Consider the following 72,089-nt stretch of genomic DNA (forward strand, 5'->3'; position numbering starts at 1 on the left):
CACTGAATTCCCCATTTCCTTAATGATCAATTATTTTCCAACTCTTGGCTCGGTTGGATGCTTGACATTGGGTATGTTGCTTGCAGCTATTTTATTTTATTTAATATGTAACTCCTGCTCCCCTGATGAGTGGATGAGAGTCGTGGCACGGACAGAGAAAGAGAGATAGAGAGAGAAAGAGAGAGCATGAGAGAGAGAGGGTGAGAGAGAGAGAGAGCATGAGAGAGAGAGGGTGAGAGAGAGAGAGCATGAGAGCGAGGGGGTGAGAGAGAGAGAGAGAGAGCATGAGAGAGAGAGGGTGAGAGAGAGAGAAATAGGAAGGGAATGAAAATTAGAGAGAGAGCTAGAGATAGAGACAGAGACAGAGAGGGAGAAAGATGGAGACAGAAAAAGACAGGGAGAGGGTAGGAGAGATAGAGAAAGGGAAAGGGAAGGAGAAAAGTAGAGAGGGAGAGAGAGGAAGAGGAGATAGATAGATGTACAGAGGGAGAGAGGGGAGGTGAAAGAGAGAGTAAGGGAGATAGAAGGAGATATAGAGCAAGAGGGAGCGATTTAGGTGAATTGGGATAGAGGGGAAGAAAATGATAGAGGGAGTGACAGAAAGACAGAAGAGAGGGGGAGGGGAGAGGGGGGAGAGAAGAGAGGGGGAGAGGAGAGAGGGGGAGAGGAGAGAGGGGCTTGAGAAAGAAAGATGGAAGTAGAGAGCAAAAAGAGAGATGGAGATTAAAGGATAAATCATGATTGAGTGAGAGAGTGAGAGAGAGAGAGAGAGAGAGAGAGGGAGAGAGATAGAGAGAAAGAGAGAGAGGGAGAGAGGGAGAGAGAGAGGGAGAGAAAGAGAGAGGGAGAGAGGGAGAGAGAGAGAGGGAGAGAAAGAGAGAGAGACAGCCCGACCCTGATTGGATAGACCCCATAAACCATGCAGCCCCCGAGATGAAACCTCAGCCGTTGGTAACCACAAAATGCTCACAAATGCTTATGTCAGATGTTATGAAGTGTTCAGTGCACCCTATGAAGGAGCCATCTTTAATAAAGGCTCTTTAAAACACACACGTCCCAGCAACAGATGAGACCCAGAGCTAGAGCAGCCATACATCAGTAATACATCTGTAATACATCAGTAATACATCAGTAATACATCAGTAATACATCAGTAATACATCTGTTATACATCAGTAGTACATCTGTAATACATCAGTAATACATCAGTAATACATCATTAATACATCTGTAATACATCAGTATTTCACCAACTGGTTTCTGGGTGTTTTACACACACAGACACACACACACACACATACCCACCCACACACCCACCCACGCAACACACACACACACACACACACACACACACACACACACACACACACACAGAAACACACTCACTCATTAACACACACACACACACACACACACACACTCACACGCATGCACACACATCCACACACACATCCACACACATGACAGACATCAAAAAGTGACAATGAATGAAGAAAGCAGAGAGTGAGTGTGTGTGTGTGTGTGTGTGTGTGTGTGTGTGTGTGTGTGTGTGTGTGTGTGTGTGAGTGTGTGTGTGTGTGTGTGTGTGTGTGTGTGTGTGTGTGTGTGTGTGTGTGTGTGTGTGTGTGAGTGTGTGTGTGTGAGTGTGTGGTGTGTGTGTGTGTGGCTTTAGGGGTACATGCTGTACACACTCAAACAAGTCAAATTAAAGCCTGGGCCCACTCCTTGTTCTCCAAAGCGGGGCAGAATGGGCTGTAGATCAATTTAAACGTTATTCAATGAACTCGTTTCATCACAGGCAATGAGAACGTCGTTGACTGTTTACATTTGACCCACTTCAGCCACTGAATGAAACGTTGAGCTCATCACAATCGACCAATAGACCGCTTGTCATTTCTGACCGCTGCTTCTCACGCAGCGAAAAAAAGAAAAGAGGATTAAAGTGACGAGAAAACATCGGAAGGAGGGTGACAGTGATATGTTTGACTTTAAATAACCAAGAATTACTTAGAAATATAAAAAAGTACTGGGGGCGGTATGGGGGTGTACGGGTGTGTATGGGATGTCGAGAGGGGGGGGGGGGGGGTACTGGGAGGGGGTACTGGGGGGGGTACTGGGGGGGATACTTGGGGGGGTACTGGGGGGTGGAACTGGGGGAGGTGGTACTGGGGGGGGGGGGTACTGGGGAGGGGGGGGGGGTACTGGGGGGGGTACTGGAGGGGGTGGGGGGGGGGGTGTACGGTACGGGTGTGTATGGGATGTCGAGAGCCCCCACTCCACGGATGTCATAATTAGGAGCCAACATTCCCAGAATTCCAGGGGAAGTTGGACGCTCCTGGAAGGCGTTTCCTCCCCCTTCAGCCCCTCGGCCCCTCCTCGGCCTCACGGAAAAACGTGATGTTTTCCAACACACACCATCACAGTAATCAAAGCTGTAAGAACACAGGTCGTAAACAACACATACCACAAAACATCCTCCAATTGTAACCTCATGGCAGCAGAGCCGTGCGGTCATGCTGGTTTGATCTAGCGCTAACCGCTAATTCACAAGCGAGCTAATTGCTCTGAACTATTCTAAATATATCGCCCGCGTTATTTATAGCAGCAACCTAAATTGTTGCCTCTCCCTTTGATCTTAGCAATGGAAAAAACAATTACGAAAAGCATATGGAGTTCTCACCGGGACAATATGGGCGCTTTAGAGGCTGTAGTGTTCAGACCAGGGTTAGGGTGAGGGTGAGCGTGAGGGTGAGGGTGAGGGTGAGGGTTAGGGTTAGGCTTAGGGTTAGGCTTAGGGTAAGCTCAGGGCATGTGTACCAAAGCAGGAGACAATGGCATCTGAAGCCATGTCTAAACAACACATGTCTAATGAGGAATATCGTCATTCCAAACAGGAATATCGTCACTCACCACAAACACACAGGCACGTGCACGTGCATATGCACACACACACTCACACGTGTGCATAGACACACACATACATTCATGCATACGTTCACGCACAGGCATGCGCACACACACACACACACACACACATTGACACATGCACTCAAATACACATATATTCATGCATACACACGTAAGCGCGCACTCAAGCATAGACATAAATTAATGCTTGCACGCACTCATACATACACATTCACCTCCATGTATACACATATATAGCTGTCCTCACACCCACACACATTTCCCATCATTGTGTTTGGTGTGATGACCCCAGGCTAAGGCTACACGGATGGAAAATATTTATTTGAACTCCTTAAAAATAGAAAAATGTGAGTGTAATGTTTTATAAATCTATGGAATATACATACTTATGTGGATGTTTATATTCTCATATTCTCATACACACACGTTGTACTGATACACATACATATACACACATAATACACCCAGTATTACAAATATCAAATACGCACACAGTACTGATACTTTTAGAAAATACACATGGCACTGATAGAACTGTATCGGAGATTTGTTGGTTTCATGGGATTTTAACTTTTATTTTCTTGAGTAAACCGAGACAATACAAAAACAAGAGTTTGACATACCTCAACCCAAGCCATGCACACATACACACACACACACACACACAGTAGGTGCAGTAGAGGAGGGTGCAGTAGAGTGCAATAGAGGAGGGTGCAGTAGAGTGCAGTAGAGGAGGGTGCAGTAGAGTGCAGTAGAGGAGGGTGCAGTAGAGTGCAGTAGAGGAGGGTGCAGTAGAGTGCAGTAGAGGAGGGTGCAGTAGAGGAGGGTGCAGTAGAGTGCAGTAGAGTGCAGTAGAGGAGGGTGCAGTAGAGGAGGGTGCAGTAGAGTGCAGTAGAGGAGGGTGGTCTCACAAACGTAACGTGCGTGGCTCGGGCACTGTGAACCTGCTCATCTTCCACCAAACACACACTTTAATGAGGCCAGGAACACACACACACACACACACACACACACACACACGCACACACACACTCCATCTACGTGCACTTTTCGGAAAATTATCAATTATCCCTAGTGTCTTGGCTGACCTGACTCTCAATGTGGGTCACAGCACCCACACATCCACCTGGTAATTACCATAAACAGTAAACAGGCCTGGGGCTGTGAGGAACAGGTCTTAATGACGCCGGGCCCTACACAGAGGGCCCTACACAGAGGGCCCTTCATCTCTAATGAGGGGTAAAGTGTGTCATATTGTGTCATACGATTGTTGCGCCTGGCTCCTCGCCTTGATTAATACTGGAGATACAGAGGTACTCAGAGGACAGGCTCCCCACTGCCTACGGCTCTTACGTAATATTAATCTCCCTGCCCAGGGTCACACAAAAAATAACCTACCCCGATACTGAATGCCTCCGCGCTGCCTTTCAGAGGCTATGACACCGGGCCACCCAGAGCCTCGGCCCTGTGGCTCTCACTCATTAAACGAGGGCTCTTTTGTCCCCGCGTGTCCACCTATCAGAGGGCCGGACCGCTGGGCCTGTGGCCGCGATGACATCACCTCTACCCTCATGGGGAGCTAGGGGGCTCTCCTTTCCTCCTCTCCTTCTTTCTTCTCTACCCTCTCCTCTCTCCTCGCTACTCCTCCTCCTCTCTCCTTCCGTCCTCTACTCTCCCTCCTCCTCTCTCTTCTCCTCTGCTTATTTTCTCTATTCACTCTCCTATCCTTTCTCTGGTTCCTCCTCCTCTCTCCTTCTTTCCTGTCCTCTCCTCTTCCCTCATATCTAGTCTCTGTCCTCTGCTTCCTTCTGCTTTCCTCCCCTCTAGTCTCCTCTCTCCTTCTTTGGTCACTTCTCTCTCCTCTTCTCTCCTCTTCTCTCCTCTTGTGTTGCGACCTACAAACACCATTGACAAAGGCCTGAAGTTCAACCCCAACACAAGTGTGATTTAGAACTGATGTCCTCTGTGGGGAGGCGAACGTTTTCAATGCAGATGATGGTTCTCATTCACAGCTCTGAGTGTGTTTCTCTCAGGGGACGCCGGCTCAGCGACCTTGGCCTGCAAATCAGGAAAGAGTACGGAAATGTTGTGAGGTTGCTGGTAACTTCTTCAGCCAACTATTGTAGATAATGAAGTCATGAGGAAGGTTCAGTCAGTATGAGGGTGAGTTGCTTCTCCTCCCCTTCAGCTGAAGACATATAAGAGATATAAGATAAGATAGAAGATACATATATCCAAGAGGAAAGTACAATAAATAGGCTAGATTTGCACAATAATTAGAAACGTTATCTTACACTAGTGGCACTTTAACTTTCACACTACGGCTCCTTTCACTCTCATCTGTTTGTATTTGTTTTCATCTGTTGGTTTGTTATCTCATTGGCATTTGATGGTATTTATTATTGTGTATTTATGTAGCTGTAAGGTCATCGAGCCCTGCTGCAAAGTGAGTTTCCCTGGTGGGACAGTAAAATATGAACTGAGCTGAACTCTGCTCCTCCTCCTCCTTCCCTCCTATCTATTTTCTCTCCCTTTTCTCTCCTCTATGGCCCTACTTCTCTCACCCACCCTCTCGTGTCTACTCTCTCTCCTCTCCTTTCCTCTCCTTTCCTCTCCTGTCCTCTTGTCTCCTCCTTCTCTCCCCTCCACCTCTCCTCATCCCCTCCTCTCCTGCTCCTCTCCCCTCTCCACTTCTCACCTCTGTCCTCCCCCCTCTCCTCTCTCTCCTCCTCTCCTTTCCCCCTCCTCTCTGCTTGGCTGGGCCTGTGGGTGTATACAGACAGTAATGAGATGGAGGATAGACCAGTTATTGGCCAGCGATGTCGCAATATAAATCCTGCCGAGAGAAAACACACACACACACACACACACACACACACACACACACACACACACACACACACACACACACACACACACACACACACACACACACACATATTCACACCCACACACAATAATAGCACATTGTTAGTGGTAATTTTTGTCCTGAAATATAGTATTTTTTTTCATAAGCAGAGCCTCGAACTTGCTGGCTATACAGGGGTTCAATTAAACTATTTATTTGTTTTTTCATAAGTCAGGTGAGTTAAGACAGCATTGTGTGTGTGTGTGTGTGTGTGTGTGTGTGTGTGTGTGTGTGTGGTTGTGTACCTGAAAAATTGACATGAAAGGAATAGAAAGCTAGAGAGAGAGACATAGAGACACACACACACACACACACACACACACACACACACACACACACACACCACATCCACACTGAGAGGGAGAGAGAGAGAGTGCGGTTATAGGGGAGACTATTTTCTTATATAAATAGCAGGAATGACATTATGCCCATACACCCGACACGTACACGACCAGAGTGCAGTGAGCCGTACTAACAGATCAGGTTTGAGTTCCTCGAAGCTTCAGCCCCCCAGTGTCACCTTTCCCCTCACATTTTATCGTCCGTCTTGCACGCTCTCTTTCACTCACACTATTTCTTGCACTCGGAGGGTGTGTGTGTGTGTGTGTGTGTGTGTGTGTGTGTGTGTGTGTGTGTGTTTGCCTGTGTGTCTCTGTGATGTGTGTGTGTGTGTGTGTGTGTGTGTGTGTGTGTGTGTGTGTGTGTGTGTGTGTTTGCCTGTGTGTCTCTGTGATGTGTGTGTGTGTGTGTGTGTGTTTGCCTGTGTGTCTCTGTGATGTGTGTTTGTGTATTTGTGTGTGTGTGTGTGTGTGTGTGTGTGTGTGTGTGTTTGCCTGTGTGTCTCTGTGATGTGTGTTTGTGTATTTGTGTGTGTGTGTGTGTGTGTGTGTGTGTGTGTGTGTTTGCCTGTGTCTCTGTGATGTGTGTGTGTGTGTGTGTGTGTGTTTACCTGTGTGTCTCTGTGATGTGTGTTTGTGTATGTGTGTGTGTGTGTGTGTGTGTGTGTGTGTGTGTGTGTGTGTGTGTGTGTGTGTGTGTGTGTGTGTGTGTCTGTGTCTGTGTGTGTGTCTGTGTGTGTCTGTGTGTGTCTGTGTATGACATGATTAATAACTCTCAGAAAAGCTTTTGTGAGTGACTATAAAATACTCTTTGTATGTATATTCGCATGTCTAAAAATATATGTAGTGAAACGCTTTGTATATGAACAATAACCTAAGCATAACACACTTATAGGGACTACATCGCAACGTCACATTGCAAGGACCACCGCCATTTTGGAAGCAAAGAGCAGTGGAATGTCATATTTTGTTGGTCCTTGTTTATAAATGAATTGTGAAAACATTTGTCATGGGTACATTGTGCCACAGCGTTTCTGTGACTTGGCAAAATAAAGTTTTCATGAGCCTAGGTTACGGTATATTAACTTTTAGGATACTCTCTTGAATCCTCTCCATTGCTTATAGTGCACAGTTATACACAGCGATACTATTGGTCCTTCTATGAACCCCCTCTTGAGGAAAGCTCCAGTTTGTGCTTTGTCCCCTCACTAAGGGGCCAATCAGCCGCCCCGTGTGACTGTACAGACACGTCTCTGGACGCAGGCACAAGCACAAAGTTGACTTCACACTCTGATAAAGCCAGCTTAATCGGTCGGTCATTTGATGATTAACATGTCATGGAAACACCTTCTCGGTAACAAATTGTGTCCAGAAGGAGAACTGAGCTAATGTTCTACAAACGGCCCTCCTTTGGCCTTGCTTTCTAAGAATCACACTCTTGATTTAAATGCTGGGGCTGGGGCATTATGTGTATAAAACTGGCGAAGTTGATTGCTGCTACAAAACCAGCACCCCTCGAAGCACGCCGTGCCGTGGAGAGTGACCACCCACCGGCCCCATATTGCCTGGCGCCCCCCGTGTTGTGCTTCCACTGGTTTAGCACTTGCCAGAGCCACGGGGGCCCGACGCGGAACATATGTCTGCGTCTCTGCCGGTTTACAGTCACCCCGTCGCTCACAAAGAACGGCTCGTTGCATCCTGTCGAGGCATATCGTCCCTTTTCTCTAAAGCGTGTCACCGAGAGAGAAAGAACGAAAACGAGACAAAGCACGGAGTGTATGGGAAACGATACCGTGACACATATACACACACACACACACACACACACACACACACACACACACACACACACACACACACACACACACACACACACACACACACACACACACACACACACACACACACACACACGTATACACACACACGCATAGCTGAACGCATTTAACAGCCACTGTCACAACCTCAACATCTAAGCGTTCATTATCCGTGTTAAGCGTACTTGTTGTGGTGTGGAGACTACAGGATCTGGCTGGCACCGATATCTGAGGGTGTAAAATGAGCGCACCCATTCTTGGCAAACGAGGGAAAAAAGCCGTTAATTCAGCCCTCGTAAAACCGTTTCCTAAAATAGTACGCGCGATTAAATTAGCAATTAGATTAATAGCACAAACAAAGCATTCCTGTTTTTTTAAAACTCCATGTTGGATGTTTATGAGTTTGAGGAGGGGGTTATTGAAGAAGCAGAGAGTGATCGCGCTGCATCGGCCGTCGGGTCCTGTGCGTTCAGGCACCACGGCGACGTTACGAGGCGGTGGTGCAGGGGAGCGCTCTGATTGGGCCAAACCGAGGGTGTGTCTGCAGCGTGGGTATTTCATTTTTTTTTTTTTTTTTCCACAGACTTGAATTGAGGAGGAGATTCCAGTCCGTGTGGTTAAGGCACCACTGGCGCGCATCTCCCTAAGCTGCAGCAGAACCCCCAGTGTGAATCTGTGGGAAAGATATGGAAAATAATCAAATGAATGGATCTCGTGTCGTGCAGCATGGTCCCAACAATATTTCCTTTACGCGTGATTTGAGATGCCTCTTCGGTCCAGCGGTCATGTGTTTAGCTTAACATAGATCTAGATCACTTCGGTCATTTAGGATAAGATTGAGTGGGAAACTAAAATGGCGTTAAGTGATGGCATTGACAGTGTTCAGGATCTGGGTTTACACTTTATTACGGCCACAAATATTATTTGATTATTTAATTACAAACATACCGTAGGCTCACTATATCGCATAGGCCTATATATCGAAATGAATGGAATGTAACATATTGGCATAGAATATGTCATAGGTCCCAGGGGCACTGATTAGAACACGCTGCTCTACTCAGCATTGTCCTCCAGCCTACCGTCCGCGTCAGAGCGTCACCACGGTGACGTTAGGATGGATTCGTAGACGGGATTGGGGCAACGCATGGAATGCCTAGGAGTGTCACCCCTTGTTCAGCTCCAATTCGACCGCTATAAGATTACAAAATATGCGTTTTGGGCAGAGAGTTGTAGGAAGTAAAGCGTCGGCCGTCGACATGAACATCCCCCCGCTGCCCTGTCGGAGCTCAACTCACACACTCACACACTCGTCCCTTCGTCGTGACGTCCAAGGCAAAGGCACTTCGTCACAAAGATAACCCATAGTTCAGCGCTCTTTGTCCCATTTACGCATTGAGTTTCGATAAAGAACAACCTTTTTCTTGGCTGGTGTTTGTACAATCGTTTGCGTGGATGTAATGTTGTTGAAATCGATGTATTATATTAGTTGGAATATTGTACTCCCTCCACACAAACACACGCTCACACACACGCACGCACGCACGCACGCGCACGCACACACACACACACACACACACACACACACACACACACACACACACACACACACACACACACACACACACACACACACACACACAGCCTAAACAGCGCGCGGACTAATGACTACTTCTTCATGGCTGCAGTTTTATAGAGGAATAGAAGGGGGGGACGTCCACTATGGACACGCCCCCTAAATCCTGTTCGCGGATGTCCGTGTCTCTGATTGGTCGCGGCGCAGCGACCAACACCTGCTTAACTCCTTCATCTAAATTGACACCCGGGCTGCGAGAGAGAGGGATATAGGAAGCAGCATCCACTCGCTGCTCTCCACTCGCTCCAACTCCCTGCTGCCCCTCAGACACACACAGCCGGCCTCACGGGGACGCTCCACATACGAGAGGCTGTAGAACCGCTGCGCCGTTTCACCGCTTCACCCACAGAGAGTTTAGAGGCACATTGATGAGGACACAGTCATGTTGCTGAAGCTGATTACCGCCTTGCTCGTCCTCACGGTGTTTGGGAGCGTAGTGGGGCTGGATAATATCGACCTCCATGACAGCCCCCCGGAGAAGCCCGCCAGCCAGAAAGGACGCCTCTCCCTCCAGAACACAGGTAGGATCAAATGTGTGTGTGTGTGTGTGTGTGTGTGTGTGTGTGTGTGTGTGTGTGTGTGTGTGTGTGTGTGTGTGTGTGTGTGTGTGTGTGTGTGTGTGTGTGTGTGTGTGTGTGTGTGTTTTGACAGCATTGGGTCGACGTCGTGCGGTCACTGGTCACTGGCCACACATCTCACAGTGAAGACAGATTGTGTTTGCACGTGCGATCTAATTCAATCTATTTCTAATACTAATGTTGTTTACTTAAAGATAATTATTACGCATAGGTTTTTCTTCTTCTTTCTCTTACCTGAAAGTCGATATCTTGTAAATAATCGGAGACGGGAATTCAATATGTTAGTTAACTATTAATAGAACGGCCCAAGGTAGCCTAACAGGTAATGAAATCGGCAGCACATAGAGGTGTGTGTGTGTGTGTGTGTGTGTGTGTGTGTGTGTGTGTGTGTGTGTGTGTGTGTGTGTGTGTGTGTGTGTGTGTGTGTGTGTGTGTGTGTGTGTGTGTGTGTGTGTGTGTGTGTGGGGGTGTGTGTGTGTGTGTGCCCGTGTGTATGTTTGCCCGTGCGTGTGTGTATGTGTGCCCATGCGTGTGTGTGCGTATGAGCGTTTCAGGGCATTAGCGTGTATACCGTACTAGTGCTTATTTGGAAACGCATTTCTGTGTGTTGCATATAGCCTAGCCTATTGGAACGTGAGATTAATCCTGAGTAAAGTTTGACTGCATGTATGTATGTTTGACTATCGTGTATGTGTTGGACTATATGCAAAACACACATATGCGTGTATGTGTATGTGACTATCAACAGAAGTCGATTGATATATCTGTAATCGATATAATTGATATATCTGTATAACTGTCTCCGCAGTTAGATTGGCAGTTCACCGGTAACAATCATATGCATCGTCCAAATCGCTTTAGTTTAGGCCTACACTTTTAATCGGACCTGACCTGGCCTTTATACTGTATGTTCCCGTAGCTCATATCACGTGGTGCTGTTTGCTCTTCGCTTTGCGATACAGAAACGCAACAACCCCCCCCCCCCCCCCCCCCCTGACACGGGACAGCTCCGACGCAGGCTCATCAACCGTAGTACGGTCCACTGTACACACGGTTCACACCGACGCGTAACGCAATGCACGTTGCGAGCAACGTTGCGATCCAAGCACATTCCCGCGATGTCAACACAAGCAACGACAGAGGCTCACTTCTGCTGCCCGCTACAAGTTAAACCAAGTGCCCGCAACCCTCCTCAGCAGTGCTCCTCGTCGCGAAGCTGTTTTTGTTTGATTCGATTTTTTGCAATTGCCCGGTGCGCTGCACAATTTGGACTGATGATAACATTAAAAATGTTTTTCTCAAGCCCTCCCGTTAGGTTTGAGTTATATCACCTATGTTCGATTACACTCCAGTCAACGCTTTGTCAAGTGGATAATTATAGCCTAAAGGATTTGTGTTTCACATTAACCCCCCCCACACACACACTCCCACTCTTTCGTGATAAATGTAAAATCGTAAAGTTTGAGTGAAGAAAGATGTTTCCTAAGATGTTGGCAAACTCCTCTGGCTCGCCACAAGAACACGCCGTGCACCGTGATATAAACAGCCGACAATGGGGTGTTGATCCACTTTCACAACGTTCAGTTTTCTATTCCTCTCCGCTCCATATGTTTGCCTCCAGACTGTAACCAGCACTCCTACTCCTAGGGGTCGGCGTTTTCGCTGCAAAATCTCCAACCCTTTTAGATATTTAACTTGTCACCACAGCACAGACGTTAACGAGTGTGGTAGTCGTGTGTTGTAACTGCATCAGCCCGCTGCTGTGAGGCTGCTCCTCTAATGGCAAACTTGTTGCTACACACTTAGTGAAGCGACCGAGCTAACGTGTTTGTGTTTATTGTCCCTCCTGTGTGGAGCCTATCTGCAATGCAGCATCCTATCTGTGGCCGTGGCGGTGCAGACAGCCTGGCGCAGAATGACACGTTCATATCTCTGTCCCCCACTGCTTCTCTGCAAGACCCAGCTCTGAAATCACTGTCACACACACACACACACACACACACACACACACACACACACACACACACACACACACACACACACACACACACACACACACACACACACACACACACACACACACACACACACACACACACACACACACACACACATACATACATACAAATAGCCACACATGCATGCAGATAGACTTGTGCACACACATACACACCCATATGGACACATCCACAACACTGAAAGTATAAAATGACACCAAACAAACCCGAAGTGTGTGTGTGTGTGTGTGTGTGTGTGTGTGTGTGTGTGTGTGTGGTGTGTGTGTGTGTGTGTGTGTGTGTGTGTGTGTGTGTGTGTGTGTGTGTGTGTGTGTGTGTGTGTGTGTGTGTGTGTGTCCAGCGGAGATCCAGCACTGTCTGGTGAGTGCGGGGGACGTGGGCTGCGGTGTGTTCGAGTGCTTCGAGAACAACTCCTGTGAGATCCGCGGGCTGCAGGAGATCTGCATGACCTTCCTGCACAACGCCGGCCGCTTCGACTCTCAGGTAATGGAGCGCCCACCCCCCCCTCCACCCCTCCCTCCTCCCCCCCTCCACCCTTCCCTCCTCCTCGCCCCCCCCCCCCCCCCCCCATGCGTCCCTCCTCCCTGTCCACCCCCCCATGCGGCCCCCCCCCCATGCGGCCCCCCCTCCCTCACCATGCCCCCCCCCATGCGGCCCCCCTCCCTCACCATGCCCCCCCCCCCCCCCATGCGGCCCCCTCCCTGTCCACGCCCCCCATCCCTGTCCACCCCCCCCCCCCCCCCCCCCGTCCATGGCAGGTCCACGGTGTTTAATCACGGGGAATAGTTGACTCGCACTTTTTGTTCCCATCAGTGTAACTTCAACCTTCTGCCAAAAGAGATTTTGTTGATTTAGTTTTTTTCAAAAGTACACACATCCCCACACACACACACACACACACACACACACACACACACACACACACACACACACACACACACACACACACACACACACACACACACACACACACACACACACACACACACACACACACACACACACACACACACACACAGAGAGAGAGGCACGTAACCTTACAGAACATGTCTTTGGTTCTGGTTGGGCGGGGGTGAGCCAGCTGGCTGTCTTCCATGGTCATCTCCCCTTTCATTTGGTCAGAGCAGGGCCCGGTCCAGCCCTCATTCACCCGCGCCCCGCAGCTCTCAGCGCGTCCGTCAGGCTCACTCATTGGCCCCACGGACACCAGGGTTCCATTCAGCCCTTTATGAGGCAGTTATCTGCTTCAGTCCAATCCTTCACCCACTGTTTCACCAGCAGCATTTTCTCAGAAAGTCGAGCTTATACTCTCTAACAAAATGTGAGTGTAGCAAGAGCACAGCACACATGCACACACACACACACACGCGCACACACACACACGCGCATCGATAAAAGAGTGTTTGGTGCTCAAGTAACACAGTTACATTAATGCAATAACTGACCAACAATGAAAAGGTCGCTTTTGTGTTGAGCTCATGGAAAAAATTCCTCACAATCCTTGTTATGAATTCCATGCGGTCATCAGCTGCAGAACCCCAGACTTAACAGCCGTGTGTGTGTGTGTGTGTGTGTGTGTGTGTGTGTGTGTGTGTGTGTGTGTGTGTGTGTGTGTGTGTGTGTGTGTGTGTGTGTGTGTGTGTGTGTGTGTGTGTGTGTGTGTGTGTGTGTGTGTGCAGGGAAAGTCCTTCATCAAAGATGCACTGAAGTGTATGGCCCACGGACTCCGGCACAAGTTCAGCTGCATCAGCAGGAAGTGTGTGTCCATCAAGGAGATGGTGTTCCAGCTGCAGAGGGAGTGCTACCTCAAACACAACCTCTGCTCCGCCGCCAAGGAGAACGTCGCCGTCATGGTGGAGATGATCCACTTCCAGGACCTGTTCCCTAAAGGGTGAGACACGCCCACAGCCGCCTGCATGGGACGTTCCCCTCGCTGCACCTCCAGTCTGCCACCACCAGTCTACACCTCACCACCAGTCTGCACCTCACCACCAGTCTACACCTCACCACCAGTCTACACCTCACCACCAGTCTACACCTCACCACCAGTCTGCACCTCACCACCAGTCTACACCTCACCACCAGTCTGCACCTCACCACCAGTCTGCACCTCACCACCAGTCTGCACCTCACCACCAGTCTACACCTCACCACCAGTCTGCACCTCACCACCAGTCTGCACCTCACCACCAGTCTACACCTCACCACCAGTCTACACCTCACCACCAGTCTGCACCTCACCACCAGTCTGCACCTCACCACCAGTCTACACCTCACCACCAGTCTGCACCTCACCACCAGTCTACACCTCACCACCAGTCTGCACCTGCATGGCAGCACACATAAAGACACACAACTCACATGCATACACGTCATGCAGTGAACGCTTCCCTCTCTTCCACCACCTCCACCACCACCACCACCACCACCACCTCCACCCCCACCTCCACCACCATTAACTTTGATGTTGTTTTCCAGTCTTCTTCCTGGTGACCTTGTTGTGCTCTGTCTTTAAAAGCCGGCTGGTTGCCACTGTGTAGTGCACCATGGATACATGGTGTTGTTGATTAAGTGTGTGTGTGTGTGTGTGTGTGTGTGTGTGTGTGTGTGTGTGTGTGTGTGTGTGTGTGTGTGTGTGTGTGTGTGTGTGTGTGTGTGTGTGTGTGTGTGTGTGTAGGCCGTACGTGGAGCTGGTAAACATCCTGCTGAGCTGCGGCGAGGAGGTGAAGGAGGCGCTGACCCGCAGCGTGCGTCTGCAGTGCGAGCAGAACTGGGGCGCGCTGTGTGACAGCCTGAGCCTCTGCTCCTCTCTGACTCCTCCCCCAGCCGCCGCCGCCGCCGCCCCCCTCCTCGGAGCAGCGCCGCCAGGCTCCTCCCCCTCCGCACCCCGACCCCGACCAGCCACGCCCGCCTCGGCAGGGCGACAAGGACAAGCCCGGCAAGGGAGGCTTCAACGGACACCCGCGCAACCGCAGCCAGGGCCCCCGCCGCCAGAGCCCCGAGGCGGGGCTGGTGTCGGAGCAGGAGGGCCCGGGCCCCGGGGACGTCCGGAGGTGAACGGCCCTCGCCCCCCTCCCTGACCTCACACTTCCCTCTCAGTCATTCCAGAAGCCGCCCTGGTGGTCACCCTGCAGGGCCGTTGTGGTGGAGCTCAAACCGTTATGCCAGATTGTTTTGGTTTTCCGTTCATGACTGAATAATTATGAATATTGTTAGTATCATTAACTCGTTTCAATTGACTAGAATTACCTTGGCTCTCGTATAGCGTTTCTTAAATCCTACTTACTTGCGTATGATTTGATTACAATTTGTATTATTTATTTGATCATTTATGCAATGTTGAAATATGAAAAATGTACATAGAAATATACTTATCTATATTTATATAAACCTGTATAAATACAGTTAACACATGCAGTACTGATACGCTATATACAGAATTGTATATAGTATCCTGTCCAATCACACGTCAGAAGCCTGTAGATATGTAACATACACCATTCGTAGTCTCCGAGTGGCAATGTGGATTTTGAGTATAGATGCTTGAGGGTTAAATACAAAATTGTACAGGTTTGAAGTCCAATTCTGGCACATAGCATTATATATAGCCCGGCGTGAGAGTCTATGGCCATAGCGGCCACAGACTTGTAGAAAAGTGTTGAAGTGAAACGGCACTCCAAGCAAGAACGCATATATTATACAAACGATATGCAGTTAGAACTAAGATTTAACTCGGACACCACTTTCTGAAGCTTCTCCGAAGGCGAGTCCAACTTAGGAGAGAATTAGTAACGATCACATTTTTCAAAAACCTCTGGTTTGAAAATGGTTTGTTATACCATCAAGTATATCTCATCTTTGTGAAAACAGAATGTTAATACACGGTAATTCAAGCTGACCACCCCTGTGAAACGAACACTGAGCAGAAATATCTTTGGAAACTATTTTTGTGACGTTGATGGTTAACTGTTACTTCACGGTCCTATTCGAGAGGCCGGTCCGTATAAGCTATGTGTTCGCTCTTCCTCCTCCTGATTGCTTGTTATTATCCAATGGCAACGCGGAGAGGATGAGTCACGGCACCACTCAGTCTCCACAGTGATCCTCACATGTCGTCACATGGAAACCTCTAGTGTGAACTCGCACATATCAAGGTGCCTCAACATGTGATAAGGCGATTCATCTGCAGGGGAAACGCGTGATGGGACGCGAGCAGGAGGGGGGGGGGGGGGTGGGGGGATATGTCTGTCGCTCTCAGCAGGGGTTCGCTGATTTGGATCTGTTTTTTTTATTTAACACACAACGTCGGGCTCCAGAAAACATGTTGTACACCGGGTTGCATATCGGTGATCTTGGCACAGCGCAAACCGTCAATACACACACACCCAGTCAATAAATAATTACTCTTGAGTCTTTTATGTTTGTGCTTGTCTGACAAATAACCGAGCCCACATGACCAAATGTGACTTTCCTTCTCCTTGGCCGGGTGCTGGGTCTCGGTGCTGGAGATGCTGCTGGTCTCCAGCTCTCCTTCTTATGAGCTCGTATTCCTGCAGAACCGTCTCCCCCCCGACGCTCCAGGCCAGACTTGAAGGCATGCTTGTGTCCCTCCCCCCCCCCCCACCCCTCCAGAACCACAGCCCAGCGAAGACCCAGGAAAACTGGGTTAAATCCACAGACAGCAGCCCATGGTGCTGTTATTCTAAATGTTATATTTACCAAGGCCACCAGAGAATTCCTCTGGTCTGTGGCCAGCAGGCCAGACGCGTAGCGGGCAACAGAAGACTCCGGGGAGGCTCACAGCGTTGCTAACTCCACTAACTCTGCGTCCCCCATCAGTCCGCCGTGCCCCCACCCCCCCCCCTAGCTTTTTGGTTCCTGCTTCCAGGCACTTGGCAGCCATTTGACCATTTTAGGGCTGTCACATGCTGTGAATGTTTTCTATATTTGCTCCGCATGTTGTAGTAGAAGTCACGGTGGTTGCTGAGACTAAATGCGGAGACTAGTTTACATGTTCTGGCTCCTCTTGAAGGGGGTCCTGGTTGTATTTTCTTAAACAGGACATCTGTCGTAAGCTTTTTACTAAACGTCCCAGATCAAGTGAAGACTTATTTGTGAGTGTGGAAGCGGCTTTAAGGGCGGACGAGTCATTACCAATGGTTTTCTTTTGGTTTACTTTGTTTTTTTAACTTTCTGATGGCTACTTCTTCTTTCTTTCTATTCATTTTAAAATGTTTTAAAATGTTGGATGTTGGGGTAATCCCCAGGATTTATGAAACATAAGCTAATCGTGTTGAGAATGTACTGTAAGTTTGTAAATTGACAATTGTTTTAGGTTTGCATTAATAGGTTTGATATTGGCTCTTGTAATATCCTGATCTACTTTTTTTTTCTTGTTTAGATTTCCGAGGGAAATAAATGAACATATCTCTGGCCTGTCCACTGCGTTAGCTCTCCATCTCCGCTCCTCCTTTCCCTCTTTTCTTTGAGTCTTTATTGAATGTGTAGTCCGACATAATGTGCTCTCTAGGGGCCCTGAAGTCACACTAAGACCAGGGGCCCACATGATCAGAAACTCTTTAAGGACTTAATGGCGAGTTCATTTGTATCTCTTGTCATTAAAACATTTGTTTTTCTTTTTGCCTGTAACTTTATTTGTTTCTGTTTTGCTTTGAATGTGTTATTGTAAGCACCAGTGGTAAAAAACAAAGTACCGATATTTGTAACAGAATAATAAAAACTACATGGGTAGTATTTACCCTTCACTTGGTCATGTTGCTTGTGTGAAAGACAACGCAGACAGGCAGGCACACTGTATCTTCTTGGATGGATAACGATAGATAGATATCTAAGATGGGTAACATCGATCCACTTACCTTTGACTTCTCTGCATTCGATCACACGTTGAGGTCGGGCTGCGTGTTCTCCAGACTGAAGTCCTGTCCTGAAGGTCTAAACATTTACGTCAGTGACTCTGGATTGTGTGAAATGCTCTGGCTCTATCAAGGACGTCCGTTTTTATGAGTTGCCAAAGCGTTGTGTATATCCTGGATAAACATTTAGACAACACTTAGACTTTGCGGGACAGGCTTCAAAATTAGACTTTTACTCATTCAAATGTTTTCAGGTCCACGCCCAACGTCCAAATATGGGGATAATAAAATACCCTTCACCTCATTTGTTTGTATTTGGGCTTAGATGTTTTTGCTTCACTGACAAAATAGAATATATTAATAGTAAATCTATTAAGCTATAGGCCTAGTTCTAAGAGACAAGTTAATTTGAAATCTGTTATTATATTGTAGGCTCATATATGATTAGATAAGCACCTCAATGTTAAACCAACAGCTGACAACCTTGTCATTGAATAGCCTGTAAAGTACAATATAACAGAACCAACTCATACTGAAGGCCGTGCCTGGACATGTTATGAGGCCAAACGAACACTAGGTGGCATCCTTTCCCTACTAATCGGTCTGCACCTGATCACCTCGGATGACGGTAAGAAAAGGGAATAGCGTTACCTAGTATAACCAGTTTCTATCGCTTGGTATTCAGTTGTTTCATATTTCAATTGACTAATTATGTGTTTCGTAGAGCTTTTACCACTTCCAAATAAATAATTATGGAAATAAATAAAGAAAAACAGGGGACACTGGTGCTTTACAACGCAAACCTTGAGATATGAAACTATTGAGAGACTGTTCTAGATATATGAGGCATGTTGACTTATATTGCACAGCTACACTTTGCTACAGTACCTACTAGATTTCAACGACGTATCGAGTCCGACACGACTGACGTGACCTGGACGTCTGCGTCCTAAAAACCAGACATCGGCCTGCTGGAGCAGGTCGGTATGGCAACGGGCAGTGATGACGATGTGGCCTGAAGAGGAGTCGTGTCTCTTGGCGAGGAGATGAAACCTGAGCCGCGGAGGTCCAGGTGCTCGCTGATAGCTGTCCGGGTGTTCCGGTGTTGACTAATGAATGACTGACCTCCGGGTTCCAGGGATGAATATTTTAAGGACTTTTAGATTGGGGGGTGAAGCGTCGTGTTGGGTTCGATTCCCTTTCTCGTGTTGGACCTCAGGGCAAATGTGGTTTATTCTGTGATTGTTATTGGTATTTTTGTTTTTTATGATCTTGACGGCTATTTGAAGGAAATGTAAATGTATCCATTCCCGACCGGTGCATTGACATGTTTGACATAATACTTTTACAGTTTACATCGTAAGCTGTTCCAGGGTGTTGTCAGGCTGGAGGTCACAATACTGTAACCTTAAAGCTGGAGGTTTGGTTCTCTAGGGATTTCAAAGTCTGCTGCACTCAATATGAGAACAGAGTTTATTCTCTTTTAAGAATTATATATATATTGAATAAATATATAGCCAACTGTAGTAATGCAACATTACAAAATTGTTGCTTATATTTAAAAAGTGTCCTTAGTAGGCCTAATAGTAACCATTTACACACACACACACACACACACACACACACACACACACACACAGTGGATGATTTGAGTATGTTGTTCCAAAACAGCCAGTCCAGCCAGTCCAGCCCAGTCTATGCTGGGAACCAAAGTCTTACATGCAAAAAAGGGAAGGAAGATTAAAACTTGTGGCCTAGCCAGAGCATGGCTGGGCCAGCAGCACAGTCAAATGAGACCTGCATTACAGAGAAGTACCTTGCACCAGGCTAACAATACTTCATTAGTTGACCCATGACCCACGTTCACACTCGTTACTGCTGCCCAAAAGTGCTCTGGCTATTTCTGCACGGTGTTATGAACAGCCCCATAATGTTGGTCCTAGCACCAATGTCAGTGTCAGGAGTCGCCCGGAGCCAACACATTGATGAAGTACCCTACTGTGTCTCCTCTTTCTTCCCTCCTGGTAAACATTCATTATTCCAAGAAACTCTTGACAACAATGTATTTGGGTTAAAGTTCCCCTTTTTGACAACCAGCTGTGATATTGATGAGCCATCCCAAGCCATTTCAAAATCGACCCTAGTGGCATCACACACACGTGAGTTTCACATCCATATATGTTAGAATCAACTGATACCAGCCTCACCATTGAACAACTGGTATGCTGATCTATCTGTCACACATATGGGCGGACCTGTTGTTAAAACAAGGACCCTTTAATGTAGGTCTTGATCATGGGTCCATACACATGCAGCCATCATCCAACCCTCTGCTGTGAAACAATAGGGGGCCTCATTCAAAGCCACAAAGGGAGAATCTCTCTTTGTTTCAGTAAATGACATCATACTAATAGAGTTTGCACAAAAGGCTGAATAAGTCAAATGCCGATGAAGTAATGAGGATCACAGAATTGATGTGATTCAATAAACTCTGGTTGTAAACGTCCTGCTCTCTGGGCTGCAGGGACGTGTTCGGTCCAAAGGTCATCAAGATCCTGACACAGCGTCTCCTTCTCACTCACTATGTGTTAAGGTCAGCGGCTGAGACTATGTCGTCGTTTAGCAGACACTTAAATCCAACACAGCTAAGAAATGGGTTAGGCTTTGGGATAGTCATTATACAGTGAAATAGTATAATGAATATGTTACGTATTTATGCCTGGGAGATATGGAAAAATGTATTATCACGATGATAATGTATCATATATCACAAGGAATTGCACACAATATTGATAAATATCATGATATGCTTATGAATGAAAAATACAATTTGTGTCATCATTGATGTATATTGAAATGGATATCAGACTTAACTAGTTATCAATCCTCACTGAAGTGTCTAACCTCACATTTGATCACTCTAAGGGCATCTCTACTCATCAAAATTATAGTATACTATAAAACTGGGTATCACGATAACTCTTAATTTCATGACAATACAATACCATTCAAAGTCAATATATGATGGTTAAGAATGATTCTAAGCTCTAGTAAGTATTACCTAGCTTTATACATGCTGGTGTTACACTCTAAAACCCCTGAGGCCAATAAGTGTATAACACCGTTTAGAATATGTATTGGCTTTCGATCGGAGGGTGCAGCGGTACACATACAGATGGGGTTGGGCTGATGCCACTGTTCTTTAGAACCTTAGTGTGTATATATAAACAAGGCTGATAAGTGCTGAGTGTTAGTGCCGCTCAGCCCTAAGGGAGGAACGCTGGCTCACAAGAAGGGCAGTGTTCAACATGTCTCATAAGACTGAAGCATAAGACTATGTGAGCTCATCTTGTTACCAAGAAAGCCCCCCCCCCACACACACACACACAGTAGTGTGTTAGTAGTATTAGGTGGCATTGTTATTTGTATTAATATATTTATGACCAATAACTATGAGTTATTGGTGAGAGTAGGATATGATGTGTTCCCTATGTGTGAGTGTGCATGCTAGTATATGCATATGTGACCGTCTGACTGTGTGTGTGTGTGTGTGTGTGTGTGTGTGTGTGTGTGTGTGTGTGTGTGTGTGTGTGTGTGTGTGTGTGTGTGTGTGTGTGTGTGTGAGATACGTATATATCACCTTAGCACCAAACATGCTAGGATACGATGTGGTAGCCGAGCAGGCTGCCGTAGCTCGGAGCGACTGAGCGAAATGCATCAAGCTCTGCAGCTCGATTACAAGCCAAAAATAGCAGCGGCTTATTTTTAATGAGATTGCATCGCCGCGCTGCTGTGGGCTCGGTTTTTAGCTGTCAAACAAAGGGTGTCATATAATCTATCTACCATCTCTCTGTATCAATCGCATAGATGTATTGATCTAGGTTTATCTTTTTTTTTTATCAATCTCCGTATTCATCTCATAGATCTAGATTGCAACTAGATAGGTAGGGCACTACCTATCTACTATATATATAGGCCTATATATATATATCGAATGTATGCCTATCTACTGTGTCTATATATCAATCTATCTGCTTAGTAGGCTATGTATGTCTATCTATCTATCTATCTATCTATCTATCTATCTGTCTGTCTGTCTGTCTGTCTGTCTATCTATCATTTGAAGGTATGCATGTTTTACACTCTTTCTGCGGATGTAGTAATGGAAGAATAATCATTCAAACTACTCCTCTGGAAGGGAAGATGGTCTTTGGTTCCGAATGTCTTGATTTTCCTGCCGCGCATGTACCATAGGCCTATACATTAGGGTTCAAATTAAAATTCCCGTGTGGCTTTGATTGCACAACTATAATTCTCATTAAGATGAAGATCGATGGTCAAGAAAATGTTAGTTGGTCCGTGACTTTATATTGCTTTATTACACCCCTCGCGTGTATCCGAATGCATCCATATTTGGGAAGGCAACGTCTTTAATATATTTGCCATTCATTGAAAAGGAGTGCTGTGGGCGTGGCCTCGAAACAGATATCCAATTAGAGGTGATTCGTCGGCAAAAGTGGGCGGGGTTGGAAAGGGAACCCCTAGCAGAATCGGGGCGGGGCGGGGCTAGAGACGGAAGTGTTTCCCGACTGGCCCAGCTGTCATTTAGAAGAGAAGAGTCCATTTACACCGGCTGCCCACGAAATGCAGAAAAGGGAAAAAAGCTAAGAGTATGGCAACATCAAAACGATAAGGTCATGTCACCAAATTAAAGGTAGCTATGCTCGGTCTATTTTGCGATACTCACGTTTATCAATCTAATTGAGGCGAAGGCAGATGCACCCATTTTCAGAGCGACTACGATGCGAAGGATCGGTAAGGCTTGTATGACATTGAACACACAGGACACGAAACCGAAGAGGTCGTTTAAAGAGCCACACACCCGTACAACTTGTGTCCTGGAAAACCCGGCCGTCCTGCAGCCGCGAACGCGTTCGATCGCCTTTTACGAACAACGTCGTGGCGAATTGTGCGAATATTTCCCGACGTGGTTCACCACCGCGACGGTAGGACGTAGATTAGCGTCGCCGTGCAGCGGTCTCGTCCTGGCCTATTGGCGTGCAGGGAAAGGGAACTACCCGATTTTCTGAACAGACAAGAAACGTCATCAACATTTTGCTCTATTTAAACGGCCGCGGATGAAGAGGTCATTGCGTTAAAGAGGCACATTTCTCCGGTAGGTCTCGTCGCCTTCGCCTTAGCGTTTACCGATGCATCGCGGTGCACGGACGGGCTTCAAAGCCGTGAATTGCGGACGGAATGATCCGTTTGGCACATGGAAGGTGGCGGAGCAGCTGTTAGCTTGATACTAGCCGCATAACGACCTTTGGAGACGTCGTCTTCACTAGCTCAAGCTGTTAGCTGCGGTCGTCGTCAGCCTATTCGTGGCCGGTTTGGGTGTTTTCCACGTTGGCTTACAGTGACAGTAGTTTCTCATCTAGGCCTACCGCTTGGTAAACGAGTCAATGATTTAATCTCATTGATTGCATCACAAGACTAAGCAGGGTGCAGCTCTCGCCGAGCCGCTGCAGTTAGTGCAGCTTGTTTTTAAGCAAAGGCCACATTTAGGTGTTACAACACCTATTGCGTTATTTTCCTCCACCCATCTCACCCTCTCCCTCCTCTGTTCTTACAGGGTAAAGAAGAAACGTCGAAGGCAACAAAAAAAATACGTTTTTGAGGATTTCTCTGCTATTATAAATGGGGGACTACGGGTTTGGAGTTCTGGTGAAGAACGGCAGTGGTAACAAGACTGCTTTCCCTGTAAGGATCCCTCCACACCTCCAGCCCCCCCACCACCCCGCCAACCCCCCCAGCCCCCCGGCCTTCGTAAATAACACCTGCTCCTCCAATGGGGGCAGTGCTTGGCTCTTCCCTGCAGTAGCCCAACACAGTAACATGCAAGATGAGATTCTGGAGGCTGACAAGTCCAAGGCCTTGGACCTCCAGGACATGCCGGAGAAGTCTCAGGGCCCCCCCCAGTCCCTCGCCCCGGCCCAGCAGGAGGCCGGCGGGGGGCTGGCGGACCTGGAGGGGGCGCTGCCTGATGACACGCTGGAGAAGGGCTCACTGGAGAGCAGCGCGGGGAAGGACAAGCTGAGGATGGAGTCGCCGGTGCTGGGCGGCTTCGACTACCAGGACGGCCTGGGGATGGGCACCAGCTGCGCACCCTCCACCTCGTCCACCTCCTCCCTGACCAGCTTCAACAACTGGTCGGCCGCCGTGCCGTCCAACCCCTCCTCCGTGGGCGGAGAGGACATGGGAGGGTTCTTCGGTCCGGCCGGCTCCAACGCCAACGGCCCGCCCCTCCTCTTCCAGAACTTCTCCCACCACGCCGGGCCGGGCTTTGGCGCCGGGGGCAGCTTCTCCCCACAGATAGGGCAGGTGTCCCAGCACCACCCTGCCCCTCCACCGCCCCACCCTCAGCACTACCACCCCCACAGTCAGGGCATGCCCCCCCAGCAGCACCGGCGCTCTCCTGCCAGCCCTCACACCCCACAGCCCTCCTTCCCTCAACACCCCCACCGCGCCGGGGCCTTCACCCAGCTGCCCCACCTGGCCCCCGCGCAGAGCAAACCCCCCTCCCCCTGGGGGAACTACCAGAGTCCCTCCACCCCCAACTCCACCTCCTGGAGTCCCAGCGGGGGCTACGGTGGGTGGGGAGGAACCCAGGGCGTCCGGGACTACCGCCGGGGCCTCAACGGGGGAATGACGGCCCTGAACTCCATCTCTCCTCTGAAGAAGTCCTTCCCTAACAACCAGGTAACCACCAACCATGGCCATTTGCATTTTTCAAATGTGAAATTCAACCAACAAACCTAGTCGTTAAATATCTCCGCTTGAGTCTGTCTCTGCTAATCGGTTGAATTACACGATAGACATGCAAATTCTTTATTTGTCCATGGTTGAGGATTTGACATACTAAAGATGCTAAATGTTATATTACTCATCCATTAAAAAGTAACATAAATTGCTCTTCAGATGCCCTCTCAGAAGTTCCCCAGGAATGGCTCTGGGTTCAACCACAAGTCCTGGATGGAGGACACGATGAGCCGCAACGACAGCGGCTACCCTTTTCAGGTGAGTACAGGAAATGGCAGCTGATTTGAAGCGTGTATTCTTTACTATATACCTACCAGCACAATGGGACGTTTGCATTTCGCCTGATGGGGATACCAAGGCTACTCTAGGCCCATATTGATTTAGGTAGTCGTTTTGACATATGAACACAAACGTATGGAATGAAAATATTGCATTTTTCTAATGAAACGGCACAAAAACGTCTGCAGTTAATATCAGGCCTTTAACCAACATTACACGTTTGGGCTGATCTGGTCAATCATCGTACATCAGTGTCCGATATAGTTTTGAAGGGGAATGTTTTCATAAATTTACATTTAGAAGAAACTGCAACTAAATACATCTTAATAATTCATATGAATTATTAATATATAATATATATTAAGACCAAAGTCACTGGCTTTAAGTCGCCCTTTTGTATCTCCCCCTTTCAAAATAGTTTTTACCATTTCAAAATGTGTATGTCAATTCAACAGAGTAGTCTTTGTTGAAAAATAACCTAGATTCATTAACAATCTAATTCTCTGCTGTGTCACAGTAGGGCCAAGCCGACGAACTGAAAGTCATTTGTCTTTTTAAATCGCAGTCGACAGAAGGCTGGAGATCTTGTGATCATGTGGTCGCCTCCCTCCTCAACACGACTAGTGTTGAATTTCCTCACATTTGAGTATACGACCCCTTTGAGATGCGTGACACAGAGTGGCAACACCCTCCCCTCCCCCCTCCACCTCTGACCCTCCTCCACTGGATGGCTCAATCAGGCGGAGCGTTGTCCTTATCTGATATAATCAATTCATTATTTAATCGAATACATCAAGCCACTGTTGGTTGTGTAGACATACATTGGTGACCAATGTTGTGTAAGCAATACAGTGCATTCAGGGAATGGTTCCCCTGCTCTGCATTGCTCCCTGTTCAATACATGTGTGTTGTCTCACCAACCCACCTTGTTCCTTCATTCTGTGCTGCTTCTTCTGTGGTTTTATTGAGAACAGCAGGCTTATGTTTTTTTTCTTCTCCTACAGCAAGAGAGAACCCGCTCCTTTGATGGCTTCAGCATGCATTCTCTGGAGAACTCTCTGATTGACATTATGAGGGCTGAGCAGGATTCCTTGAAAGGTTGGTTTTCCTTACCGGAGATTCTTTCTTTCTTTTTACGGTGAAAGTGTAACTGTGGATGAGATGGTGGTATGGTGGTCACATGCTATTGCTGGCCGCAGGCCTGAATGGGAATAGTTCTGTAATGGCGGATATGGTTTGTTTTATTTTCATTTATTTTCCCAATTGCCATATTGTTTTCCAATTAAAGGGAGGTTTTTCTTTACATTGGCCAATAACATGAGTAGCAGAGATGTCTGAGCAAGTAGTCAATTGATTGACTTTGATCAACAGCTTTATTTGCTTTATTGCTATGAGACTAAACTACTAGTTTGGGTAGTAGTTTTGTCTGTTCATCATGGGTGGGGATTTGCCATTATTGATGATAATTCATAGACCAAAGTATTAATTGATTGACCATGAGCCAGTGTACTCCTTGAAACTGCATCATAACCCTGAATGTAACGTTGGCACTCGACCAAGATCCCTGAGCCATTCACTGATGGAAGAGTCTTCATGGCTGCTCGTATTGTTTCAGAGTGAACTCCATCCACAGATCCGGTTTAAGGGCAGTGTGTACGTAAATGGAGATGGTCTTTGTCCGCCGGGTTACATTTCCTTTCTGCTGTCTCTCACAGGTCGCTATGGATTCACTCACCAGTCTGATGGGCCCCTGCCTATGAATGGTATGTAAATAGCATGCATGCAAATTATTTGATCAAAAGAACCAGTGTTTTATTTGCAATAATTCTGCCACATTCTCCTGAAAACCCTGATTTAAACGGTGCTCTGTATTTTCTTACATGCAGCCAGGAGCTATGGCAGACGACGAGGTAAAGTGTGCATGTTTGTCCTTTAAAAGAAAAGAGAAAATCCCTGGTTTGTCTATTTACAAAGCAGCCTTGATGGCTTCGTCAGCTGACTATCTGGTTTGGCCTGTTTGTTTTGTGTGCGGATGCCCTGGGTATGCCCTGCTGTAGTTGCTTGCCACATGCTAGTGCTTCTAATGCCAATTGTTTCATGTTAATTGTGAAAACCACCATTTTGATTTGGAAACCATGTTTAAATTCAAGCTACTTTCATTCTGGCTGGAATGGAGAACATGTGAATCCTCTTTGCATGGGTTAAGTCTGCGTGAGCCATATCAGTCGTCCCCTCCCCAGGCCACTCCTCTCTCTTCCCCATGGAGGACGAGCGCTCCTTTGGGGAGGAGGAGTCCGGCGACCAGGGGCTGTCTGGCCTGGGCCCCGCCCACTGCTTCCCCCACCTCAATGGAGAGCGGGTGGAGCGTTACTCTCGAAAGGTCTTTGTTGGAGGTCTGCCCCCGGACATAGACGAAGGTAAACACACCTGTTCCCACGGAAACATATTGATACTATCCTAATGGATTTATTATTTACTTACCATAATTACATTTTGGTGTTATCATTAATCATGTTGGCTAGAATTAGAGAGAATATAGTACACTTTTACAGACAGCAATTTATGCATTAATTTCCAATGTCGTGATGTATTATGTGAAGTGTGGGACTAAATGTGTTAAACATTTATGAAATTGATATTGCTCTGAATATGTGTAAGAGTAAGATAAAGATACATTTTGAATTAACTGTCAACTCCTTCCGACACTGATTGCCCTGCATGGGCATTCATTCATTTATTCATTTCCAGATGAAATCACAGCCAGCTTCCGTCGGTTCGGTCATCTGTTCGTGGACTGGCCTCACAAGGCCGAGAGCAAGTCGTACTTCCCACCTAAAGGTGAGCTGGCCGTCGGTGTTGTGAGAAAAGCGATCTGTTCCTCGGTCCGTCTGTAGCAGCCCGACTCCACGTCTGAGGGGCGAATGTCCGTGACCCGACTATCTGTTCTTCCAGGGTACGCCTTCCTGCTCTTCCAGGACGAGAGCTCTGTTCAGGCTCTGATTGACGCCTGCATCGAGGAGGACGGCAAGCTGTACCTCTGCGTCTCCAGCCCCACCATCAAGGACAAGCCTGTGAGTCTGAGCCCGGTCCTCTCTGACCGGTGTTTGGCGGTGGCTGCGTCAGTGTGTAACCATACAGTTTTATTATCATTACTTTTAGCTGGTTGGCTTTTTAAATATAACTCAGGGTGGTTACTTATATTCAGTCTTCAGCACTGAACGTATTTTGGTTTCTATCTTGCACTATTTTATGTAAAAAGAAAATTAACAATTATGACCCTGGAAAATAATTGGAAAGATAACCTTCATTAACCACAATGCAGTAACGGATGCAGTAAACCAACCCTGGTTGCAGGAGTAAACCAACCCTGATTGGTTTCCTGGTGTCAGAGTACAGCGGAGCGGAGCGCTCTGCTGCCGTGGAGACAACGACACTCGGCACACTCAAAATGGCTGCCGGATGTTGTTGACCCTGTTATGTAAATGAGCTGTGCTCAGAGTACAGATGCTGTGTGGTTGCCGGCTCATATGCTATAATAAGGTTTAGCCAATGGCTGTTTGCCATGGTAACCTAAAATCACCTTGGGTGTCAAATGCATCGTCAACATGTTAGTGCAGCATGCATACACGCAAGCATTTCTTTCTGTGCTCAGACAAGCAAGCAGACAGGGCCTGTACATCAGAGGCATCATGTGCATCATCATTTTTGTAGGCATTACATTTTCTTGGAATATTGAGGGAAATCAAGAGGAGAGTTGTAGTACTGTCAAATCCTAAATCAACGTAGCTATAACATTGCCTATCCAAATTTTTTTTCTACTTCTCACGAACAAGAAACGCTATGGCAGCAGTTTCAAACACAACAATATTTTCCCATAATGAGACATGATTTCAATATTCATTAACCAATGACCATTTAAAATTTTTTTTAAAAAGACCAACACAATAACTCCATTTCCAATGCTCCGCTTCCTCCAAAAGAAAGGTGATCATTGTGATTATCATTCTAACTCCTGGCAACAAGCATGAGAATGTTAGAGAAGTGAGCTACCACTCCTCTAGTCTAGAATACCTTGACTCTTTATTCACTCAAAATCTTTTCCTATATAGCCATCACCTATCATCCACCTTGCTGAACTTTTTGTTACATGATGTTAATTTGCCCGAACCCTGAAACTGATATTCAGGTGAAGATATCTGGATGGTTTAAAAAATATCACTTTATTTGGCCTTTATTTTTCTAGTTACCTTGGTGTGATATAGTTGATCAAATTCAAAGTCTTAAGCCTCGAACAGTTGATCTGAAATTTGGACTTGAGCTATCCACTGTATCAAGTAGAATGACCGCATGTTCCAGGAGGAACTTGATGTATTATTTACTAAATTAACATATTGCGTCTGCCACAGAACAGGCACCGGAAATTCAACCTGGTCCAAATGACTATGTAACGGCATGTTTTACATAGTTGTGTGAATTAAGCCTAATCTGCTAACTGGCTGGGTCAACAGGTGTTATGGGTTCATTTTTATTAAAACAAATTTGTTTGTGGGTTTGTTGCAATCCCTGTAGGTCCAAATCAGGCCCTGGAACCTTAACGACAGCGACTTTGTAATGGACGGTTCTCAGCCGTTAGACCCAAGGAAGACCATCTTTGTGGGGGGTGTCCCTCGGCCTCTCCGTGCAGGTAATGTTCACGCAGAACTCTGGTTTTCTTTCTCCCACAATCTCAGAACTTATTTGTATTAAGACGGAACACTCTTTGTTTGAATGACAGTGGAGCTGGCGATGATCATGGACCGCCTGTACGGCGGCGTTTGCTACGCTGGAATCGACACAGACCCTGAGCTGAAGTACCCTAAAGGGGCGGGCCGCGTGGCCTTCTCCAATCAGCAGAGCTACATCGCTGCCATCAGCGCTCGATTCGTTCAGCTGCAGCACGGAGAGATCGATAAGCGGGTGAGTTACCACGTTCAGATTTCTGAGAGGGGTCACCTTAATCTTATCTTCTCTCTCTCTGAATCCTTGTTTTCACAAATGTATCCACACAAGATGGCGACGCTTATTTTTGTCTTTTTTGTCTCTATTTGCTCTGGCTTCTCCCCATTTACTGTTGACTATTTTGCAATAAGCAGACATACGATCCAAAAGCAACTTGTATCAAATTGAGATGTATGTCATTCAGGGGGAGCTAGGGGTTGTGGACATTGGGGATCAAAAGCCTTTGGCTCAAGGGGTGAATACCCGACCATCTCTGCAGTGTCCGCTTGTTTCTTGCCATCATTTAATCTGTCGTGGCTGATCCCCTCGCTGCTGCGTCGTCAATGCCCCCCCTCTTCCCCTCCTCCTCCTCCAGGTGGAAGTGAAGCCATACGTCCTGGACGACCAGCTGTGTGATGAGTGCCAGGGCACGCGCTGTGGCGGCAAGTTTGCTCCGTTCTTCTGCGCCAACGTCACCTGCCTCCAGTACTACTGCGAGTACTGCTGGGCGGCCATCCACTCCCGGGCCGGCCGTGAGTTCCACAAGCCCCTGGTGAAGGAGGGTGGGGACCGGCCGCGACACATCTCCTTCCGCTGGAGCTAAGCAGAGCGGGATGAGTTGGATGATGAGGGGCGGGTGGATTGCGGGTGGGGGAAGCGCGGGGTGGTGCAATGGGAGGAGGGTCAAAGAGGAGGGGTTTCTGGGTTATTCTATAGAAATTAATGCACTTTTCTTTTGCTGGTTCCTTTTTTTTTTTTTAAGAAAAAAAGACTTCAAACCGTAATTTTATTTATTTTTTTTGACTTTTTTTAATCAGGCCTTACAAAATAAGTAATTGCTAAGAGAAAAAAAAATGTGAAATCTCATTTATGTTTTTGAGTTTTAAGTTAAAGGTGTGCATGAGTTTCTGGATGCATTAGATTTGGAATTAGATGTTTTTTCTGATTAACTGTACCTTATTTTCTTGCATTAGCTGGCAAAGCTGCTTACATTTTTTGTCAAGAGTAACATACAATTTGAGTGAGGCGTGTCGTACCTAAATCAGTATAATGACTATGGAAGTTGCGTTTAAGAAGAGTGCATTTTGTTAGTTTTTTGCATGCAGGACTAGAGGACAACTGTACAACTTACCAAAGGTTGAGCGTAAATCGTTGGGTAGGGAAAGACTTCAGAGGGCTGGATGACTGGACTCCTGAAGCGGTCCAGATATATAGCATAACGCTACTTCATAAAACATCTCTTCTCAGTCCCGACCACCCTCTTTTTTAGATTGTTGCAAGAGCTTTTAGGTCTTGGGTTAAAAAACAACAACTAACTAAACACTTTGTGACCAGAAAGGGCAAACCAAAGATTGGCCTACAACAAGTTATCAAAAGCAGATGTTGACCAGAGGGGGTATATCAGGAGCGATGGCGCGTGCTTTCGTCGTCGAGCAGAGGACCTGTCTTTGAGTTTATGATCGTTTGGGGGGCGGGGGTTCAGTGGATTAAGGCATAGCCCTCACGTGGGGCTCAGGTATTGGCAGTAGTATTTGCTCACTTTATATTGTCAGGGATATTAGCACTGGAAGCTAACATGCTAATGTAGTATAAACGAATGAGAATGCCCAGCCCAGTCTCCCCTGAGCCGTCTGCTGGCGGCGCACCGCTGCGCGCTCCATGAGGACCGGCGCTTGAGTCACTGAGGTTGTGGTTGAATACAGTAGTAGCTGGACACTCTTTGAAGAATTTGCTGTCACAGAGATAAAGATATTATTTTATACATGGCCTGCTGATTTTTGTACAGTGTTTTTATAGCTGATTATTTTGTCATGAACATATATACATTTATTATGCACTACTTTTCTAAATATTTTTTTCAATAGTCATTTTAGGCACATTTTTCACAGATGGGAGAACTCCTTTTGCAATACCTCATTTTTTTCACTTGGTAAAAATAATTTTATACCTTTGTTACTAAGAGATCTGCATTTATGGTAAACTTAATTTAAAAAGAGAAAAATGATAATATAATTTTCAATTTAGCTTTTATATATTTAAGTGCTGATAAATCTCAGTTGTTTGGTGCATTGGTGTGATTCTGTAGAGGAAAAAAAAAAGATAAAAGGCTAGTGTTAGCCAACCGTATACAAATTCTTCTCAGTCCTAATGAATATAATTACAGGATCCTATGGCATGGCAAGATCTTTCTAAATGGATTTTGATAGTCTTGAAAATATATTCTGATATTTGCTTCTAGTCGTAGTTGATAAGAATATTATATGGTAAATGTTTTGGCTTTTCGGTCGATGTGAACTCCCCCACCTACCCCCCTCATTGTATCACCAGAATGAATGACGGCTGTTTAAATATTAAGATCTTCTGGGCATGCATGATGATAAAGCAGAGTAACATGGCTAGTGTTCCTACAGGACCTATTGTAATGCACTAGCTCCCTCCATTGTTTCACTTTACTTGACCCATTCTTTTTTTTTTTTTTGAATCCTCGTCGATCACTTTCCTCTGTCTCTGTCTCTCTCTCTCTCTGTATACACCGGCATCGTCTGCTCACACATAGACACGTTGTTTAATGCAGACCCCACCTCGACCACGCCTCGGAGGACCCTCGGTATCTAGGGCTGTCTCAGGGGGACACTCTGTATCTAGGGCTGTCTCAGGGGGACACTCGGTATCTAGGGCTGTCTCGGGAGGACACTCGGTATCTAGGGCTGTCTCGGGAGGACACTCGGTATCTAAGGCTGTCTTGGGAGGACACTCGGTATCTAGGGCTGTCTTGGGAGGACACTCGGTATCTAGGGCTGTCCTGGGAGGACACTCGGTATCTAGGGCTGTCCTGGGAGGACACTCTGTATCTAGGGGTGTTTTGTTCGTGAAGGGCGATGAGCCCACCCACCCTCCTTTGTGATGTGGCATGCTTTGGGACATAACCTGAATGTGATTGATGTTGCAAGTTAACTTTGAGCCATTATGTGCAATACTTATCCTTTCCAGAAGAGTTATTCGCAGTGTAAATCATTTAATTCACACAAATCATGCAATCATTTACCCCCTTTTCCCCCCCTATAATTTATGCTGGTGTCTGCAAGGAAAAAAATAAGTCTTTCTACTAATTTATACCTGAATTTATTTTTAAACATTAGTTTTGTGCTTATTTACTTATTTTGCTACTACCATGCTACTGTGATTGAAAACATTGTAAATACTAGGTCGATAATGTATTTAGCATTTGCTATTTTTTCAATTGAAATGTATAACTTTAATTTTGAGCAGATCTTTGTTATATTTTTTGGGGTGTTGTGTTAAACTTGTCTAGTTTTTCTAATTGCTGTACTGTGCTCCACGTTTTCAGATGAAAAGAATATTGATATGTTTGTTAGTATTACTTGATTGCAAAAATTTCAATAGTTTTTAATTGTATGCTGGGAAGGTTTTATTTATTAACTTTTTTTACTTTTATCATTTGGATTTTTATTAAGTCATTTCACATTTATAAGTTCTAATTTTTTATTTTCCTCCTGATTGCGTTGCGCTACAATACAGACGTCAGTTTTTACAGTTGGTTTGTAGTATTGAAGTAAGAGACGAAGATCCAATGTCATTCATTTGCAGCCAACTATAACTGTATGCATACATTTGAAGTATTTGTAATGTGAGATGTTGAATGAATAAAACAACTGTGAGGAACCCTCGTGTGGCCTACTTTTTGTAAGAGAACTGAAGTCAATGATTTTTCCAGAAATGGAGAATCAGTACTATTCCGATGTAATGTGCTTTATTAATATAAAATATACTCGGTAGGTCTTGTCATTTGCTTCACGCCAGGTATGTTTGTCGCTTCGCAAAAAGAAATGTCATGACATTTTTACCTCGGGCAAATATTGATCTCAGTATAAAGTGTTGGGAATGGCGCCATTGAGGTACTCCACTGCCATCTACTGGTCATATGTTCACATAGCGCTGGACGTGAGTCATGTGACCCATACGCAGGCGTGGCACGTCGGCCCGGACCTCGTGACGCGAGGGGCTCCGTCAGGAACGTGTCGTTGCTCTGGGAAACGAGGCGCGGGAAACCGTCAAAAATGACCAAGACCGCTTATGTGCCGCGATTTGGCTCTCAATTACACTGTAGTCAAACGAACGAACCAAAGGAATATTTGATAGAGCTACCACTCACTAATACTCAGAAACAATACGAAAACTGTTGGTCATCGAAAAAGAGAAAAAGACAATTTATCAGATTTCGCAACTACGCTACAATCAAGCAAACTAACCATGAGCAGTTAGAGAACACACCCCGCAGCCCTCCGCCCCGGGGGCGCCGCGGACAGGAGCCCCGCAGCAGCCCTCCGCCCCGGGGGGCACGCGGACAGGAGCCCCGCAGCAGCCCTCCGCCCAGGGGGGGCCGCGGACAGGAGCCCCGCAGCAGCCCTCCGCCCCGGGGGGCCCGCGGACAGGAGCCCCGCAGCAGCCCTCCGCCCAGGGGGGCCCGCGGACAGGAGCCCCGCTCCACCCGCCAGTGTACGGTTTGTTTTAGCTTTAGTAAGCTGCTCTTAAGTAAGGGATAATGAACGCCGGTCATTATCGGGAAAATAAGCCCTGACTTATTTAAGATAATGACCGGCGACGTTCTATACATTATCCCGCTTATTACACGGCTACTTGCCAAAACGACACGGTGTGTCTAGACTCTATATACCTTTTATTTGTTACCAGCATTCGTAGTGTTGATCAGCAGAGAAATAGTCCGCCAAAGACGTTGACGTCGCTTAGCAACCGAGTTACCGGACTACTTGCGGAGTGATACGAAAAACGTGAATCAGAGGCAAAAAAGCCCATTTCCTTGACAGCGATCATTATATGCTTAGCAACGGTCATTATTGAAAATTATAAAACGGGTGGCTTAAATCAAGCGATCTGATTGGTTCCCAACTGTTGTATATTGAGCGTATACACACAGCTATGACGCCCGTTCAGTTTACAGAGTCCAGTATCACTCCGCGCCTAACTTGAACTGTTGTTTATTTATATATAAAAGCAATAGCATAGTTCACTGAAGCCTAAAAAACATGTTGATTGATGGAGAGGGTGGAAATATTGTAATAAATAAAAAATAAGCCCCTGAAGGGGCTTATTTCCCCATAATGACCGGCGTTCTATACATTATCCTGCTTATTACACGGCTACTTGCCAAAACAAAAGAATAACTTCACACAATGTGTCTTTTTACAATTTATTTGTTACCAGCATTCGTAGTGTTGATCAGCAGAGAAATAGTCCGCCAAAGACGTTGACGTCACTTAGCAACCGACCACACTGGGGTTGATAAGTTACCGGACTACTTGCGGAGTGATACGAAAGACATGAAAAAATCCACTTTCCTTGACAGCGGTCGTTATATGCTTAGCAACGGTCATTATTGAAAAATAATTCACCACCGGAAGTCGGGAAGGCCCATGCAAGTGAAAGGAGCGTTCCACAGCGCTGAGAAGAGCTGTGGAATAATTAAGCAATAGATCACGACAGGCTGTGGTATACGCTCATTATACCACAGTTAAGGGGCGTTGTCCGTCCCGACACGCAGCGGAGGGGCGGCGACCCCCTTCACTGTGGTATAATGACCGTATATCACTGACTGAAGAAAAAAAACGGTAACGTAAATATGGCGAAATTAAAGTCATAGACACCCTCAATTTTGAAAAAGCTAGAAAGTCGGAAAAGCTTTTTTTTTAACGAATACAAAAAAGTAGTCCCTCCCGGCTGCCGGCAAAGTGTACGGCGGTTGCTATGCAACACACTGTAGCGTCCATCAGAGAGAAGGCTACAGACGGTAGCTTGGTTCGCCGGCAATTTAGCCTTCTATCGAGTTCACTCAAACTCGATAGTAGGCTAAATTGCCGACCGTGTGCCTATTGCTTTACAACATTTCCACCCTCTCCAGCAATCAACATGTTATTAGGCTTCAGTGAAGTATGCTATTGCTTTTATATATAAATAAACAACAGCTCAAGTTAGGCGCGGAGTGATACTGGACTCTGTAAACTGAACGGGCGTCATAGCTGTGTGTGTATACGCTCAATATACAACAGTTGGGAACCAATCAGATCGCTTGATTTAAGCCACCCGTTTTATAATTGATAATAAACAATGAATTAAATGTCCTTTTCCAGGGACGGTTTTTGACCCCGAGCATGAAGGAGACCTTCCTCTTTCCGAACCAAGCCAACGCCACAAAACGGATGCTTCTAATGACAAAGTGAGTAAAGTATATTGTAGAAGTATTTTCTAGATTTTTTTTTTTCATAGCTAGCTAAGCCTCACATGTCGGTTAAAAACCTCCCGGGTTCTGGGCAGCTCAAACCCGCCGTTCTTAGAACCATCTCCAAGATGCTGCGCGAGAACAGATGGATCCGGAGGAGGCTGCTCTCCCTGAGCCAAGCAACGCGCTCTGAGCAGAGACCCGGCGGGGGGCCCTCTGGAGGGGCCCCTCTCACCGGGGGGCCCTCCCACCGGCGGGGCCCTCCCACCGGCGGGGCCCTCCCACCGGCGGGGCCCTCTCACCGCTACTCCTAACCCGCTAACGTAGGCCTTTAATGTTTCAGTAGGAATTTAGTTGTTTCAGATTCGAGTTGTCAGTTGGACCAACTATTAATTAAAAAGTCTTCAAATTAACTATAATAAGGCCTTGCTGCTGTAAGCCTATCAGTGGGGGAAAATACATGACCCAATGGTAGGCTAAATGTTGATTGTTTTTTAAACTACCAAAGGCAGGCTTGTGAATACATAGTGGTAATATATGCCTATACCGAATGTGTTGGTAGGAGTTTAGCTGTTGCAGATGTCTGCCAATTTCACCAACACAGGTCATCATTTGTCCAAATTGATATATATATATATATATATATAAACCTCCATTTAGGCCATCTTGTTGGCCTATAGATCAGGGAGGCGGGTGGAAGATATGACCCAATGATGCATGTTATTGTATTGGAAACAAACTGCATAGTTGTTGGTTACTGGAAATTAAAGTGTTACTTATGTAAATAAAAAAAGGGTCATTTTTTGTCTTTGCTCCTAGCGTCCTCATTATTTGTTTCATCTTTCCCCACTAGAGTGCGCCACTATTTAATTTTTTGGGTTTGGTTTAAATATTACAATTATTCCCCAATCTACTTATTCTAAAGCATCTCAAAAGATCAGTTCGGTCCTGGCACGTTTGGGATCATAGCTTTGATTAAAAACATTGTTTATTTATTAAATGGCAAAACAAAACAACATTTTAAAGGCATTAAAAAAAGTTACAATCACAGTGCCTCATATTTTATGCAAGCCAAAGATTGGGAAAATATCACTGGTTACATTTATTTCCAATGTCCTACATTGTCAAAGGTAATTCATAGACTGAATGCTATGTGTTAAAAAAAAATTTGCCTGAGAATGAAGAATTTGAGAGTCAGTCATGGACATATTTGAAGCGCAGGGTAATATGAAGTTGCCAGATACACCAAGATACACAAGTGATATTTAAGATTTGACCCATTTGGGCATGGCTCCTGCCTTTTAGGTCAGTATTGGATATGTTTTGTCTGGGATGTTCTTTTGTTAACTTTATTGTATTGATTTGAAAGCAATGCACTGGCAGTTCTTATGTTAATCTGTCTCTATTATTATTTTTTATTGAAGGTTCTGGAAATAATCACATTACGTTCTAAATATATACAGAACCACATTTTACAATTTTTGACTTTCTTTAACAAAACACAACAACAGCAGGGGACAAGACATCAAGTCTAGTCTTTTTATAGTTTGTTTATTAATTCACTTTGCTAAAACATGTGGCTATCATTACTCTTCAGTCTAAAATAATTGATGTTAAACCATGGACAATTTAATGTAATTGTTCCTCCAGTTTCTTAATGTTTTGATTGATTGGCCTCATTACTGTGTTTACAGTCCAGTTGTTTTACCCCATCTTGTTTGTGTTTCCCTGAACACAACAGAGCTTATTGAATGAACACAAGATCAGTATAATGTCATGAACATTCTGTATAGGAACCCCATTACCGTTACTTGCTTCTCAACACGCAGGATAGTGTTGTCCCAGACTCAGTTTCATCCCCCGGTTCAGCTTTCTGTAGGCATCTTAGCAACTTGGCAAGTACCTGCTCCTTAATGACAACTCAATTCACAGTAAGCTTCTTTGGATAAAAGTGTCTACTACCTAAATAGTAGCAAAGGCTTTGGGATCAGTGATGTGTTGTTCTGAGATGTCTGGTCTCCACTGATGTTTATTGCTGTTCACCTGCAATCTATTTAAGCCAGCCTACAGCGTATCCCTTAATTATATTAGTTTAAGTGGCATAAATATTGCTCTGTTGATATTTTAAGTCAATTTGCAAACTATGGTGGTGCAAATATTAATTTGTTTAAAACAATATAACTTTTATCATTGACCTTCATTGTTTGCGTTATTCATATTTTCAACTACTTTTGTTTTTCATGTATGTAAAATATAAATGGTTTTACTTCCACTATGGTCCTGATAGAATCGAGCCAAAGGATTTTAACTGATAATTGATGTCTAATAGTAACTAATAGTTTCAATATCTGAAAATAAAACCTTAATCTCCTATAATTGTACGAGTACAGGACAACCCGTGAACATGGCGCTGTGGCTAAATGGCAGTTGGTTTGGGCCCTGTTCAAGCCCTGTTGATCTGTGGTTGGTCGTATTGTTATTCTGTCAGTTAAGAAGTTTGTATTAATACATGTTTCACTCTTTCAAAATAAATATGTTGCCACGGGTGTGCTGGAAAAATATGAGGTTATGTCCAAAAACATTTTTTTATTGCTAGGTTTACACAAACACATACACATCTTGGTTCTAAATTGAAATATGCGTCATGGCTTGAAAATTGCAATACATGGCATGTCTTGGTTCCAGTGTTGTGCATGAACAAGTTCAAAATAATTAGTTCATTTAACAAGTTTATTTGAACTGACTTTGAACTGAACTTAATATATTTTGAACTAAAGAACTTGAACTAGTTCAGATTTTGTGACATTCTGAATTGATGCTTAGGTCCAGATGACATGTTTATTCAATAGAGTTACTGCCTTAGTTGTGATGATGGAAACAGGTGTACAAATAATATCCACAACTATTTGAGATTGTAGTGATGGGCAGCTGGTAATGGAGAGGATTCATTTTAAAAGATAAGCACAGAATACTCACTCCCACAGTTTTTCTTCAGTTCCTAAAAAATTGTTGAATGAACTGAACATGAACTAGTTCAAAACTGAATTGGTGAACAATGAACGTGAATTTATTAATTTTCTTTAGTATGAACTGAACTTTGAACTAGTTCATGTGAAGTGTGAACTTGCACAACACTGCTTGGTTCTAGAATACAATATGCTGCTTGATTTTTCTTGAACCGAGAAGGCAATATGCAGCAGCATGCCTTGATTGTACAAAGCAATATGTAGCTTGTCTGGGGATTAGAATGCAATATACAGCGCGTCTTGGTTCTGTTATGCAATATACAGCGTGTTTTGGTTCTATAATGCAATAATCAGCATGTCTTGGTTCTAGAATTCATTATTCAGCTGCATGTGTTCATTCCAGAAGGCAATATACAGTATATTGGAATGCCATATGCAGCATGTCTTGGTTCTTGAATGCAATAGAAGGTTATTATTTTAATTTATTAATATTCATTTTATTTACTTTGTAGTACTTACTTTGTAAATACTGTAGTATTTACTTTGTACTTTAAAGCAAAACTATAGGGATAGTAGATTCCTTGTGGGGCTACCATTTATAAAATATTTCCATTTCCATTTTTGAAATGGTCCTGGGCATTGCTAACGAAGATTATGGTGACACAGTGGCTCAGCTAGAGCAGCTCTTCTGGTAACTGGAAGCTTGCTGTTCCTAAACATTGAGTTTATTAAGTTAATCAATCACAATATCTGTCAAGCAGAATCCAATGTAGATACTCTATGATACTACATGTTCCAATATTATTGGAATAATATGATGTGACCACTCATATTCACACTGTCTGACCCTTAATCATGACCCATAGACATAAAGCCGAAAAGTCTAAATAAGCTAAACACAATTGAATAATCCACAGTTGAGTTGTTTAATGTAGGCATATACTCTAGATTAGTCTGCAGTTATTTACAATAGTTTGAATTATGGAAACATATGGCCCAATTAACTTGAAGCCACAAGCTCACTGTTCATTAGTGCTGGACTTAATTCATGTACAAAGAGGAACCACATGCAGTGTACATGAACTGATTAGAGAGAAAGATTCTTCCTGTTCATGTTATTGACGTTTCTTTTGCTCCTCAAAAACTTATTTCTGTACACACGCACCTCATTTAGCAGATGTAAGGTTTTTTCATGTTCATGTTCATGTTCAAACATGAACATGCTTAAATAAGCATCACCTTCACAGCCTGTTCAAATGGCTCTAAACAGATTAGGAAAGAGATGGTGTTTTAATGTCCTGGGATATGGAGGCTAGAGACTTCCATGTGCTTTGTCTATTGTAATCAACAATGTGTTCTTTAATTTAATTGATATAGTGATATAGTGATATAGTACTTTATTGTCAACTGGGCTGAAATTTGTCTTGCGACCCAGCAGCCATTGTATGCATAGAACACATATACACATTACACACGACATAACACAGAGAAAACAAAACAAAAATACATATATAGACACATGCAGCTGAGCTTACCTATGGCTAAGCTCCTGATTAAGCCTTAAGGTTGACTGATGGACAAAGGACTTATTTAGTCTAACCTTATTGTGTGTTGGAACACTTTAAATCACATGAATCCACCTGATGAATTAGAAAACAACTAAAAGGCTGACTCCCAGGCCCATCAAAAAAGAATACTTAACATTTCAAGACAAACATAAACACATTGACGTTTTTAGACCAAACAATTTAATTACGTCCATGAGTTGGTACTATTATGCTGTTATGCAGAAATCTAGAGATGTTGTGTATTTCAGTATATCCGTTCGTTTAAATACTGAAATGCAATGTGATCAAGAGAAATTGACAATTTTCCATCAGTTTTCCTTTAAAGATTAAGCGTTGCCAATTTGTTTAAAGTACACATTCAAGAGGCTATATCAATGCAGCTCCAGCCGGTTATGATACGAAATCAAGCACAACCTTAATTCTGACATTTATATAATATTTCACTTGTCGCCAAAGGAAAATATCAACCTCCAAAATATAATTATTCATTAACAGGAAATAAATTTTAATACATTTCTTCAACGTCAATACATTTTTACTTTTTAAGTTCTTATTGCATGCACTTGATATTGTCAGTGGTCTTCTAATATTCATCTGACAGACCACTGCAATCAACAACAACAACAACAACAACAACAACAACAACAACAACAACAAATTTAATTTTCCATCAAAAGCGTTGACAGAAAGTTTGGAAAAAATAATTTGTTTATAGATCTTTTGACATGCTCTTGGTTTGGTGGCTTGGTTGGTCAATGGTTCCACATTGAGTGTATTCAAAATAATTCCCCTTCTTTTGATGGTGGAAAACCCAGGCCAACCAACAACATGCTGTAATGATTACTCCTTCCTTTTGAAATGAGTCTCACAGGACATGAGAAGCAATGTGTTCTGTTCTCAAACTGAGGACATCCTCATTAAGGAACACCTGCAAAACAATATGCTAAACAGCTCAGAGTAGGCATTACTGATGCAGTCGGTTAGTCCTCGTGATTGAGCAAGCACATTTCTTATTGCCAGTGGTCTTTGTTCCAGTCATAGGAGACATACAAAAGCCATGCTTGTCACTTGGGCCCACAGTTACCCAGAAGGCCTTCTTTCCTAGATGGCTTTGGTGTGATGGAAAACCCCTTCACAACTCTTTTTGTAGCCTATGCTTATAAGTGCATCAAACATTGGTTATGCCGAACAGCTGAAAGCATTCATTAATGGGCCTTGTAGATTTATTTTGACTGTTTTGAGATTAAATATTGGGCTTTTATGTCTTGATTGGCTCATTGTGGCTAAAGTGAAAATGTTATGAGTCTCCACCTCAGGGTTCAAAACCCATGCATTCAGTCTGTGGTGAACGACATTTAAATGTAGTTTGAGGGACCGGCTTTCATGTTTTGACAAATGTTGTTTATATTTTTAAGAATTATAAGTAGATTGACATTGCAGTTTTTCGTGAGAATTGTGAGACAATCTCTAATTAGCAAAACGATCAAAAAAAAATCTGTAGCAAATGGAACCCTTCTCTTCATTGCCAACTTAATTATTTGGTGCTAATACAAATTGGCTTAATCTTTGTAATGGATACAAACCGTGTATTGGGATAAAATCTACCTACGTGTCATTTCCTTGATTTATCAGTCATCTCAAGGTTCATCTCACAATCATAATGTTTAAAGGAATTGTGAATTAATGACAGTTTAAACAATAAAAAAAATATATATACAGATTACAGTCAAATTAAACACCTATAAAGCATTAGCAGCGATCTGTGTCAAAAGCATCAGTAAACTATCAACAGTAAATATGTGATGAGAAGGCCAGTGTGCTCAACAACCTTCAGTCTGTCTCTGGAAGAGAGAAGGCTGAATTGTACTTGTGCATCACGTAGCCGCCGTGGTGCTACAGGCCACTGCTTGCATTGGCCTACGTGTGGGGTTTAGCATCGCAATGTGTAGTCTACTTTTTGGAGAAATGCACGTAAGCTAAAGCGACACAGCGATTTTGCCACAACTGTCTGCCACTTTCATCTTAATTGTCACGGGTGTACTTCCTCTCACACACAGAAAGCAGAAACATGGTACAAAAAGATCAACCATCAACCTACAGCAGGCGGCAAGGAGGCTGGGAATGGCTGCCGTATAGCAGAGGCTCTACAGCAAACAGTTTGCTGTTGTTAGGAGAGTCTGCTGTGAGTGTTGCTGTGTGAGGAGCCTAATGGTGCTGAGCAGCCAGAGGCCTGACACCACTGTGTAATCCAGCTGATTACAGAGAACTCCCTGCTGCTGCTCTGTCCTGATCACAGGCCAGCCCGGCCGCCACCACCATTCTCTGTCGGCTAGTTGTTGTTTTAAGCGTGTTTGTGTTAAGGATGTGTTTCACTGAGCATGTGTCTACTACGCCTTTATAGGTGCAATCAGACCAAGACCAGAACAGGACCGTATACAGGAAAAACATTTCAGTAACTTTAGATTTTGTTTTTAAGATATTGGTTGTGCGAGTACTTGTTGTTGGGACCCTAATAAGAGCAACATTTTGTGTGTGTGTGTATGTGTGTGTGTGTGTGTGTGTGTGTGTGTGTGTGTGTGTGTGTTGGACAACAGGAGAGTCTGGCTGATGTTTCCTAATGTGGCAGAGCCCTACAGGTATGAGCTTCAAACAGGCCAAGGAAGCCCATGTCTCCACTAAGAAAGACCAGAGACTAGGACTAATCACAGCGGGCGCCACACACCTCAGGAAGGTAGCAATTTTCTGTCATTACTGTTAAATCCCGCTTAAAAGAACCGGATTCCACAGGCCTAATTACAAGGTGTTAATAATAACAATGTAATGACAGTCATTTTAAAGCTTGCCCAAAACCATAATCCATCTTCCAACTGTCTTGAACGTTTGAGTGCATGGTTAGTGTTCTAGCTCAGAACTTTAGAAGCTCCATAATTCTTATTGATTACCATTGTGATTACGGCCAGGTAAGTGTGTCAGCGACTACAAGTCAGGGCTTGAATGAGGCACAGCTTGTATTGGCTTTTCCGACTGCAAACCAAATGCTTCTTATTTTTCATTGCAATGCTACTGTTGCCTGCCTCCTGCTATATGAAAAATATTATATATTGTATATTAAAATATGGAACTGCCTGTTCAATTTATTTTTAATGGCCTAGTAGGATAGGGATTTATCTATGTAGGCTACATGAAGATATTAACTTTTTTGCCAAAGGAACTCTTGTTTACTTCTCCATATTTCCATTAAGTTTCATCAGAATACATCATCAATATTTAATTTAAAGTTGTATGTGAAATGTTGGTGTCTCCTCCACAGTGGTCCTTCGGGTAGTCTAATTAGTGGTAATTTCGGCTGATATCTAACTAAACCTGTTGTTTACATGGGGGTGTGGCCCTGCGGCAAACCGCACCGAGCAATCATCCGGGCGCCCTAAACAAACTGTCCAATCACAAGACGGCTACTTAGTCTTTAGATAAAGTAGACTGGGATGAAAGTCAGAGAAAAGTTATTAGTCATTCCGAAGTTTGCGAGTGGGTTTTGAAGTTCAGCCTTTTTGACGACGCGTTTTTGCACTCGTTAACAAATGTTACTTTCAGTCCGCGTTCGATTTTTGTCATACTGAAGAGTATGACTTCCCAAGTTGAATCAAAATATGAGTTTCCAGAGGATGTATGTCCACAACCACTGAATAATTTTGCAACACAGGTGACCTGCTTGCCTTTCAGCGTGGAAGCGCTGATTTCAGACAAGAGCCCACGTATACGACCGGGAAATGTTGGCACGACAAGGAATGGTTGTTATTCGACTAAACTACAGTCTCCTGTCTCAAACGAGTTACCACAACGCGTTGTGCGCGCCGCTCCAGGCAAATCTGTTTCGTTGGAAAGAGGAGACTGCGCGCCTTGGATGACCCGCGTGGAGCCCCCTGCACCGCCCCGTAAGTCTGACCATTTATCAAGAACTGTTATCAAACGCGTGTGAGTTATAATCGCTTGACGGTACTCAAAAATGTATTTTTTAAAGTTCGATATAAAGTTTTTGGGGTTCATATTATTGTTGTTAATAAAATAATATATTCAATGTTATTCTGCCTTCAATGTCTTAAATGAGCCTCTATTTCTGATCCAACTCTGCAGGCTATTGCATTTTAAATGTATGTTCACAATCACAAATGGTCTACACCCAGTTGTATTTTGTGACTAACTCTTCTCCTTCTCTGTGCAGGGCAGCTGAGTCCCACGGTGTGTTCATTGAGGAAACACAAGACCAACCGCAAGCCCCGCACTCCCTTCAGCACCACCCAGCTGCTGGCCCTGGAGCGGCGCTTCCTCCAGAAGCAGTACCTGTCCATCGCCGAGCGGGCCGAGTTCTCCTCGGTGCTGTCCCTCTCCGAGACCCAGGTGAAGATCTGGTTCCAGAACCGCAGGGCCAAAGCCAAGCGACTGCAGGAGGCCGAGGTGGAGAAGCTGAAGATGGCTGCCTGTGACAAAGCCGTGTTCCCGACCGCACGCTACTCATCTTCCTCCGCTCCGTTCCCGTTCCGCTTCCCCCCGCAGCAGCTGGGCTCCTCTCTGCTGTACGGACACGGCCTCGCCTACGCACGCACTCCCATCAACCCCGCACACCTGGCCCTGTTCAGAGCGCCGCTGGGATTCAACCTGTTCCACCTCTCCTGAGAGGTGGGGGGGGGGGGGCCTGCAGGGGGACCCTGACATGGGAGTGATATGCTCATTGGGATATTATGGAATTATGCACCTTAGGAGAGATTCTATTGGCCTCATCACTTTATCTAAAGAGGACCTAAGTGGATTTGAATCTGCATGTACATGACATGTCTTTTGTACGTTTGTTTTATCTTTAAAATGTGTGTGTATGAACACACACATGTTCAATTCACATCCTCTGGGTTCCTCCAGGTTGGATTGAAGGACAATGAACGCGGCCAGCAGCAATGAGGTTCTCTTCCTGTATAGAAGACTCCTGCAGCCCTGCTTGGGACCTCACAGTTCAAATAGACTATTGATTTGGGGCCTCTGTATTTCATTATTTCATTCAATGCCAGATTATGTTAATATAGCCTTAATCATCTGCTGCGGTCCTAACCAGAGTACACTATGATTGGCCTCGTCCATCCATTTGTTTACCGTTACTTAGTGGACAGACTTTGTTTTCATAAAGTCCCCTAAATAATGAACTTCCATTGCAAAATATACTGTGGCTTGTCAAGTGTATGTATGCAATTTATTATTTCTATATATAAATTAAATCTAAAGCCTATGTACACATTTCTTTTCTTTGAAAATGCAATCAAGCAAGTGGGTCTTGCTTTACTTTTTATTGTTCTTAATTTTGGAAAATGTAGTTAACCTTTGTAGAAAAACATTCCTGTTCATTCATTCATGTTGGCTTAAAATGTCAGCCGGTCAATGATTACAAACCCCTCAGATAAAATAACAACACTTTAACAATATTAAACCAGCTGGTGCAAATAAAGTCTATTAGTAAGCAAATTATTTAATCACATATTAAAGCAAATCTGGTGAATTGACAAAGGCTTTAGGTTTTACGTCATTCCATTTGACCTGGAGTCCTGCGGGAGAGCAGCCACAGGCTTGCGTGTCTTAATGCTGCCGTCAATTGCAGAAATGAAAGGATCCACAAGGCAGAGCATAAGTTACTGAGCGATTTAGCTTATTAATCGGCTTTGAGGGTTTACACAAGAATGTGGTTAAGCATGGCTCAAACCGTGACAGACACGATGTTAACGCAGTTTGAAGCTTTTGTATCAGGGATCACCTGGGTGGCCAAGTATGTCCATTATATGGCTAAACCCTGGGAAGCTTGAATAATATCCACAAGAAGTGTTAACATGTCTGAGAATGACTTAATTCCAAACACGTGTTCCCATATTTCGCATTTGGATATCAACAGAAATAGAGTTTGACATTCCCCGGAATTTGAGCATGGCCGCTATGTATCCTCAAGTGGAGACATGTTTTAATGGGCTCACTCACATTGTTATTTTACTCGCTTAATTGTGCTTGACCTGTGATTTTGGTTGCAAAACGTGTGTGAAATGATGTGTAGACTAAATAGGAAATTTGTGATTTGTTTTTCCTCTTTCTCTCTGCCCCCTTATTGACCTTAATAACTTCACTATTGTTTCCATTTGCTTATATTTCACACGCAATTTCCTCCCCTCAAATTGGAAATGAAACCAAGCGTTAACTGCTGTATGTGGGGTCTTATGAACGCTTGGATAACATTTTACATTGGAAAATTCTCATCTAAATTCAGGAAGCTGGTAGTGTTGTAGACTTAGCTCTTGGTATAAGGCAGGCAAAGTGTAAACATAACTATTTGTTATTTTCCAGAATTCCAAAAGCGACCTCTGAGATAAAGTTATGCTCAATGATAATTCCTCAATAAATGAGTAAAGTTGTTCTTTATTTAACCTCCTAACGATTTTAAACTGACCTTAAGTCAAATGCATCTGACAGAGTGATGCATTGCGTGTGTTCCGAAAGCCTGCTAGTAATCTTTTCATCTTTTCAAGTCATGAGAGCTGCAGTGCTGCAACATATCCACTAGATAGAGCAGTTCCCCTGACGTTTTTGATTTTACTTACGCCATATTCAACGACGCTACAAAACATTACATTCATAGTATAGCACACTTCAAGTGATGCCAGATTGTCTTACATACAGGGTTTTGCATGTCATTCGCCTGGAAAAACATGGGCCAATGCATGATGCCTCTGTTAAATTCATTCATCATGAGTGTAACTCTCAATAAAAGATGACTAGCTCCTCCATTGTGCCGGCACAAATTGTGTGACTTCCGGTGAGTCGTACCGCTAGGAGTGCAGTCAGGTTCCTTCCACATGCATCAGTGGTCTGTTGTGGTCCGTCCGTGCAGCGCAGATAGACCAATGCTCATCCTACTCCAGCGGTTAGAAAGAGAAGAGTTACCATCTTACCGTCTGCTGTTCAGTGTGTTCATATCGATGCAAAGGGTTATCTATAGAGCTAAACATAGTTATCTATAGAGCTCAACATAGAGTTATCTATAGAGCTCAACATATGATTGAGTAAAGGTGGCTTTCCGTACTCAGAAACTATAGCGGATGATGAAACACATACAGACACAGACATGGCATAACTAAAGATGCTCTCACGTCTTTTCAAAGAGACACCTTTACTCAATAATATGTTTAGCTCTATAGATAACTCCATGTTTAGCTCTATAGATAACTCTATGTTTAGCTCTATAAATAATGTGCTGGATAAGCATTGGTCTAAGCTATATTATCCATGATAAATTCCAATGAAAAACCTAGAAAATTGCTCAATAATTGTTGCTACTTAATTCACATTCTGACTTTAAAGTGCACATTCAACAACCTTGCATGCAATACAACGTTGACGCGCTGACACTCACACCCAGAGCTGCAGCGCTCTGTCCGGTGGAGATCAGTCAAGTCACCAGACATCAGCAGTTTGGAGCAGCGATCGCAGGATCACTCGTATTCCACCCGATACGCCCAGGGTTACCAGAGCCCAGCTCCGCCATATGACACTGGTTTCACTAGTGTGTGTGTGTGTGTGTGTGTGTGTTTCATTCTGCCATATCGACGGAACAACACAAGCTATTCAGAAGACACACCTAGGCCCGGGGCCTTGCTTTGTTTGTAGTTCTATGATGGAGAGGTTCCTCTGGGGCCGCCGCGGCTTCAACAGAGACAACCGCAGTTCTGGGGCCGAACAACAGATCCACTCATCAGGGAAAACCACCACTGTGGGGTCGTCTTTCAGCACTGCTTCTCCTCAAACCCTCCATCTTGTTTTGTCCTTGGAGGTCCAGACTGGGTCGACGTTAGCAACCCACCCATGACATCTTTGTGATGAGCCTCTAGACGTCCCCCCCCCCCCCCCCCCCCCATGAAGCCATGTGTACACAGTGCGGTGCGTCACCCACAACATAAAGATTCGATTGTCCTTGTTTTTTAATCCTGAAGGCCAACGTCATCATCAACATTATTAGCTGCTCAGCCTGTACCTCCACACACGGCCCGGCTGCCTGTGAAGAGGGCGGTGCGTTCTGGTGCTGCCTGTAGTCTGGCTGTCCTGCAGTGGAGCTCCGTCTATCGAGACCTTATGACTCATCCCCCCCCCCCCCCCCCCCGCTGCCCCAAGGCTGCTATTGTACTGAAGTGAATCCAGCATTTTCCAAAGTGTCTAACACTATGACATACATAATTGCATCAAACACACATAGTGCAATGGTTGCCAAGGTCAAATATGACACATAGGCTCAAGGTTGAAAAATAGGGACGTATACAAAAGACGCACATAATATGAACACACATAATATAAACAAACACTCAGCAATGATGAAGTGTTTGGTTGTGTGTCCTTAAGTGGAATGTCCCTCCTAACAGCGGCTATCATCGGCTTATTGACACAGCTTTGTCTGCTGGCCTTGTAATCACAGCAGTCTTCCGCGCTGAAAGGACTCTGGCGAGCTGTCCTCGTATTGGAGGTCGGAGGTTTAGTGTGTGGATGAGCTTCTGTATTGTGTTAGTATTGTGTGTGTCGTGTGCACATTTTATGCTCCCTCAGCCAAAGTGCACTGCACTGCCACACTGGAGGTTAAAGGTGTCCTTTTAATTGCTGAGGTTTCCCGCCGTAACGTTGTAGAGACATGCTGTAATACCTCTTAATGACCTCTCTGTGTTTGTTTTACAAAAGCTTTTCTGTCACAAAGGGGTGTTGCTGGTAACGTGACCTGAATGTCCTCAAGCTACTTTTGCTCCCCTGCCAGAATGTAGGCCTCTTATGCCATATCCATGCCCAGCGAATCCACTGGCTTATGACTGCATATGCGTCTGTCTGTGTACGGCCACGCGGGTTTGGCGCATGCTTGTGTTATGCAGCCTCACGCACGCGGCAGCACAACCGTGTCCCTTTGAGTCCCAGTCGTCTGCATCAGAACCTATTGTGGTGGTCCGAGGTGGGGGCGGGGAGTCATCTGGCACTGCCTCTGTTTGACAAGGTGCCTAAAATAGACCCCAAACATTCTGCCTCTCTGCTTCCCCGCCTCCTTCCTATGGCATCCAGGAGGATGCAGTGATGCACAGCGCTGTGCACAAGCCTGCACCAGCAGTTTAATGAATGTTTAAGGTGTTTCTATTCCTGGGCCAGGGGATGGAAGACATAACATTGTTGACCGTGTGCTTCGTTTCCTTTCCACTGTTTTATAAACGTGCGTACTGCAGCTGACCCCTTAATATATTGTTGTACAAATATTTGTCATTGTTTCTTTTTTGGGTCCAATCAGTGTGGCATTTGGAAGTGGAGACACGCATGATTCCTAATGAAACATCTCGCGCATGACAAGGCTGACTTTTGGCAAATGTGAGCGTGTTGTTTATTGCTGTTGGTTTGTTTGTTGTTATTTTGATAGCGACAGAGCTCAGTCTCTGGCGGGGATAAGACCAGAGCCCATGCTTCCGTATCTCTCTCTCTTTCCCCGCCCGCTTTGTTTTGTTGTCCCTCCATCTTCCTCTCTCTCTCCCTCTATACCGCCCTGTTCCTGTCTCTCTCTCCTCTCCCTGTATCTCCCTGCTCTCTCTCTCTCTCTCTCTCTCTCTCTCTCTCTCTCTCTCTCTCTCTCTCTCTCTCTCTATGTTCCCTTCTGTCCTCCGTTGTCTCTCTTATCTTAATTCAATTGAAGACAATTTCCTCCACGTCTCCTCTCTCTCTTCCTCTATGGCTCATCCTCTCTCTCTCTCTCTCTCTCTCTCTCTCTCTCTCTCTCTCTCCGGCGGGGATGTTTGTTCAGCTTGTCACGGGCTTGGGAAGCGTGTGATGCTGAGTGCTCCTGCCGTTCCCCTTACCCCCCCTCCCTCCCCCTTACCCCCCCCCTCCCCCTTACCCCCCCTTCACATCCACACAGCACAACCTGGATTGCGCCCCCCCCCCCCCTGCCATGTTCTGTCAACACAATAACACATGACTTACATACTTAGTAATTACATTACTTAACTTATTAATCGCTCACTGACACTTTTGAGGGGACATTTTTGTTTGGACATTTTATTTTTATATAACTAATGAGTCGTTAAGCAATCATATAATAATTATCATATAATGGCTATAATATATAATATATAATGGCTATAATATATAATATATTATATATTTCCATCAAATATGAAAAATAAAGATGGAGGGTTTTTATTGTTATCCTGTGAGAGAAATAGGGAGGGACATAGAGAGAGAGAGAGAGAGAGAGAGAGAGAGAGAGAGAGAGAGAGAGAGAGAGAGAGAGAGACAGACAGACAGACAGACAGACAGACAGACAGAAAGAAACAATAAGAGAGAGAGAGAGACAGAGAGAGGGAGATAGAGACAGAGAGAGAGAGAGACACAGAGAGAGAGATAGAGACAGAGATAGAGACAGAGACAGAGAGAGATAGAGACACAGAGAGAGAGAGACAGAGACAGAGAGAGGGAGAGAGAGAGACAGAAAGAAACAATAAGAGAGAGAGAGAGATAGAGACAGAGAGAGGGAGAGACAGAGAGAGAGAGACAGAGAGAGAGAGACAGAGAGAGAGGCTTTTGTTGACACTGATATTACAGAGTTTATTTACTTTATTATAAAAACAGCAAATTAATGAATTGCTAAATATGAAATGGTTCTAAACATGCAGGGTGAGAGAGGGGATGTTACAGACTTTAGCCTTTTGAAAATAAAAATTTAGATGCAAAGAATTAGTGAATTGCTAAATATTATATGCCCATGCAATATTTAAAATAAACATGCAGGGTGATGCAATTGTCATCCTTTGTGTGTATGTGTGTGTGTTTGAGAGAGAGAGAGAGAGAGAGAGAGAGAGAGAGAGAGAGAGAGAGAGAGAGAGAGAGAGAGAGTGCCCATAGCCTAATGTTTGGCCTACTTTCTGTATTTTATGTAAGCTGAGCAGAGCTAGGTCAGAGGCCTCGCACTGGAACTGAAGCGTCGGAGGAAACTCCATCCTGATGTTTATGTAGTGTCCCCCTGTGGGAAACAGGAGTGTCACACACAAAGACTCACACAACAGTTACACATGCTGCTTGCTCCGGGAATTGCTTGTGTCCTCAAATGCCCTCAGATAAATAATACTGATAATAATGTGACCATTCCCCTCCGTGATAGAATGTGTCCGTGGGTTCTTAGTGGCTGTATCTCTCCCCTGGACGGAGACATAACAGGCAGGAGTAGAGTGTACAGTGTGGCGGAGCGCTGCAGAGGGATGGCAGGGCTTTAAATTACAAGGTCACCCGCTGTCCATCAGCTCATGGACACCCAGCCCCTCCTCACACACACTGGAACACGCCCAGGCTGTCACCTATCCAGGCCCAGGTGCAGCAGGGTGACAGTCGGTCAGTCCAGCTGTCAGTCCGTCTCTCTGTCACAGGGTCGCTCCGGTGTCAGCCCCGGCTGCTGAATTAGTGGGCCTGAACGCACCAGACAACCCATCTGCCCCCCCCCCCCCCACCCCCCACTGGCTAGCTGATTAGCATTAGCATCCTCTCCATTCACCTACTGGACAGCCTACTGGCAATGATGTTAGCATCATTAGCATGATGTGCTCTCTGAGCCATCTTGGCCCGACAGGCCCAGTTGTTTTGGAGTGGACTTTAAGTGGACACATGCTGTTCATTAGTGGGGGGGCATGTCGTTCACCACTAGCCCAATGATATTGTGGAATAATAATCAGCCTTATTTTGATTTTAGTATTCATTGTACATTCTCTCGCTTTTGCTTTTTTTGTTGGAGCCAATGACATTCCTTATTGGCCCGAATTGCCCACATTATCAATTACATCGTCAATAAATCATTCCTGTTGTAATTTGGATGTGATTTAGTGAAATCTATAGCGGACCAGTCAGCTCCTCTCTGTGTTGTGGCCTCGGGCCAACGCGCAGGGGTCACTACCTGGCGCGGCTCAGGTGTCGGAGAGATTTGTATCACCGTCGCTGTCCAATGTTTACCAGCCCCCAAACATGTGGGCGTACGCTAGACTAAACGGATCAGTGGTGGAACAAATGGGATCCGTTTTGTGATCATTTCTAAGGGGCTCATTATTTGGTGGCATGATATTTATGCCTCCATTTAAACAGCTGCTCTTCTTCCATAAGGAAGAAAAGTTAAAAACATAATTACATGTTTACCATGTAGGAAAGGAGGAATAAGAGAAAGGAACCAATCAGAATACAGTTATTGAAATCAGCCACACGGTATCTCTTCATCTTAACTGGCCCTGACTCAGCTCTTCTTTTAATTGCCATCTCTCTACCTCTCGCTTTCATTCTCTCTCTCTCTCTCTCTCTCTCTCTCTCTCTCTCTCTCTCTCTCTCTCTCTCTCTCTCTCTCTCTCTTTCCATCTCTCTCTTTCCATCTCTCTCTCTCGCTTTCCATGTCTCTCTCGCTTTCCATCTCTCTCTCGCTTTCCATTTCGCACTCTCTTTCTCTCGTTCTCCATATCTCTCTCTCACACTCTCGCTCTCGCTCTCATGCACTCTCTACCTCTTTCTCTCTCTCTCCCCTGTCCTGGGGTTTGGGGTTTGAGGTGTGGGGGTGGGGGGGGGGTGATCCATGGCGCCTGGGACACAGCCAGCAGCCACGGGCCGAGCAGTAAATACAGGCAGGCTGACGACAGGAGGACACATCAAAACAGACAGACGTGAAGGTTAACGACAAAGATGGTAGACATAGAAGATGGCACATGGAGAGGACACCCCTTATGTCGAAGACCACCAGGGCTCATACATCTCGTATGACATCTTGTGTGGCACTAGATAATTGTACCTCACCCTAGAAGTAAAAATGGGTGTCCCACAAGGGTCAGTTTTGGGCCCCATTTTATTTTCCATTTATATAAATAATGTTGGTAGGGATCTGAAGCAAACAAAGGTTCATCTGTATGCAGATGATACCATTTTGTACACCTCTGCTACATCAGTAAAAGAAGCAATTACATATTTACAGTCCGCATTTAGTCAAGTACAAATATCTCTGGTAGGATTAAAGTTGGTACTAAATGCTACAAAAACAAAATCAATGGTTTTTACACGTTCACGCTCTCCAATAAACTTCACTATATCAACACAGGGAGAGTACAATATAGAGAGTATCATCCTACAAATACTTAGGTATTTGTTTGGACGATAAACTGTCTTTTGGGGTCCATATTGAGAGCCTCTCAAAAAAAACATTTTATTAAAAAAAAACTAGATGTACTGTACCACTCAGCCTTGCGTTTCATTACAGGTGCATCAGCTAGGACTCACCACTGCACTCTATATGAAACTGTACAATGGTCCTCCCTCTCCCTCAGAAGGAAATCCCACACGCTGATTTTTATTGCTAAAGCACTAATGGGTAAATTACCCCTCTACATTTCAAAGTTGCTTTCTTACCATAATAGTGTTTACAAGACTAGGTCATCAGAAAAAATACTATTAACAACACCATCAATAAGAACATAACTTGGTAAAACAGCATTTTCATCATATGCACCAAATATCTGGAATGAACTTCAAGCCACCTTAAATCTAGAATCACTCCCACCTCTGAATACTTTTAAAAACCTTTTGAAATCAACTCTGACTGAACAATGCAGCTGTTTTTTATCCTGATGCCTTTTTAGCTGTCTGTTTGTATTAGCTTGTTTTACCTTAGCTTGATATTAAGTGTAAGTGTTATGATATTAAGTGTCCAGCATTTTAGTGTGTGTAGTGTGTCATTTGTGGTGTAGTGTGTGTAGTGCATCATTTGTGGCGTAGTGTGTGGCCTTGTCTTGTCTTTTGTGTATTCTGAATCCGCCTGTCTTGGCCAGGACTCCCTGGGAGAAGAGTTATTTTAACTCTGGTTAGAGAAATGTTAAATACAAAAAATGTAAAAATCTTTATTAACATGAAATGGAAATTAGATCGTAGCCAGATCCCATTTTTTGCATTCATATAGTGACAATATTTTAGATTTATTCCCTCTAATGTATAGCCTACTGAAGATGCGGTATTCAACCTGTTGGCGTTGATTACTATTGTAATCTCCACCACGTCTATCATGGTGGCTGGCAGTAGGCTGTCCCCCCCCGTCAGACCACGCCACCACCCCAACCTGCAGGCTGTACCCGCACTCGTCTCCCCTTGAACCGCCGGCGGTGGCGTTCTCGCCAAAGCCGAAACCACCGGTCGACCTCGATTCTCCTTATCGCATTGTCGTGCAAAGGATTATTTATTCATTAAGCCTCCAGTGCAATTACGGCTCCGCCAGCTGTGAATAATACATATTTATTGGAGAGCTATATCCATTATTGCAAACACTTTAATTACATTTAAATTCCCAGAGCTCCAAGGTGAAGGGGCGGAGAAATCATTTAAATGTAAATATTCCAACTCAAACACTCCCATGTTTGGGTTAACCTGTCCGTGCATGTCTACTAGATTCTAAACAGACTCAACTATGCACACACGAAACACTAGCAAACGACTTGACTAGAGACATTACGCCTCGTCGGACGTTAGTCACCTTGACAGATTCTGAGTGACGGCCGCGTGCCTTGAGGACTGTGTGGTCCGATGCACAATAGACTCTCATCACTGACTGTTGCTAACTCAGTGAATTAAGGCACTTTAACTCACTGCACTGTACAATCCAATTGATTGATTGCATTACTTTTATCATTAGGTGTACAGACTGAGCTGTTGAGTCAATCAATATTGTTTATTGCTCAACACCGTCTGTACACCTATTGATAAAAGTAATATTCTAAGATTTAAGTTATACGTATTTGTTCTATTTACGTATTTACCTACGTATTTCAACTGTAAGCTCTTATAGTGACCTTGTTTTTATCAGTTATTGTCTAAGCACTGTGGAAGGACCAGGTACAGTATTTCCTTGCCAGTTGTAAATGCCTGACGTTGTGTGTGACAAATAAAGACCACTTGCACTTGATCTTGAGAGATTCCTTAAACACTCTCTTTGCTGTTATGTTTTGGTCACTGAGTGCTTATGTAAGAGTCCCCTCTCCGCTGCCTCAGTGAAGGCTCCCTGGAGGCCACTCATTAGGCTTCATCTCAGCAGTGCTGCGTCCCGTTCTGACGGCTTGATGTGAAAAGACAGCAGCAGCAGCAGCACTACCAGAGTCTCTCCAGAGGGGACCCGGACATTAGGACCCGGGTATTAGGGAGAGGGGACCCGGACATTAGGACCCGGGTATTAGGGAGAGGGGACCCGGACATTAGGACCCGGGTATTAGGGAGAGGGGACCCGGACATTAGGACCCGGGTATTAGGGAGAGGAGAGGGGACCCGGACATTAGGACCCGGGTATTAGGGAGAGGGGACCCGGACATTAGGACCCGGGCTTTAAGGAGAGGAGAGGGGACCCGGGCTTTAGGGAGAGGGGACCTGGGCTTTAGGGGGCTTTGGGGACCCGGGCTTTGGGGACCCTGGGGACCCGGGGTGTTCACCGCATGGGACGAGCACTGTGGGAGGAGGGCTATGGGAGGAGGGCTGTGGGAGGAGGGCTGTGGGAGGAGGGCTGTGGGAGGAGGGCTGTGGGAGGAGCGCTGTGGGAGGAGGGCTGTGGGAGGAGGGCTGTGGGAGGAGGGCTGTGGGAGGAGGGCTATGGGAGGAGGGCTGTGGGAGGAGGGCTGTGGGAGGAGGGCTATGGGAGGAGGGCTGTGGGAGGAGGGCTATGGGAGGAGGGCTATGGGAGGAGGGCTGTGGGAGGAGGGCTGTGGGAGGAGGGCTATGGGAGGAGGGCTCTGACTCCGTGGCTCCGCTGTAGCTCCTGCAGGCTGGACTACATGACCCTCTCTCTGCACACAGCAAAAACAAACACACACAAAATGCATTTACGCACACACACACACACACACACACACACACACACACACACACACATACACACACCCTGTATGCTAACCACCTTAGCTATCGCTCTGAATGATGTCCCATTAATTGCCGGTTGCTTGAGGTGGTTTCATGGAGACAAGGACAGTTCAGAGAGAGAGAGAGTGTGTGTGTGTGTGTGTGTGTGTGTGTGTGTGTGTGTGTGTGTGTGTGTGTGTGTGTCTGTTGGTACGGGCTGCTGATAGTGACGGTATATGTTGATGTGAGAATTGTTTTCAATTCGTAACGAGCAGTAAATCTGATTCAGTGCTGTCTGTCTTAAGGACACATTCATAGCCCTGAAGATTCTGGCAGATATTCTTTTACATCCACTTATTGGAGTTCATTGGAAGAGATTCGACCATCCTTCTTAAATGGCAGGAGACACCCGATTCGTTGGTGGACAGACCAATCGAGGATGTTTTATAGAGACAAGTAGAAAACAAGATGGCTAACATCAAACAAAATGTTTTGTATTTCTGGAATGTCTTTTCACGAAATCCATTCAATAGAATTGAAAACAGACCAGATCCATACATTTTTCTCTGGGAATCTAATTATCTCCAATTTGTCTTTTGAGATTCTTAATTTCTGATATTGTGTCTGTAATACATTACCACAATAAATATTACATAATCACACAGCAGAGAGGTCTACTTCATAGGACGGATGAGAAAACTGACAAACCAGTGAGGGCACAACAAACAATACTATCAAGAAATTGAGTTTGAGGCGCAAGAGAGGAAGGATCTGCCATGCATTTCCATAAATGAAATGCACATTGGATAGGGCTGATTAGATAAGGCTTCGTTATACGCACAGATGGGCATCAACGATTGTACGCCCTTGAATAATCACATATTTAATTCATTTAATGATCTCATAAAATTGGCATTAGTTACAATGAAGCTATACTTCATTGTAACATATTGTGCAGTTATCCTCACCAATGCACATATGTTAGCAACGTTCAGAGGCTCACTGTCTTATATAACACATGGAAGACACAGCTGGTGAAGTCAGATTTAGGTGTCATAACAGCTCGAGGGAGGTACATTTATCAGCTTCAGTACAGAACAAAGCACGCAGGAATTTCATGAAAATGAACAGATTTAATTGAATTAAGAGGTGCACCGAACGACTTTTATCCTGTATGACTGATGTCTCATGTGCTACTGCGTCACGTAATGTCATCCCGTGTTCCACACACACAGTAACTGAAGTAGTGCTGTAGCCGTATCTACTCTAGGCAGAGCAAGACACAGAAATAAATAATCACGTGATCGCCTTTCAACTGACGAGGCAAAGTTTCCGTGCTTCTAATTGCAGGTGTAGGCAGTCGAGGATGATTAGGTTAGTTTATTCATTCAGTCACTCTCTGTTAAATCCTGTGATGATCACATTAGTCTGAAGAACTTCTTCTTTACTCTTGTTTTTTGATTGATCGTATCAAAGATCAAGGCCATCTGCTGTTGTTTTGGAACAATCAGTGAAAATGCTGTCATACGAGATGCTCATTCATAAAACATTTTTCACTGGAACAGATCTTTTTTTTGTGAATAATTTAAAAGAGGTCCAGATTTTTGTTGGGTTCTTTTTACCTGGTAGGTCAACTAGGTGACCTGTTTAGTGATAAAACAATATTAAACAAACAAATCTCTCTTCATTACAGTGTATTCATTATATAAGCCACTTGTGGATGTACCTCCCCTACTGCCCAATCACAGATGTGAGAATCTTTGGTCTGATGCCTTGATGTCTACAATGTTTCCAGACTCAGGATAGTACTAGGACTTTAATATTAATACAGTTTGCTGTGTGTATACAGCAGTTGCATTGCAGGTGTGTGTGTGTGTTTACGTTCATGTGTTCAATTACGTCTCTATGAGTGTGTGTGTGTGTGTGTTGTGTGTGTTGTGTGTGTGTGTGTGTGTTGTGTGTGTGTGTCGTGTGTGTCGTGTGTCGTGTGTCGTGTGTCGTGTGCGTGTGTGTGTGTGTGTGTCGTGTGTGTGTGTGTGTGTGTGTGTGTATGTGTGCTCACGACAGTAATGCAAAAGCATCAGCCTCTGACAGCATTACAGAGTATGCTGCCCTGGCTTCGGGATTATCAATTCAAAAAGGCACATGAGCACTGGGTGCCCACTGCCTTGGCACACCAGAGACAGTCCTAATCTCTGACGGAGCGTCCGCCGGCTCAACAGAGCTGGAGGACACTCCGGTCCTAACCTCTCACGGAGCATCCGCCGGCTCAGCAGAGCGAGGGGGGGGGGGGGGGGGGCGGGGTGGGTGGTAGTCCAGCCAAGATGGCCGAGCTAACTCTGGCTATTCCTGGCCATGCGGACCGTCGGGATTATGCAGTCACGGATAACACTAGGGGTCATTGTATCCTTCAGGCGGAGTGCGTCAGCAGCACGGACCACTTCTCCTCCCACGGAAGTCAAAGCGTGCCACGCTCAACAGGAAACCACTGACGCTTGTGACGTGCGTGCGTGGCGGGCTGAGTCAGGGCCACAGCGGGCGGCGAGTCACTTCTTGTTGAGGCTGAGCGTCTCCACGCCGTGGCCGCCGGGGTACAGGCGGTGGCACCCCAGCAGGATGGAGAAGGCCTTGCGGAAGTCGGCGTTGAAGGCGTAGATTATGGGGTTGAGCGAGGAGTTGGCCCAGCCAAACCACACAAACACGTCGAAGGTGGTGGGGCTGATGCAGGGGAAGGCCTCCCCCCCGCTCTGGCCCCCCCCGCCCCCGCCAGCCTGCTCACAGAAGGGCACCATGCAGTTGAGGATGAAGAAGGGGAGCCAGCAGCACACGAACACGCCCATGATCACCGACAGGGTTTTCAGCACCTTGGTCTCCCGCTTGAAGCTCATCTTGAAGGAGCTCTCTGACTCACCGATGCTGCCGCCGCCCTCCACCATGCTGCCGTGGCGGATCTTGGCGTTCTCGGCCGCCCGCTCCAGGGCGGAGATCCTCCGGATCTGCCGGTGAGCGATGCGGTAGATCTGCGTGTACGTGGCCACCATGATGGCCACGGGGATGTAGAAGCTGATGAGGGAGGTGGAGATGGCGTACGTCCTGTTGAGGCTGGAGTCACAGTTCTCCGGGCCACGGTAGTAGTCCCCCGCGGTGGTGTTGGACCCCAGCGACGCTGAGGGACCTTTAAGAGAGGGCGGGGCTTTAGCGTGGGCCTTGTGCCAGTTGAGCTGCACGGGGATGAAGGAGATGAGCACGGAGAGCGTCCAAGCCACACTGATCATCACTGAGGCCACGCGCGGCGTCATCTTGCGCTCGTAGCGGAAGGGGCTGGAGATGGCCCAGTAGCGGTCCACGCTGATCACGCACAGGTTCAGGATGGACGCCGTGGAGCACATGATGTCGAACGCCACCCACGTGTCGCAGAAGGCGCCGAAGGGCCAGAAGCCGGCGATCTCCGTCACCGCCTTCCAGGGCATCACCAGGATGGCCACCAGCAGGTCAGACACGGCCAGCGAGATCACAAAGAAGTTGGTGACCTTGGAGCGCAGGTGGCGGAAGCGGGTGACAGCGGCGCAGACCAGCGTGTTGCCCAGCAGGGTGGTGAGGATGAGCAGCGAGAGGAAGCAGCCAGTCAGGACGCGGCTGGACGGCGCCTCCTCCAGGAAGCTGCTGTCGGCGGTGGTGGAGTTCATCACGTCCATGCCCCTGGCCGTGTGGCGCTCTCGTCAGGGCGTCGGGACAGACAACAGCATGTTGTTGGAGGGATTAGATAACAGTGGCTCTCTGAGGGGGTTCAGCTCCAGCGATGAGAGCCATTCTCCTGGTGGGAATCTGTGTCTTTAGACGGACGGGGAGGCGTCAGATGTTGGGAGGCAGATCCCAGCTGGTCAGGACATTTTCTTGTGCTCTTCGTTGGTGTGATTGGACGTCCTCTGCCAGACTGTGGTACTTATTCCCTCAGGGAAGCGCCTGGATATCAGAGTGGACCTGTGCCCTCCTCATAGGGTGCCAAATATCCATTATTTCTGCAATCCGGTGTCCTCTTACCGATTTCATCAGCAGTGCTGGGAATGGAGAAGGAACAGTTGTTTACCTCCCCTCTACTTTAATTGACAATTATTTGTTTTGTAGCAAAGTCATTTTTATTGTCTTAATGTTTTTGATAGAACAAAAGCCTATTGGTTGACATATAGTGTCGTATGCAAAACACGTATGTAAAAAAAATATCGGATCGAAGCGTTTTTATTACAAACGATTGTATTACGTTAACAGAGCTTTTTTTATGATGGGATTTTATTTAAGTTTAAATTTGTGTAGGTCCAAAAAATAAAAAAATAAAAACCTGTATACGCGACTGTAGGCCTACTCCGTTTGAAACTTATAATTGTTATCTTAGGCTACTCACGCTTTATGGGCAGGTTGAAACAATCAGCATACGCCGAATATTTTCTTGGAACTCGGTATTCAACTTCCCTATGGAAAAAGTAAATCCATATCCCACATCTGGCGTGCGTCGTCCAAAAGTCAACCGATTATTTGCTTTGTGTTTTATCGTCGGGTGCCTCTGTGTCATCGAGTGAATCCATCGGGAGGGTGCGATGCAGATTCCATTCCATCAACAGTTGCTGTGATGCATCCTTCTCCTCTGCCTGCTGTGCGCGTGTGTCCGCTGAATCACCGCGTCCGGGCACCGGCCGCGGCGCAGTTATTTATTTTTATTTTTTACTCCCGAGAACAGGGCCGACGTTAAGCTGCCATTCAGGTGCAAGTGAATGAAGATGCCATGTGATGATGCTGCCTCGCAGCGTGGACGCGAGGCGAACACACTGAGAGACACCACCGACTGCTGCGAGCGTGACGCGCGCACCCCTCTCAGGCAACCCTGGGCTTGGAACAGCCCCGTTTCTGTGTACTATTCATTCATATAATCATATTATATAATGCAATATAATATGTAAGCACATGATAAATATGTGCTTAAAAAATATAAATATGGACTTTTTGGATATTTTTCTCAAATGTTCGAACCTCTGTTGACGTCTTCCCCAGTGGGGGGGTACTTCCAGACGTGGCTTGCATCAGATGTCTTCATTGACATAATGGATGGCTTAAGAAAATATATATTTTTTAATGGGAGCTCGAGCCAGAGGGCCATTACCTACCTCACCCCCCAGCATACGAGTTCCAATATGAGCGGTCATGTACTGTATGTATATGTATGTATATGTATATGTATGTATATGTATATGTGTATGTATATGTATGTATATGTATGTATATGTATGTATATGTATGTATATGTATATGTATGTATATGTATATGTGTATGTATATGTATGTATATGTATGTATATGTATGTATATGTATGTGTATATGTATGTATATGTATGTATATGTATATGAATATGTATGTATATGTATATGTATAATGTATGTATATGTCTATGTCTATGTATATGTATGTGTATGTGTATGTGTATGTATATGTATGTGTATGTATATGTATGTCTATGTATGTGTATGGATATGTATATGTATGTCTATGTATATGTATATGTATGCATATGTATATGTATGTATATGTATGTGTATGTATATGTATATGTATGCCTATGTATATATGTATATGTATGTATGTGTGTGTCTATGTATATGTATGTATATGTACGTATATGTATATGTATATGTATGTATATGTATATGTATGTGTATGTATATGTGTGTATATGTATGTCTATGTACAGTATATGTATGTATGTGTATGTAGATTAGCCACCGGTAACTCTATATTATCACGTACAGTTTAATGCACTAACCTCACCTAAAGTAACATACAAAATAAAGGCCTAAATATATCAGTTTGTATGATAACATACACAATGTCTATGTGTTTGTATTTAATTCCAGCAGGTTTATTAAATCATAACGAACAAAAGCATAATCTAAATCAATATACAAATCTGAAGTCCTTTGGTTGAAGGCAGATCACATGAGGATATAGCATCAAAACTCTTTTTAAAATTAATTTTCTCACTATCTCTCTCCCTCCCCCCCCCCCCCTCTCTCTCTCTCTCTCTCTCTCTCTATATATATATATATATATATATATATATATATATATATGTATATATGTCAATATTTATATACACACAGTATATCTATATCTTAAAACCTTTTGTTCAGTATTGCTGTTGTGTGCCATTGCTCTCTGAGTGCTGCATGATAGAGACAGACATCAAAGAGCGGGCAGACGGGACTAGGGCCAGGGGTCTGAATGTGGACCCCGGCCCCTTTGTATGTCTTTCTGTGTCTCTCCATCTCTCTTCCTCTCTGTGACCATGATGTCCTCCTCCCCCCTGTCCGCTCTGTCCCTTTATGTCTCTCACTTTCTCCTTCTCTCGCTGTCTGTCTCTCTCTCTGCCCCGCTCTCTCTAACTCTCCTCTCTCCCTCCACTCTCTCTCTCTATCTTTCTCTCTCTCTCTCCCTGTCTCTCTCCCAGGTGCAGCAGTGGTTGTTTTACGTGTGTGTCTCCCAGTTATCGAGCAGAGCTCCATACTGTAAACCTACAGGTTGTTGTGTAATAACTAATGACATGTGAACGCCAACCATATATATTGTCTTTAAAGGGCTTTACTGGCATGGGAAAACAAGCATTACGAAATTACACAATGATTACACGGTTACACAAGTTCAACATTGTAATCAGGGTTATCAAATTAGAAGACCTCTCATAACCATAAAAATGGTTATTAGACCATAGACCACCAACAGTACTGTGCAGAGTAAGAAAATATTGTGTAAGAATTATAGCATTATGCTGTTGACACATACACAGTGTGTGTGTGTGTGTGTGTGTGTGTGTGTGTGTGTGTGTGTGTGTGTGTGTGTGTGTGTGCGTGTGTGTGTGTGTGTGTGTGTGTGTGTGTGTGTGTGTGTGCGTGCGTGCGTGCGTGTGTGTGTGTGTGTGTGTGTGTGTGTGTGTGTTAAATGCAAATGTGTATAAAATAAAACTTGGATTTTCTAGAATATTGTCTTCATGAACCATTCAGCTCAACAAGAGGCTCCTGTATGTCTGAGGCTCCGCTCTGTGGCGTCTGTTGAGGTACATGACGAGAAGGGACAGGGTGGGGATGTAAAGCAAGACAGATCAACTGGATCTGTGTTCATCTTTCATGTAAAATCTGATGCTCCTGGAAATACTAGCGCTCCTATGGCTTTCAATTCTTTAAAGTCCTGTTGAGTTCAGTCATTTTTGAAGGAAGAATAGTTGAGTGCTTTCTGTCTGATGCAGAGTGGCAGATAACCAGCCAGCCATAGATAACCAGCCAGCCGCAAACCACTCAAGTGCAATGACTAAATTGCTGAAAGCAAAACGAGCTGTTTCTTTTTTCTTATCTAAACATATGCTTTTTCTTCACTGTGTGTTTATTAATTAATTAATTTGACAAGGACAATGTACAGCTCACTAGCTGTACCAGAGTTAGCCATAGGCTAATTTACATCTGTAGTCCCTGGGCAGGAAGCACGGCCCGCGTAACTATTTGTGTGTGTGTGTGTGTGTGCGTGTGTGTGTGTGTGTGTGTGTGTGCGTGTGTGTGTGATACTAATTGCAATGGTGTTGTATCCCAGCAAGTATTGGCTGTCATTCATAAGCTTGAGCTCGATGACACCCTGAATTAGAAAGGTTACGCTGGAGCTCACCTTTAGACACATTGTGCTCAAATTGTGTCGAAGTAACTTTTGAAAATGTTAACATGAGTTTTAGTATGATTTCAGTGTGTCTAGCATTAGCTAGAAGTTTGCCATGAAGTAAAGCGGCATAGGCTTTCATTGTTATATGTACAATTTCTGTCATTCCTCCTTTTCCATCTCTGTGTATTCTTCGTCATTAAAGGACACTCATTTGGTCAGGACATATTTGCCTCATCTAGACAGTATTATACAGAAGCGTAATGCTTTCACTTGTGACCCTACAAATTGTGACAACAAATATGTATGTATTTACATTAAAAAAAAGAATCCATGCATGGTTAAGTCTATTTCAGTATGCATACACATTTCACTTTTCCTGTTATACACCACAAAACCTGTGCAAATAGGCAATGGGAGACAGGTGTGTTTTTGTTCTAGTAGTTAGTGGGCCTGGAAGACATGCAAGAAAACATAAGTTTGTGGTTATTTGGCTCTGGATTTTGTGAAGGACATGAGAGACAACAGAGACAACAGAGACAACAATGTATATATATATATATATATAATTATAATATAATCCGACTGATACCAGGATGACAGGCGAACCAAAAGGCAGTTATCTGCTCACCTCGGTCCAACTGAGTTCTTTGGGCGTCCTTGAGAAGAGATTCAATCTCCTGCGCCGGCCGCTAAACCACCGAGGGAAGGATGTGTTTTGGCTGGATTGTGGTCGGTGGATTAGAGGGCGTCAGGCTTGATGTTTCTTTTTGGAACCAGGCCGGTAAATGAGAGGGATGGTATATCCGTATATATGTTAATAAACCCATTACACTCCTGACCATCCCTAGAAGGAGGGATCCCCCACTCTGTGATTTCTTCCTTGCTAATTAAGGGCGTTTCTTCTTGCCCTCTGGGGGGCTAGGGTCAGGGGGGTGTCATCAATATTTGGCCTGTTAAGCCCTTTGAGACGGGACCTGTGATTAAGGGCATTGCAAATAAAATTGAATTGAATTGAAGGAGAATCATGTGAAGAACATTGCCTAATGGGCTTGATGGGAGTGGAGTCGTTTGGTTGTGTGGATGTGTGTGTCCAAGCTTTACTGCCAGCAGTTCTCTGTTGCCGCCGTCATAGTGGGTGACAAATGCAGAGTGCACAGTTTCAGTCAGATGCTGAGTGCTTGGACAGAACAGCTCCAACGCAGTGTCTGACTCATCCACTCAACAACTCATTGACGTGAAGGCTCTGGTTGGACGAGACCAGATGCTGATGTAAAGTGAGGAATCTGCTTTAGGGGTCATGGAAATGGGGGGTAGCTGAAGAGGTTAGGTTGGTCAGAGGCATGGCCACACGACAGAAGTCTCTGAACAACCTCCTGTAGATAGAAGCAAAAGCCAGAAGCTGCTGGAGCTGAAGGGAGCTCCTGTGAGCAGATCAATGATACAATCATATGAAGAGAGCTGCTGCTAACTAGGGCCTGATCAGTTCAACAGTGGGAGCAGCAGCCTCTACTGGCGCTGGAACGCATTGCAGGCGAGATAGTGGACCAATTGATGTCGGGATTATGTAGTTCAACATACAAGATTCAAGGTATTTTATTTGCACATGTGTATACAGTTGAAAAAATTGAAACAGAAAATTGTCAAATTCCCAATGCACATACAAGAAAAAATAAAAAAGATAAGCTATTAACAATCAGGGTCAATGAATCGAAAAAAAGAGGAGACAGACTTGAGTCCTCTCAAGGGTACCTTGATGTTTGTACATTTAAGATTTAGTATTGAAGCATGTGTCAACCAATCTGTTAAGTCATCTCCCGAGTGACCCCCCCCCCCCCCCCCCCGTGAATGGTTGGGAAAAGGCGGTCTTTGGGGTCGGCGGTGAGTGGGCTCTGAATACCTCGGGGGCCTGGTCATATTTTAATCTGCCTGAAAACTATATCTGTTATGGCCACAGGGTTGCCTTTGTTGTTTGTTGCTTGTGTCTTCTGTGCAGGGAGCTGGTGGGCGGAGCCACACCAATTGGTGAGATGCAGCGCACCTGAGCCGGCTTGATTTGGGAGCCTATAAAGCAGCCTTACCCAATTGACTGAGGGTGCCTGGCCTTCAGATGCGTATCTTGTATTTGCTGTAGCACATTTCTTGTTGCTTGATTAAACATCATGCAGATCCTCAGTCTTTTGTGTCCTCCCTCTGTTGTTGCACACCCTTGAGCCAGGTTGTAACAAATGGGGTCTTGTCCAATTATTTTGGTAAGTTATGCCGCTTTTCCACCGCCAGTACCAGCTCGACTCGACTCGCCACGCCTTTCTTGCGTTTCCATTGGCAAAAAAAGTACCTGGTACCTAGTACCGGGTAGTTTGATGAGAAAGATCCTGACACATTCTTCACACTTTTTGAACGTATAGCAGATATGAGAGGTTGGCCTGACACTGACAGGGTGGTTATGATACAGTCAGTGTTCACTGCAAAGGACCAAGAAGCCTCTTCCACTCTCTGATCAGTGGCCTGTCAGACCTATTCCACTCTCTGATCAGTGGCCTGTCAGACCTATTCCGCTCTCTGATCAGTGGCCTGTCAGACCTATTCCACTGTGAATAAGCAGTTTTTAAAGCCTATGAGTTGGTGCCAGAGGCCATAGGCAACGCTTCAGGTGCTGGGAAAAGGCTGATAAACAGAGATTTGTCCAAACATTTCAAGAAATGGTGTTCAGCTTTAGAGGTCATTCATTTTGAATACCTCTGCGATCTCATTGTGTTGGAACAATTCAGAGATTGTGTTCCACTGGAAGTTGCCACTCATATTGCTCAGCGTGGGGTGAAAACGGTTCATGAAGCAGCAACTTTAGCAAATGAATATATTCTGGCTCGCAAAGGAAAGTTGGGGAGGAGCTTTGTTCTAGATGTCCATGCTAAGAATGTTGATCGTACTGCTAAAATGTCCTGGTCTGCGTCTACACAGGCTTTGATGAGGGGTGTCATTACTGCCGTGAGAGAGGACACTGGAAAGCGGATTGCCCTATCCTGAAAGGCAGGTTAATTCGACGAGGAAATCCGTTTGTTAAACCAGCTGCTCTGTGTTAGGAATTTTGTTCAGGAATTTTCCAGTTGTTTCGCGGCAAGTCCTTGATAAAGCTGAGAATGAGGAATTTTCTGGTTTTGAGGGATTTGTGTCTGGTGGTCAAAGTAGAGTGCCTGTAAGAATTTAGCAAGGAGCAAGGGACTCGTTCATATTGTCTTCTGCTTTGCCATTTTCTAAGGACACTAACTCGGGTGACTGTCTGCTGGTGCAGGGAATGGGGTTAGAGACATTCTGGGTTGATGGTTCACCACCTGATAAATATACGCTGTTGCCGACTAACCAAACTGATTGTAAAAACAAATTCCCGGAGGTCTTTTCAGCTTGTGCTGTGACACAGGCAATGGCAGCAAAAGATTCAGAAACAGAAGATTCTGCAGTTGAAAAGGAAGAATTAGACTTTGGGAGAGATTGGCATGTGCCTTATTCTCTGTCTATCTCCCAACAGGAACTTGTCACTGAACAACAAGTGGATGTTTCATTGAGCGAACTGTTTGATCAGGTGTGGCCTAGTGTGAGCTGAGAGTGCAACCAGTGGGTACTTCCTGCAGAGTGAGGTATTGGACCGTAAGTGGGTCCCACAGGGCTTGGATTGTGTTGGTGATCCAGTTTGCCAAGTTCTAGTACCAACAAAGTTTCAAAATAAAGTCATGCAGTGTTCTCATGACCAGAGGGGCATTTGGGAGTTAAAACGTATTATCACATTTTGCGTTATTTCTTTTGGCCTCGTCTTAAGCGTGATGTGGCAGCTTACATTAAAAGCTGTCATACTAGTCAACTTACAGGTAAACCGAATCAGAAAATAAAGCCTGCCCCACTCTCTCCAATTCCTGCAGTTAATAACCCATGTGAACACATAATTAATAACGCCAAAATCAAACTCTAATGTGACGCGCTATCCTGCCGCCTATCTACTGCGTACAATAATAGCCAAATGTGTAGTTAAGGCTTTAACCCAGTTCATCTCAATATTCGGCATACCAAAGATTATTCAGAGCGACCAAGGGTGAGTGACACTCCCCTGAATGGTTGGGAAAAGGCTTTGGGGTCGGCGGTGAGTGGGCTCTGAATACCTCGGGGGCCTGGTTATATTTTAATCTGCCTGAAAACTATATCTAAGAGCCATGATGTGGAAAAACAACCCTATTAGGAATGCAAAAAGTTGTTTTGTGTCAGCAATGTTTTCTTTTCCTCGTTTGCTTCACTGAATCCTGTCTCTAATTAGAGCAGCGTCCGCCTCCTCCTGAAAAACACTCCTTTTGGAAACGACTAAACCAACCGCATCGTTGGTTAGGTCAAAGGCTACATTTATAGTTTAGAGGTCCATATATATATTAATTATGACCTCCACTATTATTATTAATAATAAAAGTGTAAAAAGAGTCATTGACAGTCTTGCAGGACCTGGGCTACACAGGGCGCACTCACACTAGGCAAAGTGTCCCTGTACCGTACTCAAGTACAATTTCCCCCCCCCCCCCCCCACTGTGCCACTGGCCTGTGTTCCTCACACTAGGAAATCTCAACTGGGCCTGAGTACGGTTGCCTCTTGTACATACGGTTGCGTATCCGTGTGTCGTGTGCGTGTGTCGGCTCATTAGCGTCTGTACCGTGGCCTGAGCACACCTCTCCGAAGTGTACTGAGGCCACGGAGTTGAACTGTACTGGAGTACGGAAGGCGTGCTCACACTAGACAAACCATCTAGACTTTAGGGGGCAAACGTGCTCGGGCACGGTGCAGATGGCCTAGTGTGAGCACAGGCCAGCGGCACAGTGGGGGAGGAGGGGGCAGTCATACTTGAGTACGGTACTGGGACACTTGGCCTAGTGAGTGTGCCCTGAGGGGACCCTAGGGCCAACAGTGCTTGGGAGTTTGGTCCTCTGTCCTTAACGTAGTAGTAGCCTGCGCATTTCATCATTTATATTAGGGATGCACCCATACCACTTTTTTACAAACCAATACTATACTGATACTTTTATTTGTGTACTTGCCGATACCGAGTACCGATACCAATATTTTCTAGATTTGGTCTCTATGAAAGAAGTGCAATTAATTTGATTATCTACGCCATTTTCTAGGTTAACTTTTAATAAAAAGTTGGAGTTAGTCGTAACAGGAAGACCCACACCAGAGCTAAAATTGGTTCAAAAAACCAAAGCTTTTGAAAGGCATTTCAACTCCACCAACTATACGCGATGCCCGAGGATGACGGGATCAACCAAGGAGCAAAAGTAAATTAAATTAAAAGCAAAGGATCAGTCGATCTGTTTGCATAGATTGTTTAAAATACCTATAATATTAAATACATATAATAATATGTATTGTATATTCAATGTTTATAGTCAATTGAACGATGCATTGTTTATGTGGCAATCTTTAAGTTGAATATGAAGCTCAAATGTGGCATCTCTATGGCATTGATTCCTTTCCAGTGCGTGTTAAAAGCAGTCCAAATTATACCTAGGCTTAGAAGTTTGCTAAACCTTTACTGAAATCCCATAACTGTGATAAAGCAGTACGGGTTTGAGCAGGTTCATCTGAGTCCACTGTGTTTGTCTCCATCGCCTGCATGAGCCGCTCTGATTAGCAAAAGAGATTTTATCTCTTTTGCATAAGAGAAGATATCTGTGAATCACAAATTCTATCTCTTCAGTGATGCACACCACACACGCCTAAATATCATGAATAACTAAAATAGTTCAAATACTAAGGTTTGGCATTTCCATGTTGATAGTAATGGAACTGCTTTTACACTTTGCAATGGTTAGATTAGACACAGAATCGCTATTTAAATAGTGTAATGTGCATGTTTCTTTACGTTTAAATACAAGGATTGCACAGTTAGCGACATCAAGAGGTGTTTGACATGACCTCGCCAACGTTTGCTCACGATGGGAGGTAGGAAGGCTGTTCTAAAGTGCTTTCAAGTTTGTCACATAATTTAATTGATTTGGAAAGTACAGACAATAGTATAAATAATGTATTTGAAAATAATTTTATTTTAATGTTCTCATTCCAATGGATGACATCCATGTCTTTTAATTCTGTCCAACAAATGAGAACATTGTGAAGTCATAAATATATAAAAATAGATAAACAAATAAATAAATGCCCTGACAATCATTTCAATTATATATAAATAAATAAATAAATAAATAAATGCCCTGGCAATCATTTAAATAATATATTCTAAAAAGGTTACTTCAGTTGACCTGCTACTGAAGTCTTAAATACAAAAAAATGCTGTTAGAACATAGCCCAAATATGGGAATGTGTGTCTGACATTTTAACAAATGAAGATCACTTTTTGGAGGCAATTGCTCCATGTTCAATCTGGAAGACTATTGGAGCTCTGGATTATACTCATTTAGTCTCCTGAGGAAATCGATGAATCTCCAAAGCAAGGCTGGTTTGAATATTTTCACATCCATTGGACAGGTCCTGTTCTATATATATAAAATAAACAAAAAGGATAAGTTAGAATAAATACTTTGCTGAATTGTGGTCTGAGCTTGGAGGAGCTAGTACAAGTCTCAGTTTTCAACATGATCCCATGCAGTGATCTCTATAGTATTGCTGGCAGAAGAAGTCATTGGAAGTCTGAAGGAACTCACTGTTTGTGGTTGAGAAAGGAAAAGAAGCTTGGTGTTTTCCTTTAATTGAATGAGCCAAACGTCGACACTTGTGCTATTGGACTTCAACAGGTGCAAAGTGTGGTTCAGTGCCTCTGCAAAAACACCCTGACAGTCCCACTGTGGTGAGAGAGAACCGTTTTTGTTCACTATAAATTAACATTTATAAATCCAATATGCATGATGAATAAGCACTGAATAGAAAGTAATGTTAATTATGTTACTTACTGCGTAAGATGCATTCATTTCACCTGATGGCAAACTAATTTTTCCGGGCTGGAAGAAAAAATAAGTCATATTAGATATACAATATATTTATATAAACTCAAATTGTAAATATACTGCCTGGAAAAAGGCAAGCAGTTACAACAAACATAACATCTTGTTGGTGTCAACGGGCCTGATATGGATTTCCAGAGACAGGAGAGGTAAAACATTCACCGCTGTGTGTGTGAGTGATAAGTCTATAGGAAGTAAAGGGGAATGAAAGTGTACTTACAAAGGACCAGTTCCCAGGTTCCCTTCTGAGTATCTTTCTGAGTCCTTCCAGGTGGTCTTGGAGCTCATTTCTGATAGCTCTGGGACGATCCTCCCCTCTGCTGCTCTGCATGAGCACAACAATGACAAGCATGTACTTGATCATACTGATGCGTGCTTCCTTTTCTATATTTGGTTCTCTGCTTTTCTCGCGCCAGTCTTCCGCGTTCATTCAGTGGTCGAAGCTACGATTGGCAGACTATTTGTAAGCGTAAAAAAGGAGGAAGTTAATGATGTCACAGACAGATCGGAAAAAAAACAACTGGTT

The 72,089-nt window shown here is 44.9% G+C and overlaps 4 protein-coding genes across 5 annotated transcripts; 3 read left to right on the forward strand and 1 right to left on the reverse strand.

The window, feature by feature from the left end:
• The first annotated feature begins 9,848 nt into the window (after positions 1-9,848).
• On the forward strand, positions 9,849-17,988 carry LOC311344891 (stanniocalcin-2-like). The gene is given in 5 exon segments (XM_084469225.1): positions 9,849-10,148; positions 12,564-12,706; positions 13,903-14,114; positions 14,901-15,065; positions 15,067-17,988. Coding segments are annotated over 5 exon segments (873 nt in total). The 5' UTR covers positions 9,849-10,009; the 3' UTR covers positions 15,281-17,988.
• A 4,706-nt stretch (positions 17,989-22,694) lies between these two features.
• On the forward strand, positions 22,695-33,858 carry LOC311345461 (cytoplasmic polyadenylation element-binding protein 4-like). 2 transcript variants are annotated; one of them, XM_084469863.1, is made up of 12 exons: positions 22,695-22,810; positions 23,732-24,858; positions 25,078-25,176; positions 26,202-26,295; positions 26,913-26,960; positions 27,084-27,107; positions 27,438-27,614; positions 27,946-28,035; positions 28,150-28,268; positions 29,767-29,881; positions 29,972-30,153; positions 30,551-33,858. In XM_084469863.1, the coding sequence occupies exons 2-12, from the start codon at positions 23,797-23,799 to the stop codon at positions 30,776-30,778; spliced, it is 2,238 nt and encodes a 745-aa protein (XP_084325989.1). In that variant the 5' UTR covers positions 22,695-22,810; positions 23,732-23,796; the 3' UTR covers positions 30,779-33,858. The 2 variants fall into 2 exon arrangements, with proteins under 2 accessions (XP_084325989.1, XP_084325990.1); XM_084469864.1 differs by lacking the exon at positions 22,695-22,810 and adding an exon at positions 22,980-23,272.
• Positions 33,859-44,586: 10,728 nt separating this feature from the next.
• On the forward strand, positions 44,587-45,635 carry LOC311345070 (homeobox protein MSX-2-like; the record flags this gene model as incomplete). Its single annotated transcript, XM_084469432.1, has 2 exons — positions 44,587-44,896; positions 45,184-45,635. The coding sequence occupies 2 exons, from the start codon at positions 44,587-44,589 to the stop codon at positions 45,633-45,635; spliced, it is 762 nt and encodes a 253-aa protein (XP_084325558.1).
• Positions 45,636-59,434: 13,799 nt separating this feature from the next.
• Positions 59,435-60,583, reverse strand: drd1a (dopamine receptor D1a; the record flags this gene model as incomplete). The annotated part of the gene is made up of 1 exon (XM_084469003.1): positions 59,435-60,583. One exon carries the CDS (start codon positions 60,581-60,583, stop codon positions 59,435-59,437), a length of 1,149 nt encoding a protein of 382 aa, XP_084325129.1.
• Positions 60,584-72,089: the final 11,506 nt, after the last annotated feature.

Source organism: Micromesistius poutassou (genome assembly GCF_964030765.1).
Source record: "Micromesistius poutassou genome assembly, chromosome: 6".
NCBI classification, from domain to species: domain Eukaryota; kingdom Metazoa; phylum Chordata; class Actinopteri; order Gadiformes; family Gadidae; genus Micromesistius; species Micromesistius poutassou.

Coding starts and splice junctions, on each gene's coding strand:
- LOC311345461 (XM_084469863.1), top strand. CDS start 23,797: ATGGGGGACTACGGGTTTGGAGTTCTGGTGAAGAACGGCAGTGGTAAC. Junction 26,296..26,912: donor TGAGCAGGATTCCTTGAAAG/GTTGGTTTTCCT, acceptor TGTCTCTCACAG/GTCGCTATGGATTCACTCAC. Junction 27,615..27,945: donor GCCCCCGGACATAGACGAAG/GTAAACACACCT, acceptor ATTCATTTCCAG/ATGAAATCACAGCCAGCTTC.